The 68,917-nt window shown below is 41.2% G+C and overlaps 1 protein-coding gene and 1 long non-coding RNA gene across 3 annotated transcripts; one reads left to right on the top strand and one right to left on the bottom strand.

Annotated features, from left to right (window-relative positions):
• Window positions 1-21,954: 21,954 nt before the first annotated feature.
• LOC109549466 (uncharacterized) lies at window positions 21,955-24,706 on the bottom strand. Its single transcript, XR_002175776.3, has 2 exons — window positions 24,134-24,706; window positions 21,955-22,266 (listed from the first exon to the last, which is right to left on the bottom strand). It is a non-coding gene; the product is annotated as an uncharacterized lncRNA (long non-coding RNA).
• MAL2 (mal, T cell differentiation protein 2) lies at window positions 23,430-48,204 on the top strand. 2 transcript variants are annotated; one of them, XM_019932089.3, is made up of 5 exons: window positions 23,430-23,923; window positions 37,827-37,997; window positions 43,173-43,328; window positions 45,151-45,219; window positions 45,965-48,204. In XM_019932089.3, exons 1-5 carry the CDS (start codon window positions 23,792-23,794, stop codon window positions 46,034-46,036), a joined length of 600 nt encoding a protein of 199 aa, XP_019787648.1. In that variant the 5' UTR covers window positions 23,430-23,791; the 3' UTR covers window positions 46,037-48,204. The 2 variants fall into 2 exon arrangements, with proteins under 2 accessions (XP_019787648.1, XP_019787649.1); XM_019932090.3 differs by lacking the exon at window positions 45,151-45,219 and having other exon boundaries at window positions 23,462-23,923.
• Window positions 48,205-68,917: the final 20,713 nt, after the last annotated feature.

Raw genomic sequence — 68,917 nt, forward strand, 5'->3', positions numbered from 1 at the left:
AATAAACAGGGTAGAAACTAAACATTCAAAAGATTGTTATTCTTTAGAGTAATCACCTTGGGAAAGTATGTGCTCATTTTTTCAAGCTGTCATTGCTCAGAATATTTGTGGAATTGCCATACTTCGAAATCTGATGACTTCTAAGCATAGTTGAGTGTCATTAAGTAAAAGGAAAAAAGAAGCTATTTCATTATTTTGTAACACACCTTGTTTATATATATATTATACATATATATTGTGTATATATTTATAAGTACACATATAAAATATATACATATATATATATATATTATACTGCCTACTTGGATCAATCACCTTACATACAAAACGTGACTCTGTATAACATTTACCAGTTTCAAAAAACTTAAATTCTTTCCCAAAGGATTAAGATTTGCCACTAAGAGAATGTGTGGTTGACTCTAAAAGGCGTATACGAACAGCAGTAGCATTGTTGAAATGTCTTTACCTACTACTCACCCTGACCCCAAGGCGATTACTTTAAGGGATACTTTAAGGGAAAAACACTCTTTTACCTGGATACATTCTTATATATCTACTTAAAAATAAAAACGTGCAGAAATACAAAGAAAGTTATTCTAATTTACTTTTGCCTGTATTCTTATTCTTTTAGTCCCGAATTTGCTCATTCATTAAATAAATGTTTACTGAGTCTTTATGTTAGGGTCTGAGCTATGTGCTGAAGACGGAACAAAAAATAAATAATAGCTCATGCCTAAGGTAGTTCAAAGCCTGACGGTCTTGCTTTAATAGTTTGCGGATTTGTGTAAATATCCGTGTGGATTGAAATGACTGAAGCCAAATTTCTGGCAAAAGTTTAACTCCCCTGTTTGAATTAAACTGCTTAATATTCTAGTGAGCTTCCACTCTCCACTGAAGGAAAACAACAGAAAAGGAAGATAAGCGATGTTTCCCGCCCATTTTGTATTCATATTTGGGAGACTGTCAGGGCCATGGCGCCTCAGCATATCTGGCAGAACCCCCCCGAGGTGGCGTCAGAAGAAGAAATATCTAAATGTCTAGTGCCTTACTGTGCCCAGCTCTTCAAAGAGCTATTGAAGGGGGCATCTTGTTACAAATTCTTTTTTCAGCCACCACGTATGTCAAATTCTGATTATCCTTCAAGCACGCAGCCTATTTACACACTTCATTCCCATCCAAAATGTATTCTTTGATTTTAGAGAAAGCCACACCGTTTGGGATGACCTTTTCTAACCCTGTAGATCTGGGTGGTGTTTCAGACCTTCACACATTGCTTCAGCCCTGTCAGTGGTTGTATTAAGCACAGCGATGCTGCAAATTAACCTCCAAACTTCAGAGGCTTAACCCAGCAATGGTTTATTGTAGGTCAGCAGAAGGTGACCTTCACCTGGTAATTCAGGGACTGTGCAATCTGGGTGTCATTGGCATACGGGGAAACATTTGAGAACAGATGAAGAAAGGAACCATTTATAAGATGTCGGTAAGGTGAGGAAAAGCACAAAGATACAGGGCTTGAGAAAATAACCAGTGCTGAACACCGAGTTGACCAAGGCTCTGCTGTCTGGTATCTGCCCCTTTGTTGACTTCATTTTGTTGTCACCTCTTTGTTGCACTTGGTGTCATGTGCATTCTTTGAAGCAGACTCTATTGTTTGAATATGTTGAATCCCCTACACTCAACAGTGCCTGGTATATGACAGGAGTTCTATAAATACACCTTGCATGCCCACTGAATTAATTATTTAGCACTTGTGTTTTGAGATAGGCACAGAATAGTTACACACTAAATTTATACCTAACTCACTCATTTGAGTGAATTCCTGAGCATGGACTCAGGTCCAGAGGAGCACACCTCTGACTAAGCTCCATTCACGATCCCAACCTCCAGGTATAGATGTTCACAGCTCGTCCTTTCTACTTTAGATGTGCTCCAGAAGAAGAGGTTGAATAATAGCAAGCAATCCACAGCTCTAGTTATTTGCAGTGACTCCCAGTGTGTCTTGTAAATAGGTGGCTTTCAACAAATACTGCGTTTGATAAAACTGAATAGAAAGTCCCATTAAACTTGCACAGTGTTACACATACAGTAAACGTGGGTCCTGAGTCCCCCTCACCCTCTGTCTCATTTCTGGAATGATAAGAAGGACATTGCAAGTGGGCCTTTTGCAATGAGAGTCTGAACATCAGCGCTTCCCTCAATAATAAAAAAGATATTACTCTGTGGTAAAGCACCTTGCATGAGATGAGACACAGCAGATTCCCTTACCTTTGGCATTATTCATTTGCCTTGTAAACTTGGTCTCTTGATGTTTAGAAATGCAACTAAATACACCAGAATAAAACATCTTAGGCATTTACACCTTCAAATGTTTACAATGAGAAATGTACCAGTCATGTTTTTAGTCTCATAAGACTAGATCAATAACCTTATAACAAAAGCCCTGAGCTCTCAGTTAGCACATTCAAGTTGCAAGTAAGACAATGATACATGTACAATTGTTATTATTCAAAACCCACCAGTCATATTTTTGCTAGACCTTGTTTGATTCTGCAAAATGGTTCTGCCCTTGGGTGTCTGTAGCCTCCTGATTCCTGACTGCTCGCCCAGGTAAGTTCCATGTCTTTTTCAGACTGTGCCCATCTCGGCTCCTCATGCTACAGTGTCCCAGCTTCACTCTGTCCCCGCCAAACCCCAAACTGTCAAGCACTGCCCAGAACCTGCAGAGCCCAGTTTCCTCCCAGTTGCCAAGAGCCTGTAGGGCTCTCCAATCCAAGGCCTGCCAGTCCTTTTTATAATACCCTTAACAAGAGACATCTTCAGAAACTGCTCTGTTTACTACAGCTCCCACCATCAGGCATGTAAAAAGATATTGCCTTATTTTTCCAAATTAAGTCATAAAGAGTTTCATGATGTGATGCTAATGCTCTTTGTTTTAAGGACTTTGGATTCAATTAGACCCAGTTACTTCTTACAAACTGAATACACAGACAGTAAAATCTGGTTTATGAATAGATTCGGTCCAAGACTATAGATACAGAATCACAAGGCTATGAGATTTCTGAATGGCCTTTTGGCCTGCTTTTTATCTTCAGGTAGGAACATGATTAAGGTGTATGGAGGGTGAGGAGTGGAGGAGGGAGGGAGGGAGAGAGAGAATACAAATCACAGTTTTACAAAAAACTTCAGGGGATCATCTATTTAGGACATCCTTCACCTCAGGCCATTCATACCCGAGATTTAAGAAACCAGATTTAAGAAAGAGAGTCTTAGCTACAAAGAAAACAGGGTTTGAATAATTTTTATAAAGGGAGAGAGTCTTTCCAGTGGCAGTTACCCAATGTGTAAAATTCGGTATGTAATGGCCAAAACTACAGGGCATAGTTCTGGTTCACTATTTTTTTCAAAGATGGATAACTTTTTAACGAATAATAATGTGTTTTCTGATCCAAGGTAAGATATTAATGATCAAATCTCATGCTTCAGGCTACAGAATAATTACTGCAGAGAACAGAGTTCCTTTGCCTGTGTTTAAACAAGACAGAGAGAGAGCCACAACGCATACTGTGTAAACCCATCTTCCCTCCCTGGAGCCCTCACTGAGCCACTCCAATTTCCCAACCATGGTGCCCTGACTTTGAAACAGAGGTGATATAGCTTCAGCCACAGTATACAAAGCTCTGATTTTTTTTGCCAGTCCTTTCAAAGTCTTTCTTTGCTTTGCCAAGGTTAACCTCCTCCCTCTAATTAAAACAAAAGCATTGTTTTGCTAGTTAATATAAAGAAAAGAACACAATACCTGTGTTAGTACAGGAGTTTTTTAGGTAATGGAAGTCTGGTACAGAGGCTCTTGTTTAAAATTGGTTGTGATGAACCCACAGCAGTGCAAGCACTCTGTCAGGTGGCATTACTTGGAACCCGTGTTTAACTTAGATTTGTTATAGTAATCATGGTAATCCAATACATAGTAAGTTCATTTGGGTTTTTTTTCTCCTTAATATAGCATTGAAACTAAAATACTAAAGCAAAAAACAAACACAAACACTGTAGTATCAGGATTTGAATTGGACAAACCTGGATATAGGTAAAGGTTTTGTCAATTATTAGCTGGATGGCATCAAACAAGTAATTTAATCCGAGTTTCTGTTGGAGAGATTAAAATACGAAATATAAAAAAGTAAAAATAATGCTATTGGCTTCCCAGGGTTAATGTCAAGAAATAGGCAGTGTCCAGCATATAAAATTTGTTTTCAGCAAATGACAATTTATCCTTATTTACTAGTTCTATGTTTTTCTCATACTTGCACTTGGATTTAGGAATTTTAAAAAAACCTACATTATTTCCACCTAAAATACATACTTTTGTGGGTAGTATATCCAGTAAGGCTCCTATTTGTAGCCTCAATATAGAAATTCCAGAATGGGTCTGCTTATCATTATGCAGTTACTTAAAAAGGAAACATTCTTATGCCATTGAAACTGGACTCCTTGACTGAAAGTAAGGTTTCTAGGCCCTTGCTATTCAAACTGAGGTCAGAGTATCAGCATCAATACCAGCACTTAGGAGCTTGTCAAAAATTTAGAATCTCAGACGTTACCCAGACTACAGAATCAGAAAATGCACTGAGAAGGATTGCTGTAGTAAAACGGTTCTCAGACATTAGCATGTACCTGAGTACCTGTTAAAACGCAGATCGCTGGGCCTCAGTTCCACAGTTTCTGATTCAGTAGGTCTAGAGTGGACCTAAGATTTTTTTTTTTTTTACATCTTTATTGGAGTATAATTGCTTTACAATGGTGTGTTAGTTTCTGCTTTATAACAAAGTGAATCAGTTATACATATACATATGTTCCCATATCTCTTCCCTCTTGCGTCTCCCTCCCTCCCACCCTCCCTATCCCACCCCTCTAGGTGGTCACAAAGCACGGAGCTGATCTCCCTGTGCTATGCGGCTGCTTCCCACTAGCTGTCTATTTTACATTTGGTGGTGTATATATGTCCGCGCCACTCTCTCGCTTTGTCACAGCTTACCCTTCCCCCTCCCCATACCCTCAAGTCCATTCTCTAGTAGATCTGTGTCTTTATTCCTGTCTTACCCCTAGGTTCTTCATGACATTTTTTTTTTCTTAAATTCCATATATACAGAGTGAAGTAAGTCAGAAAGAGAAAGACAAATACCGTATGCTAACACATATATATGGGCCTAAGATTTTGCGTTACAAATAAGATGATGCCCATGTTGCTAGTCCAAGGGACCACACACTATGATAATGACTAGAGCATTCAGTAGAGACTCCAGAAGGGTCATATTTGAGTTAAGATTAAAGTAGGACTAGAGTAAAGGCTATTCTAGACTCACTCTAGCAAGACTTATGAATATCCCTGAAAAGTAACAAGTCCATCCACAATTAACAGAATTACCTGTCGCAAAACACAGGAGAAAAACAAAATCTAGGTGGTGATATAACATTGACAATGTTCACCAACCAGGCAAAAATTACTAGCCGTACCAAGAAGCAGAAAAATGTAACCCATAAGCTGGTGTCACTCAACTGAAACAAACACAGAAATGAAAAAGATGATGAAATTAGCAGAGAAGGGTATTACAATAGCTATTGTAGATATGCTCAGTATGCTCAAAGACTAAAGGAAAAAACATCAAATGTCAAAGAAGAAAAGTGGAAAATATATTAAAGAACTAAATGGAATTTCTAGAGATGAAAGATACAAATGAAAAATTCACCAAAACCCAAGAGAATTAAAAATAGATATCCACGTTAAAACCTGTATACGAATGTTCCTCATGATAGACAAAGAGTGGAAACAACTCCAATGTTTATCACCTTATGAATAAGTACACAGTATGTGGTGTATTTCCATACAATGGAATAGTATCCAGTGATATAAACAAACGAAGTACTAATACTATATGCTACCACATGACTGAAGCTTGAAGATATTATGTTAAATTAAAGATGTCAGTTGCCAAGTCCAAATTGATGACTCCATTTTTCTGCAATATCCAGACTAGGTAAATATATAGAGACAAGAAAATAGATCAGTGGTTGTCTCGGGCTGGGCAGGGAGGCCTGGGGCATGTGGAGGATGATGGCTTATGGGTATTCTTTTTGAGGCAATGAAAATGGTCTAAAAGTGATTGTGGTGATGACTGAATCATTGCACTTATACTTCAAGTAGGTAAAATGTGTGATATATGATTTATATATTAAGAAAGCTGTTATATTGAAATAGAAAGAAAAAAAACCAAGAAAAACGTTAGCATTCGATTTCATACCTAGATGGTAGTTAGTGACCTTGGCTTGAACAATTTCAATCTGAGTTGGGAAAAAGCCAAAAAAAGCAAAGTGGTAATGTGTAAACAATGTGTATAGATGACTCTTTTTAAAGAAGTCAGCTGTAAAGAGAAAAAAACAGCACAATACCATTTAGAGGTGTTTGTGCTAAAGGGAATGAGATGATAGGAGGTGAAAGAAAGAGAAAGATACAAGAGAATGTGTGTGGGAAAAAAATTGGCTGAGCAAGGTGTGAGAGGAGACGGGACTAGAGAAATAAAAGGGATTATCCTTCCATATGAGATTACCAGTCTTTAACTGATATAGGAAGGAAGAAACAAAAAACAAATGCCCTGCCCTTGCGTTTCTCACAATCTAGGGGCAGCAGTTGGGCTGTCTGGCTGAGAAGACACTGTTCAGAGATCCCTAAACCTCTCCAGCATTGTAGTACTATCCATCCTGACACCTGGTGTGGTGGTGGTGGTGGTGGTGGAAGGGTGTGTGTGTGTGTGTGTGTGTGTGTCTGTGTTTGTCTTTCTGTTTGTGTGTGGTGGGGGAAGACCACCCTCCTCAATGAGGCTCTACTGAGAAGAAAGTGACAATTCCCACAAGGAAATCTTCAATCTGTTTTGAAGGCACAGCGTCCATGGAGGATGCTCAAACCAAATTCAGAGATTCTAAAGTGAGGCTGCAAACTCACCTGTCTACACGACCAGGCAGTTAATAAAGACACCCAGTGTTTATTAAGCACCTATTATGTGCAGGCACCAGTCTAAACACGTTACAAATGTATGTTTAGTGTTCCCAGATCATAAAACATTTTTTTGAAAGGGAAGCTGAAATCTGAACTTGTAAATAAAATCTCACAATTTTTAAGCATTGGTGATTTCCTTTTAAAAGTTTACATATGTGGCAAACATGTCTGTTGGCCAGTTATGGCTCATGATAAGCTAGTGTGTGACCTCCGCTTTAAAGAGACCTCTAGGGACTTCTCCGGTGGTCCAGTGGCTAAGACTCCACGTTCCCAATGCAGGGGGCCCAGGCTTGATCCCTGGTCAGGGAACTAGATCCCACATGCTGCAACTAAGAGTTTGCATGCTGCAGCTAAAGATCCCCATGCTGCAACTAAAGATCCTGCACACGACAACAAAGATCCCGCGTGCTGCAACTAAGACCCAGCACAGCCAAATAAATAAATATTAAAAAATAAATAAATAAAGAGACCTATTGACTTCTAAGGTATCCAATACATGTCTTCTTTAGCTTCATACCAAATACGAAACTTGATAAGGTCAGAAGTTCGGTATGTCTACAAGTGGCATTTTTAAATGTATGGTGTAAAGGGGAAATGTACACACATTAAGAAATAAGCAGTCAAATATGAATCAAGAAGAAAATCAAGCAATACCAGGCAAAATGCAAAGAGAAGAGGAAGACATTTTGTAACAACAAACAACAGTAGCGAAAACTTTGGGCTACTGTCATTGACAAGGACTTTGGGATGAGACATCATTCTCCCGCAAAGAAAAATGTGACCTAGAAGAATAAATCTCTCGCTGTAAAACTCCTGTCCCACTTACATCAGGCATACTGTATTCAGTGAGATATTAACAAGGAGAAAATCCATCACTACCTCACAAGGTTACTGGAAAAAGAAAAAATAAAGAGCAGATATGTGTGGGCCGGACGCACCTGATACAAATAGGTGCAACCCTAAATACGTCACTTCTTTAGCTTAAATAATCACTTAAAACTGTATCAGACTTTCTCTTAGGCAGATACAGCCATGAAAAGTAAATGTTTCTAAAAACCTTTACCTCAAAATAGTTTAGAAATCAGTATAATTTTAATTTTTGTTACTAATAAGGGTGAATATTTTTCATCTGTTTATTGACCTTTCGTCCTTATTTTATGAATCATTTCTTCTTACCCTTTGCCATTCATCTATTTAAAATACCGTTTTGACTATCAGGCAATTTTTAAAAATGGCATCATGTAATACTAGTTAGCAAGCAGTGAAACTGGCATTCTCATCCAGGATTGGTGAGAGTACATAACACCTTGGGAAGCAATCTGATTTATGTACCAAGACACTTTCATATCCTTTTACTTAATAATATCACTTTTAGGAATATATACTAAGAAATTCACCTGAAGCACATAAAAATATTTAATGAACAGAGGTATTCAAAATATGAAGTATTTACAAGAATGCAATACTGAAAACAGCCTACAAAGCCACAATAGGCAAAGTAACCTCCCATGAGTTTTCTAAATACTATGAGAAATGCTTATATTGTCTAAAAGAAGAAAGAAGTTCTTTAGATGCTATTGTCACCACTGTGGAAATAAGCATAGGAAAGTGACTGGGAAGAAAAAATACAAGCATTGGCTGGTAGGATTATGGATTTCTTTTTTCCTCTCTAATGTGTTTTCCATATTGCCTGCAAATGAATGTGTATCTTTTTTTTTTTTACTCTTCATAAGTTTCTTTAATTGGCAAAATATACACAACATAAAATTTGCTATTTTAACAATTTTTAAATGTACAGTTAAGTATCATTAAGTATATTCACGGTGTTGTACAACCACCACCACCATCCATGTCCAGAACTTTTTCATTATCCCATACTGAAAATCTGTGCTCGTTAAACTCTAACTCCCCATTCCCTTCTTTTTTTTTTTTAACATCTTTGAGTATAATTGCTTTACAATGGTGTGTCAGTTTCTGCTTTATAACAAAGTGAATCAGCTATATGTATACATACATCCCCATATCTCGTCCCTGTTGCATCTCCTTCCCACCCTCCCTATTCCACCCCTCTAGGTGGTCACAAATCACCGAGCTGATCTCCCTGTGCTATGTGGCTGCTTCCCACCAGCTATCTACTTTACATTTGGTAGTGTATATATGTCCATGCCACATTCTCACTTCACCCCAGCTTACCCTTCCCCCTTCCCGTTCCTCAAGTCCATTCTCTACGTCTGCGTCTTTATTCCTGTCCTGCCCCCAGGTTCTTCAGAACCATTTATGTGTATCATTTTTACTGAAACACATGTTCTATCATGAAACCTGAGATGCCATCATTAGAACTGCATTTCTTTAGATCTTGAAGTATTGGATAAACAACTCCTATATAAAGATAGCTTAGTGATTGATGGATGGACGCATGACTAATATCAATGGCAAGTGGAAAGTGGTAGGTAATAGGTTGGTTGTAGAAATTTTGTGTTAGAGGATGTGTCAATTAAGGATCCTGCGTGCAATTGAGAGAAACATACTTTGACTATTTTAAACATAAAATGGTTTTCTTAAAGGATACTGAGTAGCTCACTGAATCTCCAGGAGAACCCAAGAATAAAGGTAGTAAGTGATGCACCCCAAAACGACACTGAAAATCATTCTAAACCCCTGATGAAGACATCTCTGCTGCCTCCTCTGGGCTGCTTCACCGCCCTTTGCTTCACAGATAATGAAAGCTACCACTGCAGTCACTGCAAATTCAGTATTTATGCTACAGAGACAGTCACTCTCATCAGGATAGAGTCTGTGTGGTCTCAGCTTCATTTTAACACTAGTTCTATGTCAAAGTTGGAAATGAGTGCATGTAATAGGTGGTACCTATGTAACTTGCTCCATCCCATCTACAAGGGAGATTAGAAGGTGTCTAAGTACCACATCTTCTTTATCCATTCATCTGTTGGTGGACATTAGGTTGCTTCCCTGTCCTGGCTATTGTAAATACTGCTGCAATGAATATTGTGGTGCATGTGTCTTTTTGAATTATGGTTTTCTCAAAGTATATGAGTGGGATTTCTGGGTCATATGGTAGTTCCATTTTTGGTTTTTTAAGGAACCTCCATGCTGTTCTCCATAGTGGCCAGTGGGAACTGGCTGTATAGTGCAGGGAGCTCAGCTCGGTGCTCTGTGGTGACCTTGATGGGTGGAATGGGGGGTGTGGGGGAGGGAGATCCAAGAGGGAGGGGATATATGTATACATATAGCTGATTCACTTCGTTGTGTAGCAGAAACTAACACAACATTGTAAAGCAACTATTCCCCAATTAAAAACAAAAGAAAAGAAAGAAAGAAAGAATCTAGCATTTTTAGCTTATACAATGGGAGGTGGGCTCTTTCTCAATGAGGTATGAAGTCCTGAAACTTAGGAAGGCGATTTCTGTACTGTTGACAAAAATGAGAACAAATGTCCACAGCAGTGATGTATCACTCAGGACTTATGAGGGAACAGCTCCATCATGGTGCCCTAGAGACCTAGCATGCATCTATAGAGGCAAAGGCTTGAACCACAGCTTATCTGAGTCTTGGCAGAAGAACATGTGATTCCCCAGGTACACGAGGGGATGAAAGGTCTCTAAGAAACAGCTACTAGGCCATCGACCATTTGCCTTCCCATCTCCCTCCTTGCCTCCTGGGTTTCTAATGAAGTGTAGGACTTTTGCTCCACCCTCCTCAGAACTGAGATGCAGAATAGAAAACTCATTAGCTGTCACCTAGAGCTGGCTCTTCAGCAACAGTGTATGTCACAGCGTGGGTTTCTTTCATCTGCTCCTTTTGTTTTGATGTCATCCTTTTTGGTGTGTGGGACAAAGACCTGGGGAGCTGATACCTTTGGCTTACTCTTCTGATTGTTCTGTGTAAGTAATAAACTGTCTAAATCTAAAAGTGGTTTATTGTATCTTTACATGTCATATCAGTTAGTCACCATCCTCGGCTTTCCCTTGTGGTATGTGTGCGCCCAACCCAAACCTACTCAAAGAAGAGGAAATGAATTGACCCTTTTAACTGAAAACTGGATCCAAGTGTTCAAATTAAACTATGATGCATTCTCTCTCCTCATTACAGACTGTTTACCTCTGTTTGTTATTGCTTTTACACTACCTAGTGCCACAAGATGGACGCAGGGACATCCAGGTTCACAAAATCTTTACAGGAAATAATCCAGTGGAAACAGAATTTCTCTTTCGCAAACATTCCAATAGGGGTCACAAGATTGAACCTCACAGGACTGATTTGAATTATGAATGAAATACGAAGATAGGCTAAGCCTCTGGCGTGTTCTTACCCTTGTAGGCAAGAATGGTATTATCCCTACCCAAGCTACATGGACTGAGATTGGGGAAGTATAGCTCATTAAAGGAAATGTAACTGCCTATTACCAGAGGGGAAAGGGATGCTAAAGGGATCTAGGTGGCAAGCAGCACTATTTACAATAGCCAACATATGGAAACAACCCAAATGTCCATTGATAGAGGAATGGATAAAGAAGATGTGGTATAAATATATACAATGGAATATTACTCAGCCATAAAAAAGAATGAAATAATGCCATTTGCAGCAACATGGATGGACCTAGAGATTATCATACTAAGCAAAGTAAATCAGAAAGAGAAAGACAAATGCCATATGATATCCTTTATACGTGGAATCTGAAATACAAAACAAATCAACATGTCTGTGAAACAAAAACATACTCACAGTTATAGAGAACAGACTTGTAGTTGCCAAGGGGTAGGGGGAGGTGAGGGGAGGGAAGGATTGGGAGTTTGGCATTAGCAGAGGCAAACTATTATATATAGGATGGATAAACAACAAGGTCCTACTGTATAGCACAGGGAACTATATTCAATATTCTGTGAAAAACAATAATGGAAAAGAATTTGAAAAAGAGTATATATGTATAACTGAGTCACTTTGCTGTACAGAAGTTAATGCAACATTGTAAATCAACTATACTTCAATAAAATTTTTAAAGAAAGGATCTAGGTGGCAGAAACTGATGATGGTCTAATCATAGCTTCACTGACAATGGAAATCAAATCCTGCTTTTTGTTGCTGGCTTTGGTCTCTAGGCCAGGGACACATCTGATTGGGCAATCGTGGATCACATGGTCACTTCTCAGCCAAGGAATATTAACCTTTGTATCAATGAGAGAAAGGCAGTTCCTTAAAAGCAAACTTAGGCTGCTGGTACCAGGAGGAGGGACAACGGTTGCTGAATGGTCCCGCAAAGACCTAGGTAGTAAGGTGCTCAGGTAGAATCTGTCTCTGCCACAGCTGTCCGGGATCCCCATACCTAGGGTGATGTATGTAAAACAGTGCTGCACAACCTCTTCACAGCCTATTTTCAAACACTTCTGTTTGCATTGAAAGGATTAAAAGGCACAAACCAAGGTTAAAGTGTCCAGAAATCATTACGACGCAAACACTATGACAGGATCAGAGGTACCACACCCTTTCCTGGCCTGTCCCTCAGGCCCCGGCCCCCATCTGGGTGAGACTGTTAACTTCCCCGAGAGAGTGCCCTTTTATTCTCACAAGATAATGTTGACTTTTGTCCCAGTACAGAAACTTTTTGTGGGTTTCATCCTATGCTACACCTCCTCCCTCTTACGCACAGCTCTTCATCAAATCCCATGACCCTCTCAACCCAAGCTTCTATTTGGCAGAGTTGCTAAGACTAGGGAATGATTCCTTGTATTCCTTGTGTGTATTATGTGTAGGTGCTGCTCTAAGACTTCACGTGTATTATCTCATTTACCGCACAATGTGGGATTTTGTGCTGGTCAATTTTAGCTAAGCTGGAACTTCATTTCCTAGAGTCCTTTACTTATAGAGTTCCAGGCCAAGATTGGCCACAAGAAAGATCTGGGTGAGATTTGGTGAGGTCCAAGTGAAGCGGCAGCCACTGTGCTCTGTCATCATTGATTAGAGGTGATAAGGGGCAGAGGCAGAGGTGCTGGTGGATTCCAGTCTCTTCTTGATTTTTCCTCTTCCATGCCAGCTCTCCATCCCAACTGCTGGCCCTGTTGACCAAAAGGGACCACAGGCTAGGGTTGCCAGATTTAGCAACTAAAAATACAGGGAGGTTGAGCTAAATTTGGATTTCATACAAGCAGCCATTTATTAAAAAGGTTTAAGTATTGATATGTCCCATACAATATTTGGGACATACTTATACCGAAAAATTATTTGTTGCTTACCTGAAATTCAAATTTAACTGGGCAACCTGCAGTTTATCTGGTAAACTGTCATAGGCCTACCTCAAGGGTCACTCCTAGAACTCACAGAGGCAGCAGCCACAAAGAGCCAACAACCTCCCATAGACTTTTACCAGCTGGAGGTGCCCAGCTTCTGGAAAATTCCTCCTCATTCACCCAAGCCGGGGAAGCTGGTTAACAACTTTTTTCTGATCTTTTCTGACCTGTATTCCCCTGATTCTTCCCACGGTGTGTAAGAGTTCCTGCAATGCAGTCTTTATTCCATAGCACTCACTGGTATCTACTCCCTGATTAAATGCTAACACTCGTTCTGACATTAGGAGGAAGGTGCTATTATTATTCCTTTTCAACAGGAAGAGAAACTGTGACATGACACAAAGAGGTAAAGGTACTTGCCGAAAGTCACACACCTGCTAAGCAGTGGAACTGCGATTTAAAGCCAGGCATTTTGATTGAATAGCTGCCTTAATTACCATAATTGATTATCATAGCAGAATTTACATAGAGAGAGAAGTATTATATAATTTCCTTAAAGGTATATATATAGACAGATACAATATACATTATGTACATTTAGTATACATAATATATACATACAAAATATAGAATATATAGCCTATATGACAGATAGCATGCATTTCAAATCTTATATTTCACATGCATACAAACTATGTAACTAATTAGATATAGATACAGATATTCAGCTTATATAGAGAATTTAGCTCCAAAACTTCATAGCAACTGATTTTTCACCTCTTTTCACTGGTGGATATCAAAATGCCACCTGCGTGCAATTGAAAACATTGAACCACCCACTTCTCTTGCCTCTTCCGGAATGGTGGGATAGAAGCAGTATTGTTCTGGAATCAGTGGTGTGCTGGGGCCAGCCTATACCTGCTCATCAGAGCTGACTGCCAATTTTTTAAGAAACTTGCAGGCTGCTTATTACATATAGCCATAATTAAAATTTAACTTATATAAACTCACAGGTAGATAAATTATGCTAGAAACACAGGTAACAAATACTCAACAATTCCTAACTATTTTGCTATTTTTTATTATCTATGCTCTTGAGATTACCTCCACCTATCATACCTGTACAGGGAATATACAATGTGCTGCTGCACACCTCTTTATAACTCCACTTGCAGTGATTTCACATCGGTAATTTGAAGTTGACCCCGGCAGAAATATTTGCACCGTGGAAATCAGCACGGGCTACAAATCAGAGCTCCCCTCTGCCCTGGATGGTTGTTAAACACTTACCAGCACACTGGCTAGAGGCCATTCTGGGAACTAAGTCATGCTGAAAAAAGCCTGCGTTTGGAGGGTGGCACTCCGGTTGCTGTGTGGAGAGGAAGAAAGTGATAACAGGTGAGTCTGCAGAAGAAACCAGATGTGATCTAAATAGGTTGTCATTCTGCGGAAGCTAGGCAGAGAGAAATCGGAATCCTGGCTAGGAGCTGTTGAGATGAGAACTTAGAAAAGCAAAAAAAGCAAGAAGCTCTAAAGAACTGGGTGGGTGGTGAAACCACAGAGAAATGATTGAACTAAGTAGATTAGCAGGTTTTATAAGGTGGATCCTAGGCACAGACAGGGAAGAAGCATTAAAGGGCAGGGAACAGTGATCTCCACATTTACCCGACATCATTTGGAACAAAACCCTATTTTTCTGAAATTCTCTCTTCTTTCTCTATTCAAAGCTCTTAAACCTTTGGTGTTTGACCTCACATTAAAAAAGAAAGAAGCCAGATTAAAACAATTTACATGAAGGTGCAATTAACATTCTTTAATACTAGAGCAGACGTTACACACATACACTCATGCATACACACCTCTGTACTCACACACACCCCACATACAGGTCAGCTAGAAATCATTCACTGGGAAAAACTATTGGATATAGAATTAGTGGCCTATATGTGGGTTCCCAGTTGTTTATTCATTCCAACAAGCCCAGATATGACTCCGACGACCCTAAACCTTGAGCCGTGAACTTGTGAGCTGCATGAATAGCACTGGCTTTTATACATTTTTAACTTTTAAGCATTGATTCTTCCCTGGTATGTTTCCCCGCTGCAGTGGTGCAGAAACTTAGCTTCAACTGTATCCTGCCTGCTTAGTATTTATGGGGGGTGGGAAACAGTCTCTGCTCTGGGTGCTGGGGTCCAGACCTTACAGTTCCAGGTATATGATACAGCAAACTAGCAGTAGGAGTTTCAACATCAGGTTTATGCCTGGGAAAACATCAGTCAGTCCTTCAGCCAAAGGTTGAAGCCCAAGCCTTGCATTTGACTAGGATTGCTCACCCTAAGAACTGAGGTGTCACCAGCTACTGTGGAGTTTGCAGGGGGCCAGCTCCTTTCCTGGGAGGCTAGTCTGCAGAGTACTGTTCTTAGACTCATTTATCCTTATTTCTCGTTGCCATATAGCCTGGAATGTAAGAGATTCTGGGAATGTAAAAGATGAGTTCATCAACACATTAATGAGTCTCTATTATATGGAAATTCAAGGATTTTTTTTAAAGAAGAAAGGTCTTCTGCTGCCTATTTCCTAGTCATTTTAGAATATCTCATCCTCCTACCAGAACGATTCTTAGCAAATTAATACCCTTTTATGAACACCTAGAAAAAGAATAAAAGATTTTTTTCTCCAAGTGCCAACTTCTGATTTATCACTGATGTCTGTCATGGGTACCAGGTAGTAGGTAGTATAACACATGCCAAATATTTGTCATGTTACCTAACTTTTCTGTCAATTGTTTTTCCTCACTTCAAAAAAATGTATTTTTTAGGCATCTGTTTGTCTCCTTAAAAACCGCAAGCTACAGATTTCTACTATAATCTTTCAAAGGGCTATGCCTTCATACGTGCAATAATTAGAGGAAAATTAGCTTAATAGGCTATATCTATCCTTGGATAATTTTTTAGTAAGGTCAGATCTGATTATGTCTAAGATTTGAAGAACATTGATGGTACAAATTCCCTGGGGAAAGATTTCTTTCCCACTTCCGGTGTGCTGAGGTGCTCAATGCAAAACTGGCCGTTCAAAATGGTTTTATTGGGGTTTTTTTCTCTAAAATATTGGCAGCCCTGCTCTCTCTTGTCTTTGTAAACATTAACCCATTTCTCTACTTTATGGACTGTAAAGTCATTTTCTATTGGAGAAATTTAAACAATTACCAAAATGAAGAACCAACATTTTATATATATATATATATATATATATATCGGGAATAATTTCTATGATGCATATATTATTACTAACAATGTTTAGTACTTAATAGTGGCTTACTATATGTCCAGTACTACAATAAATGCTGTACGTATATCAGTCAATCTGCAGAATAATACTGCCTCCCTATAGAAGTGTAGTTAAAAACATAGAGACCAGGGACTAATGATAATAAATGACATTCTGTAAAATTAGAATATTTTCCCATAAGTTTAATAAATTTGTATACCCTCCACCATGCTTAGCAAAATAATTGAGCGCTCACTAAATATTTATTAGAACTTCATATTTGTAAGCATTCTACAGTTAGAAATCATATCTTCTATTTCATTTTACCTCACAATAACCTCAAAGGTAGATAAATACAGGAAAATCACCCACATTTTATGGATGAGGAATGAGCCTCAGGAAAGTTAATTGATTTGTCCAAGATAAGCAAGTCTTTTCACTCCAAAGTTCTCTAATTTTACTCCCTCACCCCACTTATTGTTGCTTGCCCATTTATTGTTGGATGGTTTCAACATTTGAGTGTCAATTTATTCTTCACTTAGAACCCTGAGTTATCTCTTTAAAGCTGTGCTTCATAAGTTTAGTCCTGTGCTCTAACCTTGGACTGTCCTTATAGAGTTATTAGGATAAAGTTCATAGACTTAAGCACGGCCTAGAAGGGCCTGGAAAGAAACCAGACCTTTCCCTAACTCCCTGGCTTCATCTCAAAGTCCGTGGATTTCACTCAGTTTCTGAACCCCAACCCCTTCTTCAAGGAGGGTCTTCACGTATGCTCTTTCCTTTGTTTCTAACAACATTTTTCTCCTCCACCCATAGGTCAAGCCAGCTTTTATTCAGCTTTCAGGCTTATGATTATGTCACTTGCTCATCAAAGATTTCCCCAACTTCCCACATTAGAAGACTCTAATTTACTTGCATACACTCAATACATAAAGAGAACATTTGTCAAGGTCTTTTGGGCTGTGCTGTAGATGAACCAATTCCCTATTTGGTCAATTTCCTGAAGTATGAGTTATAGTGAGAGAGAGAGCCCACCTCCCACTATGGAACCCTCACGTTCTTAGATTTCCTTTCAGCTAGAGTGCAGATGAATGGACTAGGTTTAGCAAATTATATACACCTGCTTCCAGGTTCAAATGAGAAGCTAGTAACCCAAAGAAGTATTAACAAAAGAGGATTTATTCCAAAAATGGTGAGAGTGGCTATGCTGACATCCAGTTTTGAGGGATCACAGAGGCATCAAGAGCAGTGGTGCTGATGGTAGAATCCTTGATCCAGTTCTGCCAATGTAAGGCGTGCCAAGTCATGGATTCCAGCGATTAATGGATTCGCAAGTAGTGCCCTCACTGGACTGGGTCTGCAGCTTAATTTGGGGCATGGCTTTGTCTATGCATCCACCTTTATTCCAATCCACTTTCTGACAGTGGTTTCCCAAACTTCCTGCCAGATCTATAAACTATCACATCTTTTCGATAAATTCTATTTCTGTGTAAGTCAGCCAGGTTCGTTTTCTGTTGCTTGCAACTTAGGACCCTGAAAAAACATTCTTGTTCTTTATAGCCTTATGATTTAAAATAAATACTTATTTCAGTGATGTCTGCCTCCTCCACTGAACTCTAAGTTTGAAGAAGACTTGTATTCCATCTATTGTATGTGCCACTGTCTCTCTAGTGCCTAGCATGGGTTGGTCACATAGTAAATAGAAAATAAATTTGCTGAATGAAAGAGTCAATTAACATGTGCAAAGCACTGTGCCTAAATGATAGAGAGGGTAGGAGACAGTAGGGCATACAAAGGAAAATCACAAACATGATCCTCAATAGGAAAGATTATATTTATAATGAATTAACGTGTGTGCATACACAGACATCTATCTATGAATGTGCGTGTGTGCATATGTATATGTATATGAACTAATGAATGACGATTACATAAGATAGAACATGAAAGATGTTGGAAAGATAGGTCAAAAGGAGAACTGAAGGCATTGTGAAAGAGCTGACTTTCAGGAAGAAGCTTGAAGCATAGATTCAAAGGTTGTAGGAGGGATTATTCAAGGGACTGGACAATCAGAGGTGTGAACAAAGGCACAGAGGTTGGAATATACAGAGTTATAAGCAATTTGCCATTTACCTAGAATTTGCATCACTTATTCTTAAAACTTTGTTATACGGTGCACAAATATTTAGGAGTTTTAAGTCCTCAAGATAAATTGACCCTTCTATCATTGTGAAATAACCTTCTTTAGTTCTGATAACTTTTTTGGCATTGAAACCTATTTAATCTGATATTAATATAGCCCCTCAGGTTTTCTTCTGATTACTCTTACTGTGGTGTGCTTATTATACAATATTATTGAAAAGCATTTTTACTGCAAATAGAATTTTAGGTTGACAGTGTTGTTTTTTTTCCCTCTTTTTTTTTTCTTTTAGTAGCTTATGGGTGGTGTTCTACTCTCTTCTTGCTTGCATTGCTTCCAATGAGAAGTCTGTTTCCATTCTTTGTTTCTCTGTATGTCATGTGTCTTTTATGCTGGTTACTTTGAAGATTTTCTCTTTTTTAAAAAAAATTTGTTTATTTTTATTTTATTTATTTTTGGCTGCGTTGGGTCTTCATTGTTGTGCTTGGGCTTTCTCTAGGTGCGGTGAACAGGGATACTGTTCGTTGCAGTGCGCAGGCTTCTCATTGCGGTGGCTTCTCTTGTTGCGGAGCATGGGCTGTAGGCACGCAGACTTCAGTAGTTGCGGCACGCGTGCTCAGTAGCTGTGGCTCTCGGGCTCTAGAGTGCAGGCTCAGTGGTTGTGGTGCATGGGCTTAGTTGTTCTGCGGCATGTGGGATCTTCCCAGACCAGGGCTCGAACCTGTGTCCCCTGCATTGGTAGGTGGATTCTTAACCACTGTGCCACTAGGGAAGCCCTGAAGATTTTCTCTTTATTATTGTTTTTAAGAAATTTGATTTTTTTTTGTAGATTTTTTCATGTTTCTAATTCCTGGGGTTCACTGAATTTATTAGATTGAATTTATTAGATCTGAAACTAATTACAAATATATTAAAACATTTGAGAGTATCCCACTGCTCACTACGCTGTCCATTTTTTAGTCTTTTTTTTTACTCAGTGTGTTTCATTTTATGTTCTATTTCTATGTCTTCATATAAACTGATATTCCCTTCTCTGCCTAAACTGCTGCTAATCCTCTGCAAAGTATTTTTCATCGCAGACACTGTCGTTACCATATCTAGAAGTTCAGTTTGGGTCCTTTTTACATGACATGCTCAATCTCACTCTATTTTTTTAAATATGGAATACATTTATAATAACTGTCGTAATATTCTTTCTACTAATATAATCATGTGTATCATTTCTTGGTCTGTTTATCATGGTTGATTCTTATCCTAGAATCTAGCTAAGGGGTATGAGACAAGTGAAAATATAATATCAATTTAGTGAAGCAAGTGTTCTACGTGGAGTGAGCACATCAGGTTAGGGAAACACGTTGGGTGGGAGGGAACCCTACATAATCTTCAGTAGCCAGAGAAATGCTGCCATAATGAGTTTGCCTTTAGGACCCAAAGGAATTATCCAGAAAATAGATATGGGGTAGGGTGGTAAGAAGAAAGCATGTTCCATTAGAGGGAAGACAATGTGTAACGGTCTGGAGGCAGGAGAGTTATTGGAACTGTAGGTGGATTAATAGGTCTGGTGGAGGTAAGAGAGTGCGTCAGAAGCTATACCCCAGAAATACCTTGAATGCATTCCAGGGTGTTTGAAATAGATCCTGAGACAGTAGGGAATCCTAGAGGAGTTTTAAGTAGAGGTGTGACTGCAATCAACTTTGTGTTTAGAAATCATTCTGATAGCAGTGTAGAAAATACAAGAGAGGGAAACAAGACTGCTAAAGTATTCATCGTGAGAAGGAATAGCATCCTGAGATAGAGTGAGAACATGGGAATGGAGAGATCCCAATGGATATATCCTGGAGAATAAGATGGTAGGACTGCCAGACCTTATAACTGGTTAAATATGTGACTATCAAGGGAAACACCCAGATGTTTGTGTTAGATAACTGGATTGATGGTCCTGTTTTCAATGAAACAGGATCACTGTTAGATATCCTAAAACTCCTTGTAAAGTAAGTAGGGAAGGTTGGAATGGCTTAGATTTGCTTTCATACATTGAACTTCTTGTCTACTTGTGCCAAGCACAAAGACAGGCACAGTGAAAGAAGGTATGGGTTAATAAGTGAGAAAAATAGTGGGGAGAGGTGGTGGAGGAAATTGATACCTCAGAATCCCTAAGTCAAGATTAGATAACATGAATTAATAATGGAAACAAAAGTCTTAATTATGACATATTTTCAGGCAGTGTGAGAGTAGAATCAAAGAGCAGATGCAGATGATGGATTGAATCCATGCTGCAGAACATGGGGCAGTGTGGAGAAATTTATAGTAAAGTATAAAATGGGAGGCAATATCTGGGACTATTACAAGTATCTCTAAAATGCATTCTCATAAGCACGGGATGGATAGAAACCAGAAAAGCCAGAATGGGGCCAATGAGAGAATTAGGAGGGAATGAAAGGCTGGAGGCCAATGGACTGAGAAAGGAAGAAGAGTTAGATGGACAGAAGACGTCAGCATTCAAGGGAATAGTGCTGGTGAAGCGCCAGGCAATAAGGTGGGTCCAGATGTGATTTCAGCTCATTGAAGGTAGCAAGTGGTTGTAAGGCAAAATCGTTGAAAGTGTCATGAATAGGAATGATGACATTCCAAAAAATGGGGTCCAAAGGAAGTCTGTGAGCAAGGTAAATGTCATGTTGAAAGTCAGTAAACCATGGAAACAGGATGGGGAAAGAGCAGAAAAGTGAAGCTGTGAAGAGCTCACAGTCGACTGTGTGGAGGAGGAGAGAGATATGGGATGAGTGCTTTTCTTTCTTTGATTCCAGAGCTGTTGCCCTCCATTAGAAGGAAATTGGCATCATCAAGAGTAAACAGGTTTTGGGGGCTTCCCTGGTGGCGCAGTGGTTGAGAATCTGCCTGCCAATGCAGGGGACACGGGTTCGAGCCCTGGTCTGGGAAGATCCCACACGCCACGGAGCCACTGGGCCCATGAGCCACAACTACTGAGCCTGAGCGTCTGGAGCTTGTGCTCCACAACAAGAGAGGCCGTGATAGTGAGAGGCCCATGCACCGCAATGAACAGTGGCCCCTGCTCGCTGCAACTAGAGAAAGCCCTCGCACAGAAATGAAGACCCAACACAGCTAAAAATAAGTTAAAAAAAAAAAAAAAAAGAGTAAACAGGTTTTGGTAGTGGTCATGAGAGTGGAAAATCATTCTAGAGAGGAATGCATTTTTATTATTGTAACATTTTAAAATAGTATGTTACAATAATAGGAGAGGCTTCAACGATATTTTTTTTATTCCACTGGTCATTGTGGAAGCAGGTAGAAAGCAGGTAGAGTCGGGGATGGTGGGGGATGCATGGTGCAGCAAGGAGGGTGTTGGAAGGGACACAGTGAAGTTTTCCCCTTGGTGGTAATTTTTAAGACAAGCACAGTTGAGGCTTTTCTGAGTCACTGAGCACGTCTGGGAACTTCAAAGTCATTGTAGGCTTATTCATTGAAATTCTGGGGGTCCATCACTATAGCTGCACATTTTCAGGGTAAAGAACTTGAAGAGGTCTTCCTTTTGGATGTACTTTGTTTATTGAGAGCTGTTGGGCAGAAAATAAAATAAAACAATCACGAAAGATCATTCCCTGACAATCTGGATCTAAACACAGAGAGGGTTCATTGATCAACAAACGAAATTTCCTATTAAATAAATACCACACATTGAATGTCAAGAAGTGATGATTTTTAGAGGTGGGGAAGACCAGAGATTTACACAAAACGTTTCACTCACACCCTGTTTTGTGGTATCTACCCTGATGCTACCACCACACCTACGAGTTTCGCTTATTAAAATAATAAAGAGGTAGAATGACTAAAATCTGATGACCAGCGCATACAGCTGAACACAGTTCCTCAAAGGCTAAACCTGACAGACAAGATTATTATTCAACTTGGAGAATGTCTGGTGATGTTGCCTAATCTTTTTTCCAACCTGCTCTACATGTGTATGCTGCTGTGTGTAGTTTTGCTTATTTTCAGCTGATCTTTGAGACAATTAATCTCATCTCCTTTATTTCACTTATTAAATGTTGACGTTAAAACCAAATATAAAATGGGGATGAACTGGGGCAGGGAATGCAAACCATACACAGAATCCTTAAAAAAAAAAAAAAATCTGCCTTTTAAGCGTTTAAAAGACAACAGCAATTCATAAGTTTCAGACAGGTGCAATCAATAAGTTTTATGTGGAAAATATAACCTATGCAACATCATGTGTACACAACAGTGTGATGTGTGCATGTGTAAAAATCAGGAAAATAGTAGTCATCATATCAGCTACCATTTGAGGAGCACTTACTATGAGTTTCCTCTTTTTATGTTATATCATGTAATTCGGGTATCCATACGGAGTAGATAACCTCAGCCCCATTTCATAGATGAGCACACCACTGGCGCGCACAGCGTTTGGTTACCTGCCCGGCATACACTGCCAATAGATGTTGGAGCTGACCCATCTGACTTCAGTAGGCGACACTGTTCTAGTGGTGTTTTTAAAATCCCACAAAAGTCCCATTTTAAGCTGATCCACTCCACTTTTTAGGTGTGACTGATGACCTTGATTTCACCTTCTGAGTCACAGCTCCAAGACCAGTCTTGCAGTTAAATTGAGGGAAGTGGGGTAGGGGAGCTGTGAGAGTTGGGGGGGAGGACAGGTGGAAGAGAATAGGTGGAAACCAGGGGAGGGAAAGAAGGAAAAAATAAAGAGCGGAGCGGTGAGCCGGGCGTCGAGACGCTCCAGGAGCGCTGGCCGCTGGCCGGCAAAGGGCACCAGAAGAACAGAGCAGGAAGGACCGGGCCAGGTGGCCGCCGCACCTGTGCACGTGACCCGCGCGGGCGCCGGGGCGGAGGCGCGCTCACCTGGGCCCACGTGACGGGGCGGGGCCCCGCCTGGCCGAAGACAGCGCTGCCACGCCCCCCTCCCGGGCGGCGCGCCCGGAGCCCGCGGACCCGAGCAGCGGCGGCGGCGGCGGCGGCGGCGGCGGGAGCCCGGGAGGCGGAGGCAGGCGGAGGCGGGCGGAGGGAGGTGGCGGCGGCGCGCGGAGACGCAGTAGCGACAGCGGCAGCATGTCGGCCGGCGGAGCGCCAGTCCCGCCGCCCGCGAACCCCGCCGTGTCCTTCCCGGCGCCACGGGTCACCCTGCCCGTCGGCCCCGACATCCTGCGGACCTACTCGGGCGCCTTCGTCTGCCTGGAGATTGTAAGTGGGGCAGCCTGGGCGAGGGTCGCGCCCCGGGTGGCGAGAACTGGCAGCTGCATCCTGCCCCCCGGGCTGCGTCCTTCTGCGCGGCCCCCAGCTCCCGTCCCCCCGGCGTGGGCTTCTCCTGCGCCCCTCCCGGGGTCCTCCCGATGCCCAGCGCAGCCCGCACCCGGGCGACGGCGCCACCGCCCTGGCCCTCTCGCCTGGCACCTGTTACGCTGGCACCTGCTCCTCCGCTGGCGAAAGAAATGGTCCCGGGAGAGCAAGCAGGAGGCCCCGCGGGCCGAGGATTGGGGACTCTGAGAGGAGAAGGCTCTTTGGAGTTGGGGTACTGTCAGAGACCCCCGGCGGTTTGGCCGGGGGCCACGCTGGGCTGGAGCGGGTGCCGGCGCTCTCGGCCTCGCCTGATGCTACCTGCCATTTTGTTGGGTGCTGCAAGGTGGAGCCAACGACCGGGTGACCAGGAGGCCGCTAGGATGTGGAAGGAAGGGCAGGAGGTACCAGGAAGCGGAGGAGGAGGGCTAGAAGACGTGGGCTTTTTTTTTTTTTTTCCTTTTACCATTATGAGCGCCCTTTGGATTGGGGAGAGCAGCGGGGCTCAGGAGGCAGGGCAGGGAAAAGGTGAAGCCCATACGGTGCCCTGGGCAGTGTCTAATCAAGTGGGCTGAGAATGGTAGGGTAAAAGTACAAACGTGGCTGTCAAGCTCCTCGCCGCCTGCGTTTGCGCCTTCTCCCTTCCGAGTCTACCTTTGCAACTCCAAACCCTCTCAGCGCACTTGGTTGGGCCTAGGTGACCGTCGGGTCACCCGGCCTGTCGTGCAGGCTTCTTGGGCTGCAGACGTGAACTTTTAAAAAGGCACTTTAATGGAGTTGGGAGGTTTTGAAGCTCGCTGGGGAAAATGTGCAAATATAAATTGGGCAACCTGAGGTTACATCATGTCCTGAGAATGGCAAATACAGAGTGAAACGTTTGCCAGTCAGTGCCTTTCCTGCCGGCTGGCTTTGTTTGCTCGGTTTGGAGTTTGCATATCGTCCCCCTCACCCACACCCACACCTTTGAGTTTGCATAACCTGGATTTGGGTCGCTTCGGTTTCACTTTTGTGCTTGTGGGGCTGGAACGCCTTGTGAGCATTGGTTTTCCGCCCTATTTTGCTAAGGCACCCTAAGTTAAGTTTAGCTCAGATTTGAATCTGAAAAAGGAGACAAGTGAGTTACCGGCTATGACATCAGTAATCGGATGGTGACTGCGAGGCTAGGAGAAACTGGTTTGAGTCTGAGCCCAGTTCGGAAGCATCTGAATGCTTGGGATGAGGTGCGGGCATCCAGGTGAGAAGAGCGGGGAGAGGGTGGCCTTGGGTGGGCAGCCCCACTGTGGGGAGGGGGACAGCCTGAGAGCAGTGAAGCCTGGGAAGAAGGATTTTATAGGCTCTGGGCTACTTTAGTTCCGTGTTCCTCAGACTCCAGTTGTTTGCCTGCCTCTGTTAGAAGTTTTTGCCTGCCACATTCACCTGTTCTAGAATTTACAGATTGTGCACTTCAAATGCATTCACTTTCTGAGCTTCAGTACCTTACCTTAGCCTCATCCTAAGCAATAAAAACATGAATTCTCAAATTTGCTATGCTGTCATATATTTCTAATATTTATTCAAATAGATACTTATATGTTTACATATATATGTATATATGTAAAAACTGTGACATACATATATGTATATATATGCAAAGAAGGCCTAGCCATGTGCTATCAAATCAAATTCCATCTCAAGAGCCACTGGTGATCATGTGACACTTTTGGAAACTCCACCTAATTCTGGGAAAAAAAGTGGAAAGTGGTTTATTCTATTTCCTCCCCCCCACCCCCATATCTCTGTATTTATCTAGCCCATTGGTTAGTTCTCAACTCCTGCTATACTTAATTGCTTGGGCAGATTTTTAAAATACTGTCGCTAGGCCAGACTAATTAAATCGGACTCTCTGGGGGAGCTACCGAGTCCATTAGGTTTTTAAAAAGCTCCCGGGAGGTTCTAATGTACGGTCATGTCTGGGAACCACCAAGGGAGGCCTTTTCGGGGCTCTGTGGACAAGACAGCTCTCTCTTGCAAATGTGAATCCTCTCCTTCTGCTAGAACTTCTGCCACGCCCCATCCCAGGGGAAATCCCAGGCTCACAGAAGTATCCAATCCCTTCCTCTCGTCCCTTCATTTCCTCTGGCTTCTTAGCCCCAAAACGCTTCCAGGATCCTTATCTAGATAGAACAGCATCACTTCTGAAAGCCATTTCCGTTTAATTTTCACTTTTTTTGGCCAAATATCTCGATAGGTTTAAATCATAGGCCTCCATTACCTTTTACTTGATATCAACCTCCTTCCTCCCCAGCCCAACCTGGAAAAAATAAAAGGCCCAGAATATTCCGGTGAAACTGGTGACCTCAGAGAAACAAGAGACCACATTAGAGCCAAACTATAGCTCCTTCTTGGCCCTCATCCTGCTGTGCCACTTAGAGCTATTGGATCATGTACTTTAAGAGAGCAGAGGTGGAGGCCACCTTGGTCCCCTCTCTCTACCTAGAACATTCACACCGGAGGAGGTGCACAGATATAAGCAAAGTAGACACTTTCGAAGCGCTTTGGTCCCGGATTTCTGATCCCTTGAAATTGTTCAGTCTCCCATGGCTCCTCTTCAGAAATTTCTCTCTGTAAATTAAACGTGAGAATTCACCAGAAGCAGTTCTAAGCTCTGGGTGATGTCCTTTCTGGGGACCCCTTTGTTTTAGCCTCTGCCAGTGTTTCTGAATATGCCCAAACTCCTTAATTTTGACTTTCTATCGAATCCATTTGTCTTTGCAATTTCTTTATGTCCCGTTGCTGTCTAAAACTGAACACCTGAAAACTGCATCTGACAAAGATGCTGGGCTATCTATAGTTGACTAAGCTAATGAAACTATGATCTTGGAATTCACTTCTCGCACTAACCAGTAACTTTGCTCAATGATTTAATTTCAATTTGCCTTGTTGTACCACATTCACAATCTCTCAAGTGTCAGGCATTTGTTGGGGAGATAATTCAAAAGATACAGATATTGCCAGCCTCCAAACACCAGGCAAAGTAGTTTATAGCACTGGCTTTATAGGTGGAGGTATTGCAACTTCACATGCATGGTGTGGTTTTCTTGAGATAGGTATGTTGTACTGCTAGGCACCTAAGTTGTCTACCTCTGGGTTTTTGCACTCAGCTATACCTACCAATGTGTGCTTGCTATGAAGAGTTTAATACTAAGTTAGTTTTGCAAAGTGAAACCTTTTAGTTTAAGATGGAAAACGTTGCCGTCCAAAGTTATCATTTTCAAAATCTAATGTTTTGATTCAGTGTTTCCTGAATTAATGTTTTGTAAATCATTCATCAGGTGTTTATTGAATACCTGTTGTGCGGCAGACACTATTCTGGGAACAAAGATATTTAAACTCTGCCTCACTTGAAAGAGCTTATAACCTAGTTGAGAGGATATGCCCCCCAAATAACTACCATTCAGGGAATAAAGACACAACAATGGAAAGTGAACTATAGCTAACGCACTTTCCAGGCAGGTGTATTATAAGAAAATGACATTGGAACATCTGTACTATTGGGCTAAACAAGCTATTTCTGGTCCTTTGTCCTCAGTGAGTATTATGCACAAGAAGATTGGAAGTAACAGTATTAAACATGGAAAAGAATAAAGGTCATTATTGAATTCAGTGTGTTTCACAGTTTCAGTATTTAGGAAACTGTTTACATTCCCCATGATATTCCTGAACATTTCTCTTTATGGGAGATGGTCTAGGACTCTTATTCACAGGCTTCTAACTGCAGTGTTTTGGATGCGATAATAATTTTCATTTTTTCAACAAGTAATTAATAACCTGCTATGCATCAGGCCTTATCTTATGCCCTGGAAATAGGATAATTAACATAACTCCTGCCGTTAAAAGAAAGTCCTATACAGTAAAGTATAAATCCAAGAAAGCATTACAGTGCTGCATTTGAAGTGATAAAATTGGTTTATGGGCTTCCCTGGTGGCGCAGTGGTTGAGAGTCCGCCTGCCGATGCAGGGGACACGGGTTCGTGCCCCGGTCCGGGAAGATCCCACATGCCGCGGAGCGGCTGGGCCCGTGAGCCATGGCCACTGAGCCTGCGCGTCCGGAGCCTGTGCTCCGCCATGGGAGAGGCCACAACAGTGAGAGGCCCGCGTATCGCAAAAAAAAAAAAAAAAAAAAAATTGGTTTATGAAAAGTACTATTGAAAAACAGGGTGGAGTACATCTGGCCACTGGGAAGGCCAGGACAGGCAGCTTTAATGGGATGGTGACATTTGAATTTAGCCTGAAATGATGAGTAGAGGTTCAGTAGACAAAAGTGGGAAAGAGAATTCCAGGTAGAAACAAGGGCATGTGCAAACCCCAGAGACAAGAAAGACCATGGCATGAAGTTCTGGCAATGGTTGGTGTTTTTCTGTGTGTGTTTTTCTACATGACTTATGGGGAGGTGGCAGGAGGAGGAAAAAGAGCAGGTAGGGTTCAAGGTGTGGTTTGCTGAGGAATGATAGGCCAAGGCATAGCATTTGTTTTTGTCTGTGATGGGGAGCTGCTGAAGGACAGGGCTAACTTGATCAGACTTGCAGAAATCTTTGAGTAATGAAGTTTGGTTATAAAGCAGAGAGATTGAAGGCAGGAAGGTCAGCTAAAGGGCTTATTGCAGTGGTTTGGATGAGGGGTGATGAGAACTAGAAGTAGGACAAAGAAAAGCAGAGAAGAGGCACAGATTTGATATTTACAAGGTCAACCACATAGGTAAAGTTTGTTTTGTTTTTTCTTGTGGTATGCGGGCCTCTCACTGTTGTGGCCTCTCCCGTTGTGGAGCACAGGCTCCGGACGCGCAGGCTCAGTGGCCATGGCTCACGGGACCAGCCGCTCCATGGCATGTGGGATCTTCCTGGACCGGGGCACGAACCCGTGTCCCCTGCATCGGCAGGTGGACTCTCAACCACTGCGCCACCGGGGAAGCCCCATGTAAAGTTTTGACATGGCCTGAAATGATCGTAGACCAAACTTAAGTATAAGATGTAACACAGAGGACTTACGCCAGAAAAATGAAATGTTAATGAAAGGATGATGGGGAAGGAGGGGCTGTGCAGCAGGCATGTGCAGTCATGCAGATAATTCTATGGAAGGAATTTCAGGTTATTTTCAATCTGCAGCTTTGACTGTAGATGGACTAACACATAAATGTTCAGCTGTATAGACTTCTCTCTTCTCACCCAGAAAATAGATTTCGGTTGCAAAGGGACATTGTGTGTCTGCAGTGGTGAAGGAGGGGCTACCTGTGGGCGTGTTTTCCCTGCTTTAAAGGGGTTTTAATTCTATAGGTAAAATTTTTACCTTGCGTCTGGGTTAAAAATCTCCATCCATGTGAAAAAAAGTCTTTAAAACTTCATAAGAAAAAAAAGTGCCCCTGCCAGAGATTATTTTCAGCAATCGTTTTCCCTGGCTGGCAGTTCTGTAAGAATTAGAACTGAAACATGGAAAACTTCAAACCAAGTTGCTGAAAACCTTGACCTTAAGCTCCAAAGGAAAAGGTTAAGGAGAGGAGATTTGTCTTGTGGTGCCTGATAGAAATGTCCTACCGGGTGGTAGGAGCCATGGGTGTGGCATATCTGCATAGATATAGCTGAATAGGAAAGACTGTGTAATGACATGGGACAGGAACCAGGCAGGTGTAGCCAATACCACGCACGTTCAGTACTTGACAAATGCTGTGTGATTGTTCTGTAGGACAAACTGAACAGTGTGAAAATATTCTAGAGAAACTGACTGGAGCGGGGAAGAGCAGATTTGGAGTACGCCCTCTTATGTCTTGCCCGACTTTTTTTTTTTTTTTTGCGGTACGTGGGCCTCTTACTGTTGTGGCCTCTCCCGTTGCGGAGCACAGGCTCCGGATGCGCAGGCACAGCGGCCATGGCTCATGGGCCCAGCCGTCCCGCGGCACGTGGGATCCTCCCGGACCGGGGCACGAACCCGTGTCCCCTGCATCGGCAGGCGGACTCTCAACCACTGCGCCACCAGGGAAGCCCTCAACTTTTTTTTTTCTTCTAGCATTTTATTTTATTTTTTAACTTGTTATTGAAATATAGTTGATTTGCAATGTTGTGTTAGTTTCACATGTACAGCACAGTTCATTCATTTACAGCAGATTCAATTATTCATATATATGTATATATATGTATTCTTTTTTTTACACTCTCTTCCATTATACGTTATTACATGATACTGAGTATAGTTCCCTCTGCTATACAGTAGGTCCTTGCTGGTTCTCTATTTTATATATAGTAGTGTATATATTTTAATCCCAAACTCCTAATTGATCCCTCTGCCCTTTCCCCTTTGGTAACCATAAGTTTATATTCTATGTCTGTGAGTCTATTTCTGTTTTGTAAATATGTTCATTTGTATCATTTTTAGATTAGACGTATAAGCTGTATCATATAATATTTGTCTTTGTCTGGCTTAACCTCACTTAGTATGATAATCTCTGGGTCCATCCATGTTGCTGCAGATGGCATTATTTCATTCTTTTTTATGGCTGAGTAATATTCCATGTGTGTGTATACTACATCTTCTTTATCCATTCATCTGTCAGTGGACACAGGTGGCTTCCATGTCTTAGCTATTGTAAATAGTGCTGGTATGAACACTGGGGTGCATATATCTTTTCGAATTATGCATTATGTATTATGTATCTTTTCTCTGGATATATGCCCAGGAGTGGGATTGCTGGATTATATTGTAGCTCTATTTATTTTTTTAAGGAACCTCCATACTGTTCTCCATAGTGGTTATACCAATTTACATTCCCACCAACAGTGTAGGAGGGTTCCTTTTTCTCCACACCCTCTCCAGCATTTATTATTGCCCAACTTTTAAAATGTCATGACTCCTCTCCAGGAGTTTAAAGTTTGACCTGAATTTCCTCTGTCCTGTTTTATATGAAAAGGGCCATGCCCTTTCGTAGTCTCCATAGATGACATCCCTAACTTTCGTATAATAGCTTTCAGAAGAAGGAAGGTAAAAAGAAAGAAAAGAGGCAATGACTTGTACAGTCCTTGTTGATACTGAAGCATGGGCATGCGTGAACGTTTTTAACCTAGGTGATAACTAGTTACCTATAAACATGAAAAGACGATTTTAAAAATCAAGGGAAATTATAAATAAGAATAAAAGAGGGCCAGAGCATTCTTCTCCCCTATAATATGGGCTTTCCATTTTAAGATTACTATCAGCTTGGTAGCCATGGAAGCACCAAGCGATGGCATCCAGCCAGGGAAGTCTTTCTGGAAGACATAGTACTGGAGTTTAGTTATCCAGCGAAAATTCTGATGGCAGCACGCTAAGCAGAAGCATGGACCAGTGTAATAGACGCTTTGTGTGCAGGGGATGAGGGACAGAGGCTGCAGTGCAGAGACAGGGTGGCAGGGAAAGGAGCATCGCAGGGGAGAGGGTGAGCTTGGAGAGGCAGGCAGGAGTATTCACCAGTGCTATAACCACCGGACTGCAGTCACATCATGAGTGACGTTACACTTTTATGGGCTGCCTTGTAAACACAGCTATCAGGTATTCTATCTGTTGACTGAAGTATGTTCCCACTTAAAAACGTTCTTTGGAATACAAGTTGTGTGTAAAATGGAGTTATAGGTAATCTATTCACTAGAAGATAAATAGTCTGAGCATGTTTAACATCCTTTAATCCTCTTGTTTCATTTGTAGCGCCCATTGAAATTGGAGGGGTTATCAAGAAGATAAGGTATTCTGAACTTTTGGAGGGCCACAAACCACTTTGTGATTCTGATGAACATTGTAGACGGTGCCCTCAGAAAAGTGTATGTGCATTTATCTACCCAATTTGATATGATTTTGGAGAATCAACCCTGCCCCTGCCCCAAACCAATCCATGGCAAAGGTATAGAAACCCTGCTCTAGAATAAACACGAAACTTTGATGGGGGCGAACTAACATAATGTTAAGAGCATAAGCTCTGGTAGCCAGTTGCCGGGTTCAAATCCCAGGTCTAACATTTATTAACTGCATAACTTAGAACAATTTATTAATGACTCTCTACCTTGATTAACTTCTCTATAAAATGGTAATAATAATAGTACTTAGCTCTCAGTGTTTAATCTCTCAGTGTTAATCTCAGAGGATTAAACTGGTACAAATAAAACCCTTAGAATAGTGCTTGAACACAAGACCTAGATAAATGCTAGCTCGTATTTCTGTTACCCTCACCAGCTTCGACCTCTTACTCAGATTAACTCCGTAAGCCAGGCTGGGAGACATGTTTTCCTCTAGTCTTTCTGATTTGTTCGTCCTCACTGATTTAAAGTGATGAAAAGCCCAGTATGTAAGCAGTAGGAGAACTGGAAAGAGAGGGTCATATGTTATTCACAGAAAGTTCTAAGTATTGAAATGTTTCTCCTTAGGGCAGTCTAACCAGTCCTTTATACCTTCAGCTTCACTTACCTTTCCCTGGTTTCATTCCAAACACTGACTGAAAATAGGTCAGAGTAGGAATTGGCCTGTTTACTTAGTGAATAATAAGAGTATACTAAGATGAAGGTGTCCAAGTGGTTTGAAAATTATTAGCCAAGATGTCGGAGGGCATGGTTTGAAAGCACGCTATTAGGAAATAAGTGACATTCGAAAAGAAAAAGGGTGTTTGCAAAAGGAATCCTTTGGGGACATAGGAAGACCGTCCAAATAGGACTCAATCTGGGAAGTCTGTAATCCACACAGCCAGAATCGCCGCTTGCTCAAGACCATGGTTTCCCGCGGGGTTATATATTCTTGCCAGTGCACAGTTCCTAGTGAAAACATGTTTTAGCTCCAGCTCTGAGGGTTCAGTTCGGTGTGGCGTGTGGATGAATAATACTTCCATGGCTTTCTTATGGGAAGGCTTCAGCCAAGGTACACCCTTCTGCCCTGCAGGAGCTAAACTGAAGGGATGAGCATACACTACAGCCGGCCACAAAGGAGAGCCGTGGGTCTTGGAATGGGTAGCAACTTAATCACGGCAACTCGGGGTATATTTGAGCACTTGAAGTGTGTGCCAGATTCGCCTAAATTTGAGCTCAGGAGGTGAGGGGTCGCAGGGGAAGACCGATATCTACGTGAAGACGTGTTTGCCTGTGCATTACCTGGAAGTCGGGTTGTCTTTTTGTCAGAGCTTGAGATTCAGAGTCATGAGCCCTGACTTGGTTCCTTACAGAAATTTCAAAAGGTGGTGCATTTGGGAGTTTTGTGTATAATTCTCAGACGTTTTAGGACACCAGAGAGTGGTGGAAGGCCGTGATAGACAAGGGGTCAGAATGTGGATTCAGTTCCCCGTGGGTGAACAGGAATTCCAGCCGTCTTCAGGGTGTGCGCACTCTGCAGTTGCTACGAAACGTTATCAACTATTCTCCCTCAGATTTTAACCATTCCTGTGCTCTGCATTTCACTTCTAAAAACGGGCTACCTCCAGAGCCACCTCTACTGAACAGGAATGCTGATAATTAACAGGAGTGGTAAATACTCTGAGCTTCGTAATGTGCAGAATTAGGTGAAGGGAATATACTAAGCATTGGTAATGTTATTAAAAGCTCAGTTTTTAAAGTTGGAGCTAGATTGGGAAGCTCAGGAGAAAAGGTAGCTTTTGGCCAAAAGAAAAGGTAGCTTATCGTGAAGTAAGGAGAAATAACTGTGTCAAGGCCCTAGGGACCCATTCGCCAATGTGACAGTCTTACAGCGAGGAAGGTGGATCTCCAGTGTGGGACTATTTCTCTTCTCTGGGCCATCCTCTATGTTCCAAAGCTCCTGTGGTAAGGATGACTTAAATCTGTATTTCACGGAATCTCTGCTCTAGGGATGCAGTGTGTGTGTATATTTGGGACGGGGGAGGCATCCCTACACCTTCCTGCCTCCCCTGCCCCCTTTCCAGCCACACACACACCACAAATGGGGAGGCAAGTCTGTTCTCTTTTCATATACACACTGAGTTCCCTTTCCAAGCCTTTGAAGTTTGGGAAGGGCTGTAGTTTTGAGTCCGACAAGAAGAGTTCATCTCTACTGTTTCACATTAGCATCCGCTGTCACAGCCCTCGTCTGCCTTGAGAGCCCGCTTCAAAAAAAAAAAAGGTCATGAAGAACCTAGGGGTAAGACGGGAATAAAGACACAGACCTACTAGAGAATGGACTTGAGGACACGGGGAGGGGGAAGGGTAAGCTGCGACAAAGTGAGAGAGTGGCATGGACATATATACACTACCAAACGTAAAATAGATAGCTAGTGGGAAGCAGCCGCATAGCACAGGGAGATCAGCTCGGTGCTCTGTGACCACCTAGAAGGGTGGGATAGGGAGGGTGGCAGGGAGGGAGATGCAAGAGGGAAGAGATATGGGAACATATGTATATGTATAACTGATTCACTTCGTTATAAAGCAGAAGCTAACACACCATTGTAAAGCAATTATACTCCAATAAAGATGTTAAAAAAAAAAAAAAACCTGCCTCCCCTGCCTACTGTCTAGATTCCTCCCATTCTGTTTCTTCTTCCCTCTGGCCGTCTCTGGGAGCAGGCAGTGTTGAGCCCTTTTTGTAGCACTGGCCACAATCTGCTCCTGAATCAGATTTGGTGGTGTCTATTTCTCCCTTATTAGAGCTCCTGGAGATTGAACCTTGCCTTTTTTTTTTTTTTCCTCAGTGTCCTTCTACAGTGCCTGGCAGCAGATTTGAGGCTGACCAGTTTGAGGTCCAGTCCAGGTTTATTACATGTTATGTTTAATTCCAAGGGATCGGATAGCCTCTTCTTCAGAGGTGTGAAATTATCATAATCTCGATATCATATAATTATGCTTATCTATCTGAGTCTGCCTGTCCCTAATAAACAGTGGCCAATTGTTCTTTATTATTCTTTATACCGGCACCTAGAGTTTCAATAAATGATTCTTGAATTAATAGATATGGAATAATGATGTATATTTCTTAAACAGTATTTAATGTAGCTTATTTGTGATGGGAGAGTAAGAAAAGTCTACCAAGAAGAGGCTGAGAAAAAAAGAAAAAATGGAAGATCTTATCACCTTCAAATATTTAGTAAACAGTATGAAAGAGTATAGAATCTTTTACCAGGGACACTGTTTCTTTCATAGCTACTAATAAGGTTGTGGTTACATTTTTTTAATATGCGTGATTACCCATGACCTAGATTTACTTCCTGAAACTTTCTGGGTTGATTGTTCATATTTGATTTGGAATAAGGACTTGAGATATACCACCACTATTATCAATTTATTAGATTGGGGCTTCTGTTATCATTGCTCAAGTGATAATTTATTAGGCTTTCCAAAATGTTTTTCAAAGTACTGATGAATTGTATGGGCCTTTTTTAAAGAAGCAATACTTGTATGTTTAACTTTTAGTGACTCACACAGTTTGGATATTATCTAGCAAGAGTCACATGATTATTGGTTTTTAATATTTGCTGCTCCAACTGTTCTCATATGGGAACTAGGAGTTTGTTTGCTCAGCAAATAGCTGAGAGCCTTCCGTATGCCAGGCGTACCTGCTTCTATGATATCGCCTATATTGTGTGGGGGGATGGGGGCCGGGGGGAATTGATTCCCATTTGCCTGTCGGTGTCTCCAGGCAGGTGTACCGTAGCCTAGGTTTTTGTGTTGCCAAATGTAGCACAGTGCCTGACTGAGAGTTAGGAAAGAATTATTATGTCGATTAATAAATGATATGGGATGCAAGCCATTATAAGGCAGCATGCCGCCAAGAAGATCTAACAGTACAGTTGGACTGAGAGCCAGGGGCATCAGTTACAATGTTTCCCATCAACGTAACAAATCCATAGTAGGGAGCTTGCCCAGAGGGCAGAGGGGGGCCTGAGCATGGGGTGGAACTCAGGAACGACCTTTAGGCTGATGTGCTCTTCAGGATGAGCTGTGCATGGGAGTTTCTCAGATACACATGGGGAGGGAATGACGTTCTGGGCCAGCATATGTCAGGCCACTCAGATGTGAAAGAGCTTTGTCTCTGGACTGTTCATTTCTTTTTCTGTAATGTGAGATGTGCGGGGTTTAGTGGCAAGAGACAAGTATGCAAAAGGCAGGTTTGCTCATAAAGGTCCTGGAATGCCATGCAGAGGGTGTGTAGCCTCTATCTCTAGTGGTAGTATGCACGAGGCTGTTGCTGTCAGGATCGTAAAACTGCCTGTCTTCACCCCTAACCACTTCTCCTCCTGTGTCTTCTCACTCCCTCCCAGCTGTCCCAGCCAGAAATCTGGGTATTTTCCTTATCTGTTCTTCTGCCGTCATGTCCCACATCTGATCAGCCACCAGCCACCCTCACATCTACTTCAGTTTCTCTCTGAGCCACTCACCTCTGTCTGTCCTCCGCTCCTTGAGTCTACTTTACACTCTGTTACCGTAACGGTCTCCGCTGTGGTCCCCCAGTCCTCCGCCTGTTCCCCTCCAGCCCATCGTCACACTCCAGCCGGAGAGAAACTCCTAAATACAAACCTGAGCACGCTCATTCCTGCTCAAGGTGATCTGGGGCTTCCCGTTGCCCTTGGGTGAAGTTCCTCTCCTTGACCTGACCTTCAGAACCCCCCACAGCTGCGTGTCCAGCTCACACCTCTGGCCATTCTGCACATGGTGCCCGCTGCTCCTGTCACCCTGAGCTCTGCCCTTCAGCTCTGCCAAGTGTTCCTCAGCTTCCCCAAACCATCTTAAGACTCAACTCACCCCCCTGCCCTGGAACAGCCTTCTCTGCCCTCTGCTACTCCCCCTGGCCCTGTCCTTTGGGTTGTTGCTTCTAGGGAGTGTTTCCTGACTTTTCAAATCTGGATTTAGAACCCTCATTGTGTGGACTTTGCCCAGTGTTTGCCCAGCATCTTAGTGACTTGCTTAATTTTCTCTTTTCTGTAAGAGACTGTGAATTACATGATGGTCGAGACCACTGTTTACCGTTTTATTCCTAGCACCTGGCACAATGCCCGACAGTAGGTATTCATTGAATGTTAGATCTGTGAATATCTCAAGTATCTATTCTCATGCCCAGCACCTAGAAGAGTGTCAGTGGAAGATTTTATTGTTTACTGTCATGTACAATAGCTGCTATGCTATATATAGGCAATGATCTCACCTGTACAAATCGGTCATGATAAGGACTGAAACGTGGCCATTAGAAGTGACAAGTTAGGAAGTCATGGCCGATCGTTGTTAATAGCCTCTCTGAGAAATGGTGAGAGCAGAAGCCAGTGGACAGTAGTTTGAAGAGTAACAGCGAGGAGAGAAGGTGGAGACCTAGCAAAGATGAATTTGTAACAATCGTGTACTGAAAAGGGAAATCCTCAGAGAGGGCAGTCGTTCGAGAGGCAGCAGGGTCAATGGAAAATACTTTCATTTATTTATTTTTTTAAATGTTTATTTTATATTAGAGCATAGTTGATTAACAATGTTGTGTTAGTTTCAGGTGTACAGCAAAGTGATTCAGTTATACATATACATGTATCTCTTCTTTTTCAAGTTCTTTTGAAGGAAAATACTTTTAGATGGTGAGAGAATACTGAGCCTGGTCATGGGCTGAGGATGAGGGCCCAACAGGAAGGCAGGTGCAGAAATAGGTGTGGAGTCAGATCGGGTCGCAGAGTAGAAGTGCTAGCCTACACCTGAGAGAAGAAAGCTCTCCAGTAATGATAGAGACGAGTCGCTGGCGGGGTTGCAGGGACACGTGCAGGAGTCTGGGGGGGAGCAAAGGCAGTGGTGAGCCTGACGCAGGCACGTTCAGTTCTATGGCCCAAACCTATTACCGTGTTTCGTTTTCCCTTTAGGTGCTTGGGGCACTCGTGTGGATCCTGGTCGCCTCCTCCAATGTTCCTCTACCTCTGCTGCAAGGATGGGTCATGTTCGTGTCCGTGACGGCTTTCATCTGTTCCCTCCTCTTCCTGGGCGTGTTCCTCTCTGGCGTGGTGACTCAGATTAATGCCAACTGGAACTTCCTGGTAAGGGATATTTAAGTCTCTTTCAGGAAAACGTGAGAAACTTATAAATATCTCATCCTGTCCTGAAATGCTGGTTGCCCTGTTCTATCTGTTGCCTCTAGCGGGAGAGAAAAGGTCGGAGCACAGAGGCTGCTATGCTGCCTGCCGTGTGGCCGGCCTTGCTGGACAGCAGGGTCCCAGCTTGCTCAGGTCCTGTGGTGACAGAGCTGAGCCATCTCTCTGTGATTCCCTTATGAGTTAGATGACCTTTCCGCAAAGACTGTTTTGTTTCATACAACAAATGAATCACGTTACAGTTATTGAACTATTGGAGAGACGGATGCTGTGCCATGTATCTTAAAATTTTCCATTGATTCCTGCTTCAGATATTAAATACGTATATTCTGTTCAGAAAACAAGTAGCTCTATATGTTACTCTCCAAATACTTAGAAAAGGAAAGGGGATATTTTATATTTATTTTCAACGCCTGTCCTAGACTGGCAAGAATTGATACGTTTTAAGAAATGCATTTCCCATCGACACCATTTTAAAAATTATGACGCCATTAAATTGGGTCAACTTACTTTCCCTTTTTCTCATATAATATAGGGAGCCTCTTTCATGTTTGTGGTTATTCATTCTCTGGGACTGTCTCAAAATGGGCCCCAGTGGAGCATGAATTCCAACGCATGGTGGACAGTGCTTTAATGAAGTTCATGAAGAACCGCCATTAGGTTTCCTTCACGCTTTGGTGCTTAGGAACTTCAATCAGACCTTTAGTCGGGCTTTATATATGTTCCTTTCCGGTGTGGTAGTATTTTATTCAGCAGCAAGGAAAATATTTGTTCTTGTCTTATTTATAGACCATAAAGAGAACCATCATCCCAGTTGTCATCAGCAGTGAAGTCTAAGCAAATGCGGCTGTCCATTCAGTCAGCCCGGGGCAGATGGCACGGGTTAGTATAAAGCTAAGGAGGAAGAGTGTAGTGTGGTGGTTATAGTAATGCACAGGCTTTGAGCTTAGTCTGGTTTGCTCACTAACCATGTAGCCTTGGGCAAAATATTGAACCTCATTTCTTCCTCTGTAAAAACACTAATAATAATACCGACCTCACCAGATGCTGTCAACGAATAATGGAACTCATGTAGTATACAGTGCTCAGCTTTGTGTCTGATTTATAGTAAGTGATCAGTAATCACCATAAGTCCTTAAACACGCTGAGGCGTGCACTTTGAAACTTTGAAAGTCCTATTTCTTAGGTTCCTGATACAACGTATCTCTGCATTTTTGCCTTGATTTCTCATTAACGATGAGAAAATATTTCTAATCATTACTCAAGTGATGAAGATCAAAAATCCCTATTTAAGTTACAAATAGATGCTTAATCTCCTTTTTCTAAATGCCTGGCTTTCCTAAAATAATTCATGAATGAATCAGTCAATCCCTAATGTTGGTGAGTGCCACCAGGCTCTTTTAATATCAGGCTTGAAGATGGTATTTGGCCAGTATGTACCAGTAGTATAGCCCTGCTGGTACTTTGGTACTGGTTAATACATAGCCATTTCCCCAATCTACTGCCTCTTCCTAAGTGCTGTGCTCCCTTTCACCCTGGCCCTTTCCTGGACCTCCTAGTAGCCCAGCAACTAAAGAGTTAATATCTGGAAAAGTAGTGAGTCTCCAGGATCCTGCAGTGCTCAACGTTCTGTCTAACTGGTTGATGCGTGCGCCTTACCAATGTTTACATATTTTTCCAATATCACTCCTGGTTTTATTAGACATAACGTCCATACCCTTTTCTTTCCTTTCTTTTATATTGAGTCTTATCTTCGGTATTGAGTATAAGCATGAATATTAGGTTTCCTAAATTTGTTAGGTTTAATTAGGTTTTCTAAATTTGTATTTCTTTCCAATTTGTAGCATTGTATCTGATGTTCATATACAATAAAACGTTGGTTTTTTTTTTTTTTTTTAATTAAACCACTTTATGGAAGGGACAATTGAAACTGCCAATCTGTTCCATAGGTCACCTGCAAAGTTTATCTTACGGCTTTCTAGCTGGAGTAGGCCACTCTTACTGAGGGGAAAATGGGGACAGCCACGCACAGGACACAGTGCAGCGGTTGTTAGTACACAGTCTTGTCATATGGTGGACATACTTTGTGATTTTCTACATACTTAGTCATTTTTGACCGCATGGCTACCTTTGATAGATTTTTAAATTTATCTTATATACTCTCAGCCAGGTAAATTTTTGAGCCATGCATATCATGGAGTTGTCACCAGATGGTAACAGTTTTTAATTGCTGCATTCTGGAATTGTTAGACATTAATTGCTCAGAAAAGTATTGCTTCCCACCCACCCTGTGATAACAGTTTAATGTCGCCTGTATGCCATGCATGAAGGAAGAAGGCGTGTTGATAAAGAATTTATTTTCTAGAAGTATCCATTGTGAGATATTACCTACAGTATGTATAGCTTCTAGTTTTTATTGATCATGAGATTAAATTAATATTCATGGCTGATGTCCTCAGTATTTTTTCCCAAGCTTTCTAGTGTGGATGTAAATGGTGAAATAAAAATATGATATGTAATAACATATATTAAGTGCTAAAAACTTGCCCCCTTCTAATTTGAGGAAAGCAGCAGATTTTAATTTTGAGATGCTTTTTCTTCATTGTTTTTATATGGACTGGCAATAATACCGTTTCACCTAACTTTAAACAGATGTCATATTTATTTTTCCCTTTTTGGAAGATGGAGTGTTAAGGAAAGATATATGTTAGAGAAATAAAAGATACCAAAAAAAAAAAAAAGGCCTTGTACAATTAAACATGTTTCTTCCCTTTCTTCCCCCAAAATGTAGCTGGCACACGTGACCATCTGCCCAGTGTGGAAATCACTTAATATTTTTAAAATGTCCTGAGCTATGTTTTCTGTCCCCACATTCATTCCCCTATTTGACCTTACAGAAAATGATGGTTGTCCTTTTTTTTTTTAGAAGATGTTGGGGGTAGGAGTTTAGTAATTAATTTATTTATTTTTGCCGTGTTGGGTTTTCGTTTCTGTGCGAGGGCTTTCTCTAGTTGCGGCAAGCGGGGGCCACTCTTCATCGTGGTGTGCGGGCCTCTCACTGTCGTGGCCTCTCTTGTTGCAGAGCACGGGCTCCAGACGCGCAGGCTCAGTAGTTGTGGCTCACGGGCCCAGTTGCTCCGCGGCATGTGGGATCCTCCCAGACCAGGGTTCGAACCCGTGTCCCCTGCATCGGCAGGCGGACTCTCAACCACTGCGCCACCAGGGAAGCCCTGTCCTCATTTTTACAAATGAGAAAACTACAGCTCAGATTGACTATTATCCCTTTTTCATGCTGCCATTGTGTAAAACAGGATCCCCCTATATACAGCGTGGCTTTTTTTTTTTTTTTTTTTTTTAATAGTTAGTAAGTTTGACCTTGAGCTGAGAAGCAGAACATGGGCTGGAGATAAGAATGTGGGAAAGAGTTACCTGCTGCTGAAAATATTCAAGGCGTGCTTGAGGCTGAGTTTACTTGAGGTGATGACAGGTGAGCTGCGCTCTGGGGTGCGTGAGTGTTGGGAAGATTGGCAGAAAAGCAAGAGCATGTGACGGAGACACAGAAACGGGATGGGGTCCTCTGCTAACGGGGGAGGGCCAAGGGCTTCGGACAGGTGGTCCATAAAGGGTGGTTCCCTGCCCTGCAGCCCCAGCATCGCCTGGGAACTTGTTAAGAATACAGATTCTCAGATTCCACCCAGACACACAGAGTCAAAAACTCTGGGGCTGGTGCCCAGTAGTCTGTGTTTTAACAAGCTCTTCAGGTGCTTCTGATACACGCTAACCTTTGAGAACCTCTGGCTTAGAGCAAATAATCTGTATTGTCCAAAACCATGAGTGAAATTGTGAGTGAGGAAGACCTTTGTGCACACATCCCACGCATAGCAGGAATTCGAATAAGATGTCCAGGGTGGCCAGATATAAATGTGGGTGTAGCTCTCCAGTGGTGGGGGATATTTAATGAGCACCTAGTATATGCTTGATCCTATGTTAAGACCTAGAAATACAATGGTGTACAAGACAGGCCTGGTAGTGGCTCTCAAAGAGTTTGTTGGAGTAGACAGTGGCAGTGAGGAAACGATTACACAACTGACAGAACAATTACAATTATGTTAATGGCCAAGAAGGGAATAAGAAGAGTGTACGTATCCTCTCTGGGCCACTGGGAGGCAGACTCTAAGATGGATTAGAAGTATAAGAGATCATCAACCCTGAGGTATAGAGTGATTCCTAGGGACCAAGATGAGACCAGAGTGGCTGATGTTCAAAGAGGAAAGAGGGTGGCATCAGAGGAGGCTGGTGAAGGAAGCATATCGTACCAAGAGCCGCAGGCCATGTCACCAAACGTTTCCCGTTCCTTTTAAGATGAAAACTTCAAATGGAAATAACAAATGGTGATTGTCAGGTGTATAATAATAAATGGTAAGTACCTGCTGTAGGAACTGTTAACAAAAATACACAGCGATGTGTTGATGGCATATTAACTCACCTAAGACGACGTGAATTTTAAGAGTTGTGTGTCACATCAATGCAGCGAGAGATAAATAACTTAATCACAGCTGAATTTTGTATGAAAATTTCCTCTGCTTTTTTGTAGAAGTATATGTTTGTTTTGTTTTTTAGAATATCGGGAGATAGGGTATTGAATTCAGTGATTTCATAGGCCCATAGTGTATGAGATGACAATCTAATGGATAAAAATAATAATTGCTCAAAAATAAAATGATTATAGAATGTGTATATAATTATATAACTTTATAATATACACTAATAAAATAGATTTATATAATAACCCTAACAAGATATAATTTAAATGCTGTTTTACTTGAATTTTAAGGATAGGAATGCTACGGAACCTTAATCGAAACTGAAATTATATATTTTATTCTAAAATTCAGTGGATCTGAAGGTTTGCCACTGGGCCAATTGCAACGGGTCAGTTGATTTTCACTGGGATTCTAACAGCTTGACATTGCTGAGGGAGCCAAAAGAAATGGCAAATGCAGTTAAAGACTGTCTCAGTGTTCTAATTTTCCTGCACGTAAACTTCATTTGAAATAAGGAACGGAAGAAAAAATCTCTTCTTTTTCATTGTAGCTGTCTCCCTTTTCCACCCTCTTTCAGGATCTCGCTTACCATTTTACAGTGTTCGTCTTCTACTTTGGAGCCTTTTTGCTGGAAGCAGCTGCCACATCGCTGCACGATCTACGTTGCAATCGAACCATGGCTGTGCAGCCGCTCTTGAACGATAACCAGTATAACATCAACGTGGCAGCCACAGTAAGTGTTTGATGAATACAGTTTACCAGCGCTTCCCCTCCCCTGTCAAGGTCTCCAGGAAAGTCCTTCAGCAACAATAGTTTTCTTTACTAATAACCGTCAGCATTAGACATATAATAGCTGTTTATCTGTACAGTAGCCTTATGAGCCAAGTTGTTACCCCAGTGCTGTGGTTGATGAAACTGAAGCACCGGGAGGCTGACTTCATGTAAGATCATACCTGTCAGCGGTAGTAGTTGACCTTGCACCACAAAGTCTACTTTGTGAAAAGAACTAATTGTGCTTTCTACCTGGTGTAACTTCAGACATGGTTAGGGAGATTTGTCCTTCCCTTTCTCTCTCTAAGTGAAGCTGCCCTAGTAAACCTCTACATGCTTCAAGTTCTACATTAATCCCCATTTCATCCATACCCTCCAGTAGACGTAAATCTTTAGTTTCTGAGTTTTAATGACAGAAGCTAAATGCATGAGCCATTCGTTTGTGACATTCCACTGAGTCCCTCACTTTTGTTTTTATTTCAATATACCTTAGAGAGAGGAAAACTCCTTTTCCCTAGTAAGAGGTATCAAAAGTGGTCATTCATGCAGGGGCCAGGTAGCCCAGTGTGAGTGAGTGAAATCAGCTGAGCTGACTCACAACAGGGGAACAACCTCGCTGATCAGATCATTGGATGAACAAAAGCATAAGCGAATTCCTAGTCAAAACAGAAACTCTCTCCTTTCAGGTGTATCCTCAACATAATTAAAAATGCACCAGGCTTTCTTTTTCTTTTTTTGATGGGAGTCATTAGAGGTAGAATTTATCAGAATTCCTGTGCTTATAAGGCACAAACAAGAGCAGTACTATAAACAGAACTGGGGGGAGCCACGTGTATGCAGCCCCACAGGATTCTGAGATCAATGAGGATAACATAAATTCATAACCTGCCACTGCAAAGAGGACATGGAGGACAATTGTAACTACATGTGAGCAACTCAGAGTGTAGTTAAGATTTACACTTTGAGATTTATCATTTAAGAGTATCATTGCTGGGCTTCCCTGGTGGTGCAGTGGTTGAGAGTCCGCCTGCCGATGCAGGGGACACGGGTTCGAGCCCTGGTCCGGGAAGATCCCACATGCCGCGGAGCAAGTAGGCCCATGAGCCACAACTACTGAGCCTGCGCGTCTGGAGCCTGTGCTCCGCAACAAGAGAGGCCATGATAGTGAGAGGCCCGCACGCCGCTATGAAGAGTGGCCCCCGCTTGCCACAACTAGAGAAAGCCCTCGCACGGAAACAAAGATGCAACACAGCCAAAAATAAATAAATTTTTTTTTAAAAAGTAACAAATGCTCAAGTACAATTGGTGTCTTTAAAAAAAACAAAAAGAGTATCATTGCTCAAGAAATTTTGAAATGTCCTGAAATTTTATAAATCGTTTATGAAATGTGATAGAGGGTTTCCCAAATTTGACAAACCTACAGTTTGCATGTCATTACAAATACGGTATAAAACTGAAATAAACTTTTCTAAGTTATTGAAATCAAACAAATTTTGATCAACCATGGAAGAGGAAATACTAGATTTTCTCCAAGATTACAAAATCTCTCTAATGCCGTTGTCTTATGAAGAGCACACTGTCTTGTGAAAAGGATATCAAAGAAAGTGTGTTTCCAAAAATAAGATGTATCAGGCAGGTAATAAAACAAGAATATTGTTGTTTTAGGTTTGGGAATATTTGTGACATTTGTCAGCTTTTCAGAATCCATGGTGGTTGTGATTTCTTGTTCTAATTAAACTTTCACATTTGTACTTTAAAATAAAGTGGTCATTCTCATTCAACAGAAAATGCCTAGATCAGAGATGTATCAGAGAGACAACCAGCAGAAGAAGGGTGGGCATAATAGCAGAATGGTAATTATGCTGTAAAAATGTTCTGTAGGTGGATCTGATATTCCTTCTCAGAGCTCTGGTTTCCTTGTAAAGGATTCCTGTACTACATATAATGTTTTAACATATTTAACTGCTTTGGTAGTTTTCTATGAATCATAAACCCCAAAAGGGTGAGGACAGTACCTATTATCTGTTTATATGTACCAAATGTACTGATGTATACATAGCTGGTGCTAAAGAAATCCTTGCTGAATGCAAAGAACAGTGATTCAGAGCTAAGTACAGACTTGAGGACTATCTCCCACGCCAATCTGATGATTCATTTCTGTGGGTTTTCTCTCTTCAGCTCTAAGGTCACTTTCCATTGTCACAGAAATGATTTGCTGCATCCTCAAGTCCTGATAGCTGCACTTTGCTTGGCTGTGAGATCACTGTGCAAATAGACATCTCCTCGTGAAGTTTTGAATATGTGCCATGTTAGGGGTTTCACCACTGCTTAACAAGTGAGTCCAGTACGTGAAAAAAGGCTCACCCTAAGGCTGTCCACAAATGAGAAAATTATTAGGGGCCAGAACGTTGAAAAGAAAGGTTAATGGTGTGAGGGGATAAAATCATCAAGAAAAGAGAGGAATGTAAACGATTCTCATTAGCGTTGAAGTATCTTTAAGTAGGCTGGTCAGTCTTCAGACAGTTGCTCCTTTGGACAAATGTTTTCTTAAAGTCGGGGTTATGAATCTGATGTGAATTGTTGTTTCTTTTTTCTTAGATTTTTGCCTTTGTGACGACAGCTTGTTACGGTTGCAGTTTGGGTCTGGCCTTACGACGATGGCGACCGTAACACCCCTTACAAACTCGCTGCCTGTGTGTTAGTTTCATTTGTGTACTTTTTATGTCTCATCAATTTGGATACCATTTTGTCCAGATATAACAACATCCCCAAAGTAATTTGTTTAGTATATGGAGAGAATCTTAAGTATGAGTTCTGGTTCATTTCATGGGTGGAATTTTAATTTCAGTATGATGTTAAACCGAGAAATAGCCTTTCGTTTTACATCTGTCTCTTTCTCTTTTTCTTATTTTAAAGAAAATTTCCCTTTACATCCATAAAATACACAGATATTGTTCATGAGAAAAAGGGGTATCTCTTGTGTTTAGTTACTGAGTCACCTGAACCTTAATTTTAATAGGTAACTAAAACTCCTGAAGAAAAACACATTTCAAATAAACTTCCCACTGAACTCTGTGTGTTAGTGTAAAACAGAGATCGACACTCTTTAAAGGTCCAGATGGTAAATGTTTTAGGCTTTGTGGGCCATTCAGTCTCTGTCACAACTACTCACCTCTATGGGTGCATGAAAGCAGCCATAGACAGTAAGTAAATGAGTGAGTGTAGCTGTGTTCCAATAAATTTTTATTTACAAAACCGGCAGCAGGCTGGATTTGGCCTGCGGGCTGCAGGCTGTCGTTTGCGGACCTCTGGTGTAAAACCTTGGTTATGGGTTCTGTATTTTATTGAACTGATCCTGAAAGGTATAAAGCGAATTAGAGAAGCCACATAGTATTCAGTCTCATGCAGTAATTACATTGCCTTTAGGTTAATGGTCAAACACTTACCCTTGAAGGGGCTATAGTTTCTCAAGCTAATTCAAGCAGAGTCTTGGGTACAGGAAAAATGAAATGAACCCTAGTTGCTTAATCCACCTAAGTGTTTCCTAACAACTGAGCAAAATGCTCATCTGGCGTCCTTAAAATGAGAGCCCCAGAGACCACTAACCACTCCTGGAACTGGTATCTAGCTCCTGATGTCTTCCTGTGGGTTTATTTATGCTTCAAATGCAGCTGTTTACCCTGTGCATGAATATACAGATATTTATGTGTGGATATGTGAGGCTTTACCCAGTAGAGCTCTCCAAAGGGTGAACTTTTTACTTCTAATTCTTTTACATGACTCTGAGTTAAATTTGAACAGAGTACGAAATATAACTTCAAGTTGTAGATCCTCACGTGTTTAGAGAACAGTCCTGACATCTATTGAATATGAATAGCACAGAAAAGTATTTTAACCCTCCTCAGAGACCCTGGTCGTGGTAACATGCCAAAAGTGGCTTGAAGGGGAGAACAAGTCAGAGTTAGGCCCCCAGCTCACACCACCCATCCAGACAAGATACTTATCTCTTGCCTCAAGAGGGCTATACCTCTGGGAAAAGAGGGCTTTTGAATATTTTATACTTTCAACCCTTTGCTTTTTGGCTAAATCATCCACTACAAGTGCCATGTATAAGCTGGGCTGTTAGATTTCATGGAACGTAGAACAATCCTGAATGAGTAGCATAATCAATGCTCAATGATCAAATCCTGTTTATGTGATAATCCCTTAGAAAGAAGAATCTGATTAGGGTTTGGTTTGTGAGGTAACTACAGAGATAAAAGGTATATTTACTGTGCAGCAAGAGGATATCAGTCTTGTGACTTTATACTGATGTCATAGCTTTTCTGTAATATCCGACTTCCCTGGTTTTTCTAGCTCCATGCCACACTCTTAACCCTGAATTACGAATTGTATATTACAGAGTCATATATGTGCCATAAGGATATATTGTCCGTTCCGACTAGAATTGTTAAAAGTTAGTCTGCTAGATTTAGTTGTGAGATTGTATTTTTGTTTCCAAGGTATAACAGGTCCATGCTTGGTGGCATTAAATTAAATGATCTCATGAAACTGCTTTGGTGACACTTTTGTAAATGGATTGCTTCTAGAACATTAAGAACCAAGCCTAAAACTCATCTAACTGTGAATACTTAGAATTGTAAATTAATCACGATCTAGATTTGTGAGTTGACTGACAAAGCACTTGAACAAAAATTACGGCATTTGAGAATTTCTTTATATATCTTAGCTGTAAAAATGAGGAAGCGTTGGTTGGTTTTAAAATCTGGTAACTCCATGATGAAAAGAAATTTATTTTATAAGTGTTATGACTCTAATAAAGTATTCATTTGATAATCTTTTGGGGTCATCTTTTTTTATACAATTTACTTTGAAATTCAGTTAAAGGTTTGATATAAACTTGACATGTGGAGCTTCTAGACTCATAATATATAAGAGTTCTGCTTTAAACATTTCTATGTAAAAGACAGTCTCTCAGGAAATGCCAGTAAATCTTTTTTCTTTGGTGAAGGTTCAGGAGGTGAGTCTTTGGAGGTAATATTATAAAGGAAGTTTAAATTTACTCTATTTTATTTAAAAAGCATTTGTATAGGTATAATATATGCCAGACAGTGTTCTAAGCGTTTTTTCAAATATTAACTCATTTAATCGTCATCGTGACAACTCTATGGAATAGATATTATTGTTGCATTTTAAAGACGAGGGAACCAAAACAGAGACCTTAAGAACACCCAGGGTCATGTACCTAGCAAGTAGGAAAGCTGGGATTTAGACCTCAGCAGTCTGGCTGCAAAGTCCAGGCTCTTCATGGTCGTGTATCACTCAGTTCTCCCGGATTTTACATATTTTATATATCCAAAAATATGACCCTTTTCTCCCAAAGAAGTTTTTAGAAGAATGTTGACTACACAAAACTGTTTCTGACAGATGTCATCTTTTAGAACTTCTTTTTTGTCACGACCAAGGGCTCATGAGTTTAGCTGTAAGAACTTAGGCGAAACCTGCATGATAGGGAAAAAGTTAGGCCGCTTTGGTCTGCAAAGTTCTCCAGAGCGCTTAGCTGCCTGAATGATTTCTCTGGTCCGTTAATTCTGGTTATGGACTATGTGGCTTCCGTCTGCTCCATTGCCTTGCGTCCAGTCAGTCCTTTCCTGAATGAGCTTGGCTTTCTGCTCACCCCCCGGAACTGACATCAGAAGGTTCTCTAGTCTGAGATATACCATTAGACCTTTACACATAGAGTGTGAATTTACACCTCTTCATATGTCAGAATCTGGAATTCTGGGTCATAATCACAAAGGTTCTATCCTCAACATCATGTTTCAAGTTTGTGACTAAGTGAACCAGTGTCTTAGGTGGCAACTTAATGTATTCATGGGGGAGGGGTCCAGGGTTTTGGAGAGAGGTGATCATCTTTAGAACATACGTGTGTGTGTGTGTGTGTGTGTGTGTGTGTGTGTGTGTATTTTAATGTTTTGAAAGCTCAGCTTTTTAGAGTGAGCATGCAAGTTCCTCTCTCCAGAGCCCTGTTTTCTCGAGTTTTTCATGGCTTGCTTCCCCACCCTGTTTGGGTCTCAAGTCAGTTGTCACCGTTGTAGGGAGGCCCTCCCTGAGAACTGAGTTTAAACTTGAATCTCACACCAGCACTCCCTGTTCTTATTTTCTGCACTTTCTCCATGGCACTTACGTATTTTCAATATAGCATATATAGCATATATATTTTGTTTATTTTGTTTGTCCTCTTCTCCACTGGAGTGTAAGACTTATAGAAAGGAATTATTTGTTTCGTTTACAGCTTTATCCTCAGTGCCTAGAACACAGCATGGCAAATAGCAGGTACTCAGTAATTATATATTGAATCAGAGAATGAATGAATATTAATGACAATACCTTACTCTTGTGTTCCAATCAATATATTCTATAAAAATTGATCTTATCAGCACTTGAAAAGTTCTGGTATAAAATGGCTAGGTGTTTTTCACCTAGCTCTGAATCTATTTCAAGTGAATCTTAACCTTATAGGTTGTCTACTAATTAAATATGTGTATCAATATATTACAAAAATGTTATATAATCAGTCTTCTATAGCAGAGAAAATAATAACATAAAAATTAAACATTCCATATAAACTTATTAGGTCTTTATTCAAACATTTTCAAAGATGTCACTGTGCACTCAACTGACTTAGATAATACTGAAAGCATCATCAGAACTAAAAACTAATTGTCAAAGACTGTCATTTTTCTATAATTATGACGGGGGTGGAGGGCTGTGGCTAGTAGTTTTCGCCAGAAATTATGATAGTTACTGTTGTAAACCTAACAAGAGGTGGAGGTATCTGTATAATGTGGCATTTTGATTTTTCATGTCTCCCAACCCCAAGCTTTATCCTTGGATATGTATGTATGAGAGATATTCTAGATGAAGGCCATTGTTGAATTCCCTGTATATAGTTTAATGTGCCATTCTAAATAGCCCTGATGTCCTGAGTCAATGTACAGTTTAGCTGAAGCAATGACATTCTGATGCATCAGTATACTGGGCCGCATTGCTTTTTCATGAAATTATGCATGTTATTGATCGTTAAATATGCCATCTTGCTGAATACATTAAAACTTCTGTGTGGAAATTTTTTGAAGTGTGAGTAAATTCATTTATTTATATACATAAGCATATAAAATATTTAACAGTGGATGAATAAAGATTTGTTACTTTTAGGCAATTTATTTTAACAGTTGTCTCAATTTTTGAACATAATACCCTATTTATGTGTATGAAATGTATGAACTAGTGTCAACCTATATTAAATATTAGTAAAGCATTTTAATTTTAAAACATAGTCAGAATATTTTCTTCATCATTCTGTGTAAGATGTTATCTTCAATATTTCTTAAGGTGCATATGCTCATTTTAGAGGCCACAGAAATGGATCATTGATTTGGAGGTCAGGAAAGTGGATTTATCTCCTTTCCTAGTTTGACAGACGTGTTAAATAAATGTCTTATTTAGACACTTATTTAGATAAGAGAGAGAAGGTATGTATTTTAGGGTCTGGCAGTCATAGGCATTGACTTTTATCAATACCTTTGCTTTGGTTTCCTGGTGAGATGATAGCTACTCCATTTCTTCTGAGTGGAAAAGTTGTCTAAATATATTTTATGTCTAAAAATAAAGTTTTATGGGGCAAATAAATTCTCGGCACATGGATACGCTACATTCTCTCCCAATGCTAGTTGAGTATGAGTTGCCGCAGACAGTTTTTTTTTTAAAGTTATGCTTTCAGTGTTCATTAGGAAAGTATAATTGGCACAGCAAAGGCATAGTTTCATGGATATTATTCAGCATGAAACTAAATAAACATTCAAATAGGAAAAAATATTCCATTAAGAGCTGTATGGTTTGAGGTGAGTCCATTTATCCAAGCCTACATTCTCATCGATCAATGGGGAGCATATTTACAGACCTATGCGGTAGGTCCTTTGGGAAGAAGAACCCAGGACAGAGCCAAAAGTACAAGCAATTCGTTGGAAGTAATGCCTATGAAAGATAAAGAGGGAAGGGAAAAGGAAGTAATAGTAGGCAGGAGGAGTTCCAGACTGGGTTCCAGCTCTGAGAAAGTCTCAACCAAACGCACTACGGAGCTCCAGCACCAAGGTTGCCCATAGAGGAATCCCACACTAGCTAGAAGAGATAAGCCCTTGTACCTACTCCAGGCATGGGCTGTGGATTGCCCAGAAAGAGCAGGACCTCAGATCACTGCCTTAAAAGCTAAAGGAAGATTGAAGGCACCTGCAACTGGAGGCTGTCAGATACCTGCACTCCCTGTGGATGGCTCTTTGTTGGAATTCTGAACAGCACCCTTGGTGACTGCCACTTTCCATTCCTTGTGCCAAATAAATCCACCTCTCCATGCATGTCACAGGAGCCACTTCTCCAGGGTTCCTGTGGGCCTCTTGTCCTAAGGGAAGAATTAGAACAAGGAAGTCAGACAAACTACTAACCCCAGCACTGCAGGTGGTCTTAGGACCGTAACCGATGCTCGTAATCTCTCTGTGATTATCCACCTTGAATTCCCCCAGCAGCTATCACCTTCCTCTCCAGGTCTTGGTCATCTCTCCACTATTGGGACCCAAATCCTCATCCCTGAGGGGTCTGCACCATCCCCTGGGGTTAAGGGATTCTTTCTTATCCAGTCTTATGTTCTTTTCTTGATCAAGCATCCTTCAAATCCAGTGCCATTGGTACACTGGCTCCTGCTAACACACGCTAGTTAAGTTTTGCGACTGCTTTGGGGTAAAATCTCTTTATTCTTTATCAAACCCAACATGAATTCAGCTGGGCTACCCTGAGGGAGATGTCCAGGAGAAAGGTGGGGACACATCCTCGGCCAGAGGTCTCTGCGGGGGAAAGTACTAACTCTAAATAAGGAGGGATGAGTCACCTCTGCAGCTCCAAGTATTTCAGGGAATTCCAGAGGACCACAGTCTTTGACAGTATCTGTTCAAACATGCCCATCCCATGTTCCGTGTCCCAGGCTTTCCTCACCAGGATGCTGTCCTTAGTGTTACAGATTTGCCCTAGTGGAGCCTCCTCTGAAGTTCAGTAAACCTGTCAGATCTTGAGTGTGTGCTTTTAGCTGTGTTTTTCTCCCGTTGTTTCATTCCATGTGTTATTTCCTCTGTGTTTTCAAAGGCCTGAATTATCATATCGCCCAGCGTATTCCTCTCCATTGGGACATTCTCCTATGTTAGGGAGATTGTATTTACCCAATAAGATATTTGTGATTTCTGTTTTATCAGCACCACTGACTGTTCTTACAGAATTGAATATAAATGTATAATTTGCTTGCTACTAATCCAAAAAAGCACTATTTCACTCGGGAATCATTGCTAAATTGGCTAAGATTCCAATAACTAAACATAACATGTTTTTAGTCCAGAGATTTGAGTAGATTTGGTTTCCAAACATAGAAAAGAAATCCAGATGACTTGCTAAAACAGAGTTGAGGAAAGATGTAAGGGCTTCCCCAAATTAGCATCAACCTCCTTCAGGCAATTCTGTGTCACCTGAAACCATTCACTTTTAAATCTACTTATGGTATTTGTTCATTTTGTTTTGATAGTGAACACTCTCACCTTGATAAATTATAAAAGGTCTCCTCCTGCCTCTTTCTTCTCTCGTTTCTTTCTCCTCTTCCACTTTTGAATCTATTGGTTTTTTCAGGTAAGTCTGACAAGGGTATTTAAATTGTTTAAATATTTTATGGTGGTTAATTCAGCAGAATGCTAATAAATTGTTAGCATATTGGATGCATTCAGTAGCTTTTTAAAAGCTAACCTAGTTTGGTCATTTACGTCATTGACACTGGATTTCTTTTTTGTCATGTGTGTCAATGGGAAAAGTAGCAGACTGACTTAAGAGACTATTCATTCAGCCACTTATTCAACACATGTTTATTGAATTCCTTTACGTGTCAGCTATGGTTCTAGATGCTACAGAGACAGGGGAGAAAGCAATGTCCCTGTCCTCATGGGGTTTACATTTTATTTATTTATTTATTTTCTTTTAAAAAATTTTTTTAATGTAATTTAATTTATTTTTTTATACAGCACATTTTAATGTGAGGAGAGAGACAATAAACAAATGCAAAGCACATATATGAAATATTAAGATATTCATGAGTGCTACGGAGATAAACAAAACAAGGTAAAGAGTGTAGGAGGGTCAGAGGAAGCAGAGTTATCATTTAATAAATAAGTTGGGTAGGGAAAGCCTAGCTTAGAGGCGATGAGCAGAATCCTGATGCTAGGGGAGGGATACAAGCAGGTGTCTAAGGGAAAAGGCCTTAGAGATTTGAACAGTCCTTCCAAAGGACTGAGTTCAGGGCATGTCTGGTGTGATCCAGACTCAGCGAGGAGGGTAGTGGGTCCAGAGAGAAGTGAACAGGAGGAGTGGGGTGAGATGAGGCAGGAAGCAGTGCTGGAGGATGCAGCTTATATAGGGTCTTGTATTCAAATGAAAGGACTCTACCTTTTTCTGTGTTGGTCGCGAAGCCACTGAAAGGTCATGAGCAGAAGGGTGGCATGATCTGACTGAAGTTTTAACAGGATCACGCTGGCTGCTGGGCTGAGAATGGGCTCTACAGGAACAAGGGTGGAAGCAGGGACACTCCTTAAGGGACTATTGCAATAAACCAGGTGAGAGAGATGCTGACGGTCAGACCAGAGTGGCAGCAGTGGAGGTGGGGATAAGTGGTTGGACTCTAGGCACGCTGTGAAGGGAAAGGCAGCAGAGTGTGGTGATGGATGGGGTTTGGAGTGTGAGCAAGAGAGGAAACAAAACTGAGATCAAGGATGAAGTTGCCATCTTCTGCTTTACAAGAGACTATGGGAGCAAGTGGTTTGGAAGAGAATGAAATGTTAGGTTTGGGCCACTGTATTAGTTTTCTAAGACTGCTGTATTAGAGTGCCACAGACTGGTGGCTTAAGACAGCAGAAATGTATTCACTCACATTCTGGAGGCTAGAAGCTTGAAATCAAGGCGTTGGCGGGACCCTGCCCTCTCTCAGACTCTGACAGAGTTCTTTCTTGCCTCTTCCTAGCTTCTGGTGGTGACTGGCAATCTTGAGGTTCCTTGGCTTGCAATTGCATCGCTCCAATCTCTACCTCTGTCATCTCAAGGCATTCTCTCTGTATGTTTGTCTCTTCTTCTTAAAAAGACACAGTCACATACATACACGACCAAATGTAAAATAGATAGCTAGTGGGAAACAGCCGCATAGCACAGGGAGATCAGCTCTGTGCTTTGTGACCACCTAGAGGGGTGGGATAGGGAGGGTGGGAGGGAGACGCAAGAGGGAGGGGATATGGGGATATATGTATACGTATAACTGATTCAGTTTGTTATACAGCAGAAACTAACACAACATTGTAAAGCAATTATACTCAAATAAAGATGTCAAAAAAAAAGACACAGTCACATTGGATTAGGACCCACGTTAATGGCCTCGCTTCACTTGACTGCATCTGCAAAGACTCTGTTTCCAAATAAGGTCACATTCACAGGTATACTGGAGGTTACAACTTCAGCATAATTTTTTTCAGAGGGGAGGGACACAATTTAACCCATACAGACATGTCAAGTTTGTTTTTAAGTTTGAGATTCCTTAGGTATCCATGTTGAGAAGTGGTTGGATATACACATCTGGAGTTCAGATGCAAGATCCAAGTTAGAAATGGCAAAGGGTTGTCACTCTGGCACCCACTCGTTTACAGAATAAGTCTGGGAAAACTATAAAGCAATCATGATTTCCTCCTCTATAAGATTGGAAAATACAATCCCTGCCTGTAAAGGGCTATTGTGAGAGTCTAATAGGACAGTGAATGTGAAGCCCTCTAAGACGTTTCAAGTACCACCGAGCAAATGAATCAAAGCCCCTCTTATTTTGTGGATAGCTCTGTATGCAGCTCTCATCAGTTGGAAGGAGTATTTTCAGAGTATAACGTGCTTTAGTATATCACTGGTTGTATTGAAAGCTAAAATGTCAGCTTGCTTCAGGGCAACTGTTGTATACAAATAATGATAAATTATACATTGGTGGAGATTCTTAAAAATAGAAGAATTCTAGAGCAGTTGTTGACGTCAGGGCTTTTAAAGTGTTGACATTTCCTTAAGCAATGCCCAAAGGGTGACCTCACCACTAAGGTAAAATCAACCACAAAGTGAACCTCTCAAGTAGAAATTCTGGATTATTCCTAAGGAAAGTAAGAGAGTCTTTTCAACCATTCAAGATATACATTGAGAACCTATTTTAGGACAGGCATTGTACAAGAGATGAAACTATGATGATGAATAAGACCCAGCAACTGTCCATAAGGAGGAGAGTCTATAAATAAATGTGCAATAGAGATAGAAAAAGCTAGTTTTAGAGATAAACACGGGATGCTATGGAAGCACGAGAGAAGGCTAACTAACCTGGTTATAGAGGGGAGAGGTGTTAGAATGCTTCTTGGTGGAAGTGATATGCAAGGTGTCTGAAAAATGAATTGAGGTAGTCGAGAAAGTATCGAGAGAATAAGGAGAGGGGCATTCCAGGCAGAAGGACCTGAAGCCAAATATAGCTTCTGTACCCTGAAACCGAATTAAATCTTGGAGACAAGAGTTTTGGGTGAAGTAGAAAAGAATAGCTTTAATTGCTTTGCCAGGCAAAGGGGGCCCCAGCAGGCTAATGTCCTCAAAAACTGTCTGTCCCAACCTGGAGGGCGTAGTGAGTTTTATAGTAAGGGTTCAAAGAGGGTGTGATCAGCTTGTGGACAGTCTTCTGATTGGTTGATGGTGAGGTAAGTGGAAGTCAGCATCATCAACCTTCTGGTTCCACCAGGTCTGGGGTCTACACACTGGTGAGCACCATACCCTTAATTTCTCCCGCCTGGTGGAGGTTTCAGTACCTGCAAAACAGCTCAAAGATATCGCTCTGTATATCCCTTGAGGGGGAACCAGGACCTGACCCAAGGCTGCACTATTGTTTCTTTTGACTGTTCCTCCCCTTTTCTCTGCGTCTTCTCCCTTCCCTAGTTAGTGTCTGTTTGAACCTGCCCTTGGAACTCATGGAAGGTCATGGAGGCTGAATGAAGCCTATTTCCTGTAATCGAGAAATGGGGGATGGAGAAAGGCTTTTGTGCCCTGGAGCCCCACAGGGTCCTGCTTGGTATCAGACTCACTTGCATAGAGGTCCAACAGAAAAAGAGATGCTGTGTTCCGGAAGCAAAGTGGTTCGGTGTGGAGGCAGCTTGGAATGTGAGATAGTGACGGATGCAGGGATGATGCTGGAGCTGTTAGCAGGCTCCCATTATGAAGGTCCTGCCGTGTCATGCTAAGGAGTTTGGGCTTTGCCCCAAGAGGCTTAAGCCCACTCTAAACCAAATTACACCTGCCCAGCTAACTTGTCGTAAAATTCTCTTTCTTCACACATAGAACTTTCTTCTGCCTCAAGCGAGTGTTGAGATTTTCCCGGTTGCCCTGGACGTTTGTCCAAAAGTCTTGGCTGTACCACGTTAGTCTGAGAATTTTAGTGCTTCATTTCGGGAACATACAGCAGTGCATCCTCTGGCAATCAGAGATAGCAGGTCCTATTTTTGAAGTCCATCTTCCTTTCTCTTTCTACTAACTCACTCTCCTAATCCCCTGGTCAGCTGCCAGCTGTCCGGTGTCCCGGTATTCTAACATGGCAACCTCACCTAGCACACAGCTATCCTTTTTTTTGTTTCTGAAATGAAGAATGGCCAGAAATCCCTCTCCCTTTTCAATGTTTGCTAACAGATTCGAGAGCAAACGTGCACATCTGATATGTGGTATAGTCACGTGCCAAGTCTTCTTTAGTTTAAACGACTGGAATGATGCTAAGATGAAAGGCAAGCACATATGGGGCCAACTTCCTGTCCATGTGTATAAGTGAAGCCCTCGAGGGGTACTTATCATTGCCTGGCCATTTTTTTAAACGTTTTATTTTATACTGGCATATGGCCAATGAACAATGTTGTGATAGTTTCAGGTGCACAGGAAAGGGACTCCGCCGTACGTATACATGTGTCCATTCTCCCCCAAACTCTGCTCCCATCCAGGCTGCCACATAACATTGAACAGAGTTCCCTGTGCTATACAGTAGGTCCTTGTTGGTTATCCATTTTTAATATAGCAGTGTGTACATGTCGATTCCTAACTCCCTAACTATCCCTTCCCCCCATCCTTCCCCTCTGGTAACCATAAGTTCGTTCTCTAAGTCTGTGAGCCTGTTTCTGTTTTGTAAATAAGTTCATTTGTATCATTTCTTTTTAGATTCTGCGTATAAGGGATATCATACAATATTTCTCTTTGTCTGACTTACTTCACTCAGTATGACAATCTCTAGGTCCATCCATGTTGCTGCAAATGGCATTATTTCATTCTTTTTAATGGCTGAGTAATATTCCATTGTGTGTGTGTGTGTGTGTGTGTGTGTGTGTGTGTGTATTTATATATATATATACATACCACATCTTCTTTATCCATTCCTCTGTTGATGAACACTTAGATTGTTTCCATGTCTTGGCTATTGTAAAGAGTGCTGCAATGAACATTGGGGTGCATGTATCATTTCAGACCATGTTTTTCTCCGGATATGTGCCCAGGAGTGGTATTGCTGGGTCATATGGTAATTCTATTTTTAGTTTTTTAAGGAACCTCCATACTGTTCTTCATAGTGGCTGTACCAATTTGAATGTGCATTTTTCTTGTTTTTGCTCTCTGAATATTAGACACATTCATGTCAGGGAATGATTTTATGGCTCCTCTGTGAATGAAGATTTTAGCAGAAGTTCCCTCTCTTTTGACTGTAGAATAATATTAGCAGCTAACATTTATTGAACATTTACTATGTGCTAGTCACTGATCCAAGAATATTGGCTGTATCATACTTAACCCTCCAAATAACCCAAGACATACCCTTATGATCACCATTTTCCAGATGTGGAAACTGAGTTCGCTGAAACTTGGGGACTTGTGTAAAGGCATGCAGTTAGGAGCACAGCCACACCTCCAATCCAAACGATATGGTCCAAGAAGCCAGGAAGTACTGGTACCTAAGACAGATTACAATTCTGAATCTAGTGCAATGAGTTGAGTAAATTTATACTTTTTAGATTTTATCATGGCCATGAATTTGGTAGATAAACACTGGAGAAATGCGAGAGCATTTTACAGTGAAACACATAACATTTTCCATGGATCTTCAGCTACCTCTGTTTTTGCCCTCTAGCCCGATACCAATCTTTTCATCTGTCACCAGGGTTCAATAAAGGTCACCAGGCTATGAAGTGAACAAATGAATGAAAACAAATGCAACATTGTTGTCCCGAGGCTCCATTGCATCCTGTCCTACAGTTTAGGGGACCTGAGACAAATCTACTCAGAACTCAAATGAGCTCTGGTCACTCACAGTCGATAGCTGTGGGACAACATTACTGATCAAATGACCCTAAAGCAAGACTTCAGTTCAACATTGGGATGCTTTTTCATGCAATTTGTTGAGTCTGGGTTTATATTTACACTGCAAAGTGACGAGTGAGAATTCTTTTTCTGTCCTATTGTTTTTCTGTCTTGACCACTTGGTAGTTTCCATTTCTATTAAATTCAGATTAATCAAAGAGCATTCAATGCTGAAACCAATGTTCATCACTTTTCTTTTCGCTGTTCTCCCATCCAACCAGCAGAGGGCAGTCCGAGTACATTTTAGAGACGATAGGCAGTTGCTTAAGGGTGGGAAACTTCAGAAAGATTTTCCATTTTAATATGACATACTCTTGAGTCCCTTGCCTCAAGGTAACGTGTAAACCCGCAGTTTCAGGCCATATGTAACATGCAGTTCTAAGTAAGGGCTGAGAGTTAACGGCTCCTTTTAAGTCATTAAGCCAAAACTTAATCATTAAAAACATAGATAGCAATAAATGTCATCATAATGCCCGTTTCCACTTGGTGGGGGTAGGGGTGTGAGGGGAGACGCTAAAAACATCAGTGCCTTTCATGTCCTTGAGACATGCACTATATTACAATTACAAATCATCTTTTTCAACACCTTTCAATATTTTTCGCGGTTAATCAAAATACGATTTGGGAACATAGCCACTGGGCTCCCCGTTTGCAAATCTTGGTCATTCCTCCTACTGAGGATGGGCATTGCTCTGTCAGCCTTCACTTACAGCCTTAGCGGTGGTTGAATTATTAATAACACATCTGAGGCCAGCACGCATGTTATGTAATAAGCAAAGTAAAACGAAAAAGTGCTGCATCTTGTAGTAACCCTCTACTTTTGTCTTTGTCCTCTGGATTGAAGTCACGGTTATTTTCACAACCAGCTTGGTTGCGTGGTACCACGGAAGGAACACAGAGCTGGGAGCCAGGTAGAACTTGTTTCATATTTTGGCTCAGTCGTGAGATTTGGGGCCAGTCTCGTCATTTCTGGGTCAGGTTTGTCTGCAGTCTGGAAGATGAGCAGTGCTCTGATTTTACTGAGCAGTAAGAATTGAAGCAGGGGCTGCTGTTTTTGCCACTGTTATTCGACCAGACTAGCTGGGTAAAGACCTGCGACGTCCCTCCAAGGGGTAGTGCAGCCTTTGCATTGTTCTGGTAGCACAGACATTAGCCCCAATAAATCTGGTTTTTATCAAACAAGTCAGTTTTCAATATAAAGGAGAAAAATTCAAATTTGTTTTCATGCACCCCAAAATAGTCATATCTCTCAAATTACCTCTTCTCTATAAAATCCCTTTCTTCCGTGTGCCTTCCTTCCCTTCAGGAATACCAACAGCAAAAGCAACAAGGAATAATAATGAAAAACCTTCTCCATACTTACTTGCAGTTGACTCTGAGTGTAATGGTTACTTACATCTTAGAAAGGAACCTAATTTGGTTTCGAAGAAACAATGTTTTCAGCAAATACCACAAATATAAAGAAAATCTTTCTAACATGCTTTGCATATTACACTATGTTTTGTTTTGGTTTGGTTTTTTTGCGGTACGCGGGCCTCTCACTGTTGTGGCCTCTCCCGTTGCGGAGCACAGGCTCCGGACACGCAGGCTCAGTGGCCATGGCTCATGGGCCCAACCACTCCGCGGCACGTGGGATCTTCCCGGACGGGGGCACGAACCCGTGTCCCCTGCATCGGCGGACTCTCAACCACTGCGCCACCAGAAAAGCCCGACACTATGTTTTATATGTGCAAATTGCAGACAGAAATCAAATGATCAGTTTAAACAAGACATTTTCACAAGTGTAATTTATTTACAATAGTATTCTAAGAAGACAGGTATTATTCACATTCTACCAAGAAATAAACGGATGCTAATGGATCACACCATTAGCTCTTAAATAGGTCTCAGAAGACAGATTTTCAGATTCCTAGTCCAGTAGTCTTGCTTCAGTACAGCATTGTTTTTATAGCCTGATTTCAGGCAATTTAAATAAAGGTACATTTATAAACAATGAACAAGCATCCCGCCCCTGTTCTCAGCAAGTGCACCAGTGTGACATCCTTGATCACCTTAATACTACACAGCATATCCAGCAATCCCACTCCTGGGCATATATCTGGAAAAGACAAAAACTCTAACTTGCAAAGATACATGTTCATAGCAGCAATATTTACAATAGCCAAGACATGGAAGCAACCTAAGTGTACCTCGACAGATGAATGCATAAAGAAGATGTGGTATAACTTCCCTGGCGGTCCAGTGGTTAAGACTCCGAGCTTCCACTACAGGGAGCACGGGTTTGATCCCTGGTCAGGAAACTAAGATCTGCATGCTGAGAGGTAAGAAAAAAAAATTATGATGTCGCTTATATGTGGAATCTAAAAAAAGGGTACAAATGAACTTATCTACGAAAAGAAATAGAGTTACAGATGTAGAAAACAAACTTATGGTTACCAAGGGGTAAGCGGGGGATAAATTGGGAGATTGGGATTCACATATACATACTACTATATATAAAATAGATAACTAATAAGGACCTACTGTATACCATGGGGAACTCTACTCAACACTCTGTAATGGTGTATATAGGAAAAGAATCTAAAAAAGAGTGGATATATGTATATGTATACATATATGTATAACTGATTCACTTTGCCATACACCTGAAACTCACATAACATTGTAAATCAACTATACTCCAATAAAAATTTTTAAAAATGTGCAGCTGCAGGTATGAAATAAATGTTAGCCATCCACCAAAAATAAGAATATGTGGTTATATATATATATATATATATATATATATATACACAATGGAATATTACTCAGCCATAAAAAAGAATGAAATAATGCTATTTGCAGCAACATGGATGGACCTAGAGGTGATCATCCTAAGTGAAGTAAGTCAGACAAAGATAAATATCATATGATATCACTTATATGTGGAGTCTAATAAAATGATGCAAATGAACTAATTTACAAAACAGAAATAGACTTACGGACATAGCAAACAAACTTATGGCTACTAAAGTGGGAAGGGGGGTAGGGATAAATTAGGAGTTTTGTATGAACAGATAAATACCCTATATATAAAATAGATAAACAACAAGGTCCTACTGTATAGCACAGGGGGTGACTATGTTCAATATCTTGTAATAACCTATAATGGATAAGAATCTAAAAAAGAATATATATGTGTATATATACATATATGTATGTATAACTCAATCACTTTTCTGTACACCTGAAACATTGTAAATCAGCTATACTTCTATTAAAAAAAAATACTAGGGACTTCCCTGGTGGTGCGGTGGTTGGGAGTCCGCCTGCCGATGCAGAGGACACGGGTTCGTGCCCTGGTCTGGGAAGATCCCATATGCCGCGGAGCGGCTGGGCCCGTGAGCCATGGCCGCTGAGCCTGCGCGTCCGGAGCCTGTGCTCCGCAACGGGAGAGGCCACAACAGTGAGAGGCCCGCGTACCAAAAAATAAAATAAAATAAAATACTACACAGCATAGTGGATTTATAACACTCCATCCCTGGAACCTAAACAAGGCAAATTCTTTGATCTTCAAAATAATAGTAACTGAGTGGCTGCTTAACTTTTGGTGGTCACAGCGAAGCTCCACAAGACGGAGGACTATATCGTGCACGCCCTCATTTGAAAGATGAGACCTAGAATGATTACCACAAAGAACTAAGTTAGAACGATTTAGTTTTTCAGTATGACTGATGGGCGTGTGTGTGTTTGTTACAATGTTCTTTATGCTCAGGGTATCCTAATGAGTGAGGGATGCCACTGGCACACTACACAGGCACTGATCATTAAAAAGAGATTGCTAATGAGAGTGTCATAAAGGTGTCATATGTATTTTTAACCACGTGCTACAATAACATCAGGAGCCCAACCGTATGTCAGGGCAGTGTGCTAGGGGCTTTTCATATATTGTTTCCTTCAATCTTAATGACAACCCTAAGAGATAAGGACTATCATTATTAAGCCAGGACAGATAAGACACAGAAGACTCAAGGAGGACCCCTGGGCATGAGCCAAAGGCTTTCACAGGGAGATAATGAGAAAATGAGGTCACAGTGGAGGTCAGGGACAAATGATAACAGGTCTTGGATACTAAGCTACAGCTTTAATATTTTATTCTGTAAACTCTGGAGAAACACTGACACGCAGGATTATTCTAGCTGTAACGTGTAGAGATGGATTGAGGGAGGAGACACGGGATAGCCAGCCAGCTAGTGCTGTAATCCAGACCCGCAGAGGTGATGGTTAGGGTGATGGGAGCAGGGAGAGGGAGGAAGGAAGGATTCAGATGATGGGGTGTGTGGTGTCCCGGAAGGGATAGATTGGGAGTTTGGGATCCACATGTACACACTGCTATATATAAAATAGGTAACCGACAGGGACCTACTGTATAGCACAGGGAACTCTGCTCAATATTCTGTAATAACCTAAATGCGAAAAGAATTTGAAAAAGAAGAGATATATGTATAACTGAATCACTTTGCTGTATACCCGAAACTAACACAACATTGTTAATCAACTCTACTCCAATATAAAATAAAAATTAAGATACAAAAACAAAAAAAAAGATGTAAAAGCTGAGAGAATCAGGGCTTCTGATGCTGATGTAGAAGAAGTTGAATAAAATAAATTTATATTGATCTGGAAGTTGCTTTTTTTAAAAAAATCAACATGTGATATTAAACTGTGTGCTTTTCCTCATAAATCTGAAGTTCTAAGTGTGGAAAAAACAAACTAAATGTCTTCATATCTAAAATTCTGCTGGTCCTCACGTACTCGAGATGTTTCACGATTTGGGCACATGGTGGGCTTGTGCTGCTTAAGACCCAGGTGGCCTCAAAGATTCCAGACTACTTTTTTTTTTTTTATGATTTCACTGATTATATTTAATTTGAAAACAAGTAAATCTAGTGATATGATGACGGATCAGAACAGGAGATGCCTCCCGGGGGTAAGAAACTGTCTTGAAAGAGACATGAGAGAACTTTTGGGGGTAATGTAGGTAATGTAAATGTTCTATTTCTTGTTTTGTGTAGTGGGCTAATGCAATTATACAACTTGCAAAATGGGGTATACAACTGTCATTGACCTGTAATTTTTGTAAGTAAATTATATTCCATTTTTTAAAGCCCTATGCAAAAGTGTTACGAATCAAAGCAAAACTTATTCAGAGGTACAGCAGTCTGTATGCTTAACTGTAGCTTCTGAAATGTTAGACAAAAAATAGAAATCCTTCTCAGACAATACACAGAAGAATGCTGAGTCATAAAAACTCAAGTGTTAACATTAAGTGAAAAAGTAAAATTGAAAATTACACGTATACTGTGATTATAATTATATTAAGTATAACTGATTCACAAGCAGTGTAGTAGTTTGGGTTTTCAAAATTTCTTGATATCTATGGATTTCTGTACTCTTATTTGCTTTTTACTGCAGAATAACGCACCTACCCTGAACGATATACTAGTCATTTGAGTCATGAAAAATCAAAAAAACATTTCCTAGATTTAATGGGCCAATATTTTACATTTTAGGAAAGTAAAAGGACATATTGAATGCCTTAGAGGAGCCTTAATATGTGGGGTGTGAGTGTGTGTGTGTATATGTGTGTGTATGTGTTCATTCATTCCTTCAACAAAACTTTATTGAGGGATATCATGGGTCAGGCATTTTTCTTCGTAATAGGATATGAACTTCTTAGCCGCTGCTCACAAAAAGCTAACAATCCCGTGAAAAACTATAGACGTTATAAAGTATGTTGTAATAAGGTCATAAACAGAACGCTATAGGTGTGCAGAGGAGGACCCTGATCCCAGCTGGGCATGATCAGAACAGCTTCCTGGAGGAGCAGCTGTCTGAACTGAGTCTGAATCACAAATGTAAGTTAATCAGGCATTTGAGGGGATGAGCCACTTAGAAAGTGAGGATATGCTGGACAAAGGAACAAGGCAAGATGGCTTGAGCATGTTGGAAGAACTATAAACAGTTCCTAGGATTGGGGCAAAATGTAGGAAACAGAAGTGAGTCTAGATATTAGAGGCTAGTTCATTTGGAGTATTTTCCATATAAAGAAGTTTGGGCTTGATCTTGAGGGTGAGGAAAGCCACATGATTTGAAACAGGAGTCGTGGCTTGATAAGATTTTTGCTTGAGAAGGATTTCTCTCATACTGATGGAAGTGGTAACTGGAAACAGGGAAGTGAGTTAAGAGACCCCTGAGTCATCTAGGCAGGAGATGATGAAGTTCAGAATTAAGACAGTGGCAGAGTAAATGACGGAGAAAAAGAAATATATAGGGAAGATATGAACTAGGTACACTTGATAACTTAATAGCTCTCAGGATTCTGTCTCACGTACCTGAATGGATGGTGGTCCTTCACTAAAGCAAGTTGCGTGCATGGAGGATAAGGGGAGGCAAGGTTCCTGCTGAAACTCATCCGCACATTTGAATTTGGAAATGCCTTCTCAACTACTGGTTCTGATCTCAGAAGAACCACAGGAACTAGAGACACAGCTTTGGAGATGTGAGCATCCAAGTGGTGGGCGATGCCTTGGGTAGGTGATCTATTAGAGCACCGTTGAGAAATTCACGAAGAAAAAGAAAGAGAAACACCAGTATGTAAGGGTGGGTGGAAGAAAAATAGCCCAAGAAAGAAATCAAGGAGGATGAACCAGAATTTAGATACAGTGTGGCTTGACACAAGTCAGTGAAAGACAGAGCCAGGAAAAGTGATCAACTTGTCAAATGCTGTAAGGGCATGAATCTGATGTGGTCCATTCAGCAGAGAAGTTGACGTAATGGTAAGAACACAGCCAGTGAATGGAAAGTATCCATTTCACAAAGAGTTACTGAACACCTACAAGAGACTAGGCACAGATGAAAAAGACAAGGATGTAAATTCTATGTCCCTTGATTTTAATAAGGGACAATTCAATTTACTCACTAATACTCCAGATTCCATCTCTTTTCTTTATCTTTTCCAAAATGATCTCAATCAACTCCAGTACTTACAGGTCCATAGTTAGCCATAACTCCAAAATCCAAAAAACTCTGAAAACAGGTTTTGTTTCTTTTTTCAGAAATCTGACCTGACCTATTAAGAGACTATTTTTAGTCTTTATTTATCTCTCAATGTGAACATTGATGTGTTTTACTGCAGAAATATTGATATAGATGATTACAGATGATTACAGAGATGATTACAGATGATTACAGATACACTATATCCCTCTTTTGGTAATATATGGTACATGTTCTGTAATTGTTTTTCAAAAAAAAAAATTGGATTCCAAAACACATATGACTTCAAGGATTTTATATGAGAAATTGTGAACATCTAGAATCATAGCACTTTATTAAAACACTTCCAAAAATATACATTTTTTTTCCTTTCCGGATTAGGAACTGCTGATGGGAGCCATATATAATATTTATTCTGAGTGTGAAACTTTCTGGCGGAAACCGAGTTATTGCACCAAACAACAGTCTATTTATCCCTTTCTATGGCAACTATCACCGCTGCTCCAGTGCACTCACCCCCAGAGTACTCAGCAGAGACTGGAGGGTGCCCCTCAGCTTGCAGAGAGATGTCCTGTCCCACAGTTGACCCTGCTCCCCCGGGCATTCTCTTTGCTTCATTCATTCTATGGCCCAGGGTCTGCTGGCTTTTTTCTGCCCTGCACCTGGGCCTGCTTCCGTTTTCTTTTCCATGAAATCGTAGGCCAGAAGAATCTTCCCATTCTCATTTGGCAAGCTTGGGATCATTACCATTTCAGAGTTGGAAGAAAACTCAGAGAGAACATAAAGTTCAATCCCTTCCTTTTAGAAACGAGGATACCGAGGTGCAGAGAAGTGAAGGGACTTGGCACCATCAGCAAGTAATTTATGGCAAAGCCACAGGACTTCGATCCAGGCTGCTATTCCACTTTCCCCGTTCAAGGGATTCAAACATCAGATGACTGGGTGCAGAAGGTTCTAGGGTGGACATTTTTGTTTGGCTTTGTTTGTTGGAGTATTTGTTTTACTATCCAATTTTCCTCTGGAATAGCACCTCCCCATCTCTATCTCTGTGGTTCAAGCAAAATTCACTCAAATCCCTAGTTGCACATAACCGGAGCCAGGCCAATCAGAGAATCACACCCTTCAAGCACAGTGACTGGCTCAGAAATGAACTCCTGACCCAATCAGAGATCTGGGGGGTCTGGAAACTATTGCCAAAAAGTTTGTTAGGGTTTTTCCATAAGGTGTTACTGAAAAACCCAAACGAATTTTTTTTTTTTTTTTTTCGCCGTACGCAGGCCTCTCACTGTTGTGGCCTCTCCCATTGCGGAGCACAGGCTCCGGAAGCGCAGGCTCAGCGGCCATGGCTCACGGGCGGCATGTGGGATCTTCCCGGACGGGGGCATGAACCCGTGTCCCCTGCATCGGCAGGAGGACTCTCAATCACTGCGCCACCAGGGAAGCCCCCAAAAGAATTTTTTGGCCAACCCAATATAACTGAGAAAGGGGCATGTGTGTGTCTCTTTAATCCCCCATTGGACATCAGTGGAACCTAGGAACACGTGGCTTCAAGCTACTTAAAGCCAGCTCGCTATCACAAGAAGCCAAGAGAGGAAGCCGAAGCTTAGAGGTGGAAGGACACAGAGTTCTGATGACATTGCTTGTCTCTAAATTCTCCCCTGCCTGAAACCCCCTTTACCTCTGACTTTTTCAGTTGTATAAGCTAATTAATTTCTTCTTCTGTTTAAGCCCAGTCTGGGTAGATTATCTGTCACTTGCAACGTAGAATGCCTTAACCAATAAAATGACCTTTTACAAAGTCTCTCCAAACACTGTCAGTTTATGATTTGATAATTTTTTTCTAAAGGTCTGGTATTTCTGGAATCTCTGAAATTCAATAACTCACTGAACTGAGGTAAAGTGAGAAAATATGCAGAGTGAAACTCTTGCATCTCGATAACATGTTATAGTTTTCTACTCTACGTAAAAGACACCATTGCTCATTTTACCAAAGTCTGATTTTCTCATTAAACCATGAATGTGTGAATCTATTTGCCTAATTTGAAACTTACACAAGCACCATCACTTTTTATGTTGCAAACTGAACTCTAGCAACAGGCTTTTCTCTTTGTTTATAAAAATCGTAATTTCCTGTTCTTAAGAACAAAGAGAGCTAAAAGGGCTTTTAAAAGTTAAATAGTTGTTTTTCAAAATACATGTCTCAAGAGGTTTCTTAAACTTCAAACCACTGTAAAAGAATGCTATGCTAAATGTAAATGAATCAGAACCTTCCAGATTAAATTTGCCTTCAACTCCATATGAGTTTATAAGCCAAAGAGAAACATTTTGATTTCTAAGAAACCCCATGGGAAGATGGATAAAATGTAACTTGTTTGTCTACACTACATTAGGACATTTTTATTGAATAATTATCTTAATTGCATATGGAAAGTGTCTCCCCGTGGCCTCCCAAACAGGAGTTTTCCTGAGTAAAATCAACAGAGGAAGATCTGAATTAGAGAAGACAACTCATATACCACTGCTCAGATGGGGTGAGCCAAAGGTTATAAGGCAGTTTCAGGTTTAGGAGAAAAGGACATGGGTTACTTAAAGACATCAATAGTAACTGAAGAAAAGGGACTTCACCCCTCTCACTCAGTTGCCTGCTCATTTCTATTGTCACTCCTGGTTTTGGCCACTTGCTTCTCCAACTTTACTCCATGCCACTCTCTGATTTTTAGTCCTATTTAGCTATATATTATCCCCCTTTCTGTATCTTGAACTTGTCAAGCTCTTTCATACCTCAGAGCTTTGCATTAGCCATTCCTGCTGCCCAAAAGACTCTTTCCATGTCTCTTTGCAAACTTGTCCATATGCTATTCTCAGAATGACCTCTGCTCATCCCATCTCACATAGCTCATACCCCGTGATTCTCTCTCATATCATCCTGTTAACATTCTACGTAGCTGTTATAACGATTATACGTACCTTATTTATTTGTTTGTTTTACTG

Source organism: Tursiops truncatus, chromosome 17 (genome assembly GCF_011762595.2).
Source record: "Tursiops truncatus isolate mTurTru1 chromosome 17, mTurTru1.mat.Y, whole genome shotgun sequence".
Taxonomy (NCBI): Eukaryota; Metazoa; Chordata; class Mammalia; order Artiodactyla; family Delphinidae; genus Tursiops; species Tursiops truncatus.

Coding starts and splice junctions, on each gene's coding strand:
- MAL2 (XM_019932089.3), top strand. CDS start 23,792: ATGTCGGCCGGCGGAGCGCCAGTCCCGCCGCCCGCGAACCCCGCCGTG. Junction 23,924..37,826: donor CCTTCGTCTGCCTGGAGATT/GTAAGTGGGGCA, acceptor TTTTCCCTTTAG/GTGCTTGGGGCACTCGTGTG. Junction 45,220..45,964: donor GTGGGCATAATAGCAGAATG/GTAATTATGCTG, acceptor CTTTTTTCTTAG/ATTTTTGCCTTTGTGACGAC.